The following is a 72,089-nucleotide window of genomic DNA, read 5'->3' as shown; positions in this document are numbered from 1 at the left end:
TTTCATTTCTTTAATACTTAAATCATTCAACCTATAAACTGCAATATTTAATTTAGTATACCTATTCACTAAAGGATATTTGGGGCACATATTTTGCCCCAAAATATTTTTCTTTCTTTTTTTAAGACAAGGTCTCATGGCATAGGACTTTAATCCCAGTACTTGGGAGGCAGAAATAGATGGTTCTCTGTGAGTTTGAGGACAGCTTGGTATACATAGTGAGTTCCAGGACAGCCAACATTATGTCAAAAGACCCTGCTCAAAAAACAAAATAGTAAATGCTGACCTATAGAGAAAGGACTATACAGTCCATATTTTGCATCATTAGTATTGAATGAAATTACACATATAGATTTGGAACTCAAGAGGTGGAGACTAAAGGTTTGCTGTGTGGATGAGTGGGTACAAAATATTAGTGAGAATACCCAGCAAGTGTGTATTTGTATTCAAACCATAAACACAGATTATTTCACAAGTTAGTTTGTGGGAACAAAGAATTTCCTGTTTATTGCCACAAGAGTGAGTTTGTTGGTGAGTTCATTATAGTTGTTTATAAAATTTCCTCATAGATTTTCCTGTTTGACATTTGTGTGTGGTTTTCTGAGGATTATGAGGCTTGCCTCTCAAGTTGTGGGATACAGGTATACACCACCAAGCCAGCCATCATTTACAGCATTTTTTAAGTCTTAAGTTTTAACTTTTCCTGCACTGCTTCAGTTTTAGCAAAAAGATATTGTCGGAGGCAGCTGAGGCAGCTGAGCACTGGCTGTGCAAGGCTAGCGACCTGAGTTCAGTTCCCAGAATGCACGGTGGAAACAAAGAACAGACTCTGGGAAGTTGTACTCTGACCCCCACAAATGCTCAGCGGGACACAGATTCCTGGGCTCATTCACACACACATAACACACACACACACACACACACACACACACACACACACACACACACACACACACGAGATAAAAATCTAGGGCCAATAAGATGGCTCAGAGTTAGGTGCTTGCTGCCAAAACAACTAGCAAACTGAGTTTGAGTCCTAGGACCTACAGTGGATGGAGAGAACCAATTCCTGAAAGTCTTCCTCAGACCTCCACACGTGCAATGTAGTGTGTGTATGTGTGCGTGTGTACACATACAGATACACACAAAGTAAATTTTAAACTCTAACAGAATGTTTAAAAGGAATTATCTGACTCAAGATAATTTCTAAAGAATTACTAACACAGGTGTAAGTCACTTAGAAGAGACCTTTTCCATAATGTCCAAGGCTGAAAATATTTGCATGAACAAAATTCTGCAGTATATGACCTTTAAAGATCAACTAAAAGTCCCCCATAGAGATATCTGACCTTCTTGAAATACAGGCTTAAAAAAAAAAAAAAAAAAAAAAAGCCTTTCTTTAGCATTTGGTTGTCATGGTAACAGTAATCACACTGATAACTACCTCCACAAAGTATATAAAATGCCATTTTTCTTCACTAACAGGAGTGTTTTCAATGCCTTGTCTGTCTCTTCTTTCATGCATTAGGCCTTTCTCATTTGAAAACAATCAATGAGAGTTGATGAACTAGCTTATGCTGACAGTATTACATAAAACTAATGGCCAAAACTGTACAAAACGTGTACCTAGCAAAAATACTCTCCCAGGTAATGTTATCATCGTGTAGCAAACGAGAACCAGTAAGTCATCCTCACCTCTTCTCCCTCTTACCCATAGAAAGTTCTTTCCATCCTCCCACCTTAGCTGACCACATCGGCCTCCTCCAGTGCAGACACAAATGCGTCTATGAACAAGTTTTTCTCTTAGTCATGGCAGCCTGCTACCTAGGAGCAAAGCTACAAAGAAATGTCTCGAAACAAAGCTTTTAGCCGGTTGCGCACGCTTTAATCAGCAGAGCAGGCGGATCTCTGTATTCGAGCACCTGCTACAAGTGAGTTAGAAAGCGCAAAAGACACAGAAAATGTCTCGAAAAAAAAAAAAAAAAAAAAGAAAGTCATGCTTTCATATACAAAAAAAAAAAAAAAAAACACTTTATAGTTAAGTCATACCCAATCGCTGCAACAATAACTTCTAGTCATTCATCCACCATCTATCAGCAGTCTCCGACAGGACTGCATAGGTTGTCTTCCCCTTTTACTTCGAATTTCCTACTAAACCAACTCCAACTCGAATGTTAAGTCTCTCGTGGTGACATCACTGACTCTGTGTCCTGACACAGTATTTCACACCTCGCTTTTGACAAGGGTCTACTCCCTGCAGACCACCGACTATAAACACTAACTGATCCCTTCACCAGTCTGGGCCAGATCGCGTAAAGAATGCAAGAGCAAGGATCAGAGTTTCAGTCCCCAAGAAAATTTTACAGTAAAAGCAATCTGAGGCGCATCACAAGCGTAAACCTCTTTTACGTTCTTTAGCAGACAGCAGGCAAGGTTCTGAGGTCCGCTTTCTTTCTCCCCTGGCAGCCCTGTGGTCACCCGTCCCAGCGCGCTAACTCGGACCCTCCTAGGCCGCTTCTTACTCACCGGGCTTCCCGGGCCTGGAGGGCGCCTCGGGGAACCAGGAGCACGAAGATCCACGGTCGCTTCTTCACGGCCGCCGCCAAGCTGGGATTTGTTTGTTGGGCACCCAAAGGCCGGCTGCAAGAAGCGTCCCAGATGACTGTGGCCCCGCCTCTGGGACGTTGGGGTCGCGGGAACCCAGGCGGCAAACTCGGGCTGGAGGAAACCGAAGGGCGCGCCACGCCTGCTGATTGGCCAGAAGCCCGGCCAGTCCCGCGACAGGGGCGGTACTAATAGCGTCACGCAACGTCTCCGCGGCGTACTGTTGTGACAGCCAATCGGACCCCGGTCTTGGATTAGTTTGCCCAATCCCAAGGTTCTTTGGAGAACCCAGGGCGCCACGAAAGCTCCGGATCACAACTCGGAGGATTTAAACCTTCATTTCAGCAACGGTTAAGTTCCGGGATGGTCTGGCCAAACGCATGCGCAATTAAAAAAAAAAAAAAAATCCCAGCTGACTAGCCGGAAGTGCTCACCGCACTGATTGAGCACTAAGGTCTAGGGCTCTCTCGGCCGAGCTTAGTGGTTCTCTCCTGTAATCCTTGCACTCTATCGAAGCAAGTGCTGAGACAGGAGGATGCCGTGAGTTCCAGACAAGCTGGGATTGTTTAGAGACCCTGTCTCAAAAAGACTAGAGTCGGGTGTAGTAGTGCACCGCGCGGTAATCCCAGCCTTCAAGAGGTGGGTGGAGGCAGAAGGATCTTTCAGTTCAAGGCATCTAAGCTACCGAGCAAATCCAGGAACGACCACGTTTATATGAGACCCTGTCTCAGGATTAAAAAATGTTTTCAACCCCATTACTTTAATGGACAGAGATAAAGAAGGTTGTTTGTTCCTAAGTAGGATTTTACCAATTTGGGGAAATTCTTTCTCGTCTAACAAGAAAACCTCTTGCATTTATACTTATTCCCAGTGCTAATAATATTGGGGACAGTTGTGTGTGATTTGTGTGCGTGTACCTTTGCATTCGCACGTGGAAGCCAGAGGTCCATGTTAGGTATCTTTAAGAGATGATCAGACATTGTACTAAAAACCTTAAAAATCAAAAAGGCGAAAGTACAGCTATATTGTTAGGGGAAGGTAGCAAACGTGTACTTACGATTAGTTCGTGTAACATTAAACTTTAGATTTGTGTATTTTTTAAAAGGCAGGTGAAAACTAATCTAAATGCATTAAAGACTAGGTAATAATGTATCAATGCTGGATTAACTGAAACAAATGTACATACTAATATAGGATGCTAAAAATAAGGGAAAGTAGGTGGGAGGCGCTGTGTTTCTCTCTCTCTCTCTCTCTCTCTCTCTCTCTCTCTCTCTCTCTCTCTCTCTCTCTCTCTCTCTGTGAATCTGAGGCTGTTCTGGGATGCAGACTGGCTAGCCTGCAGCTTAGTAGTAGAGCACCTGCTCAGTATATGCAGGGGTCCTTGGTTGAGGCACTAGCATCACACAATAAGTAAATACTTTAAAAAGTAAAATTTGGGGCTGGAGAGATAGCTCAGTGGTTAAGAGCACTTGCTGCTCTTGCAGAGGATGGAGCTTGATGGGTGGATCACTGTTGTCTTTAGCTCCAGGCGACCCAATACCCTATTCTGGTCTCCTTGGGCACCCCCACCCCTGGCTGCCACAAACACACATACACATGAATAAATCTTTAAAAAAGAAAAGCCCTTCGGTGGTGGCGCACGCCTTTAATCCCCGCACTCGGGAGGCAGAGGCAGGTGGATCAAGGCTAGCCCGGTCTACAGAGCTTGTTCTAGACAAGGAAGGCCACACAAAGAAATCCTGTCTCGAAAAAACAAAAACCAAAATGAAAAAAAAAAAAAAAGGGCGGGGGGGGGGGGGCCGGGACAAAGGAAGAGCTGAAGCCTGTATTATCTTTTGAACAACTAAAACAGCATGACACATCAAATGTCAGCAAGTTATGAATTAAACATTTTATTGACACTGGATTTCTAAGCAGAATGTGTTTTTAATGCTATGTATAAATAATTGTTTTTGAGACAGGGTCCCATATAGCCCAAGTTGAACTTGAACTCACTATGTAGTCAAGGATGACCCAGATCCTCCTGCCTCTACCTCTCAAGTGTTGGGGTTATAGGCATTGGCTCCCATGCCTGTTTTATGCCATTCTGTGGCACAATGTACATACTGTTGTGTGTGTTATGTGAGCATTCTCACCTGCTGAGCTACATCCCCAACCTCAGTGCACAAATACTTTGACCAAGATAAAGAATGATCATCCTTGGCAAACAAGAAGACTGCCCTGAAGACAGCCCAGCTGTTCATTTTTATTTACTTATTTTTCTTTGAAGTACTGGGGATGGACCTGAGAACCCTGTACATGTTTAAGTAAGTCCTCTGTGACTGAGCTATGTCCTCAGCCCTTTTTTTTTTTTTCATTTGAGACAAGGTCTTGGTAAATTACTTATGCTGGCCTGGAACTTGCAATCTCCACCCAGCCACCTGAGTAGCTGGGGTTATAGGCATATCCATCATGCCCAACAGGCCCACCTCTTTTAGATTCTTTACAGCCACTCTGTTTTTTTGTTTTTCGAGACAGGGTTTCTCTGTGTAGTTTTGGTGCCTGTCCTGGATCTTGCTCTGTAGACCAGGCTGGCCTCAAACTCACAGAGATCTGCCAGGCACTGCCCAGCTCTTTACAGCCACTCTGAACAACACTTCACAGAGAGCTTTTCTCCAGCATGACCTCACCAGAGAACCTGCACCAGCCCTGAAGAACACCATTTAAGACAAACCTCAGAGAATATCAGAGGACCTGGCTCACCTAGGTCATCTAGGTCATATGGGGAGGCGTTTCCCCTATGGTGCAGCAGAAAGTTTATATTTGGAGAAAAATGAGGCCTGTGATTGGTGGAACTTGAAATACTGCTGTTACTGGTACAAATACAGTTCTTCATTTGCATGTCACATCTGCACCCTCCTCCTTGCTATACAACCAGGCTATTCCCTCACTTTTTGAATCAGCTGGGAAGGCATTCTGTGCTGCCCTCTTGTGTTGCAATATGAGGCCCAATAAAAGGCTTCTGAAAAATGAAAATTTTAACGGCTTTGTTTTAGAAGTGGAATGACTTGGCTTATGTTTAGGAGAGCTTTAATTCCAGTATTTTAAACATTTTCTTTTAGTAATGGTATAGTGCAATGAGCCCCCGGTGTGCCATTTAGTCTTTCTGAAATTCATTCTCTTTATCTAGATATCGTACACTATTATGAAATAGTGTGTGTGTGTGTGTGTGTGTGTGTGTGTGTGTCTTTTAAACAGCTGTCAAACATTATTATTCTAGATATACTATAGTAACATTACTAATAAAGGAGCAGCACCATCCTATATTTGAAGAGATTAAGGGAACTGATTTGTTAAGTTAGAAAAGGCAGAAGTTTAATAAAATCAGTTACAAATGCTGCCAAGGACCTGTTATGCACTAAGCTCTGTGTTAAATGATAGGGGGAAGTTTAAATGATGTGGCAAGAATAAAACAAGGAAAGTACTGTTTATAGGCTAGATGATAAAGGGTAATTATCCAAAACCAATATGAATTATTGGTAGGTTCCCTGCCAGGTCAAATAGACTGACTTCATACTGTGCTGTCCTTTGATCCTTGTTTATATATATTGTACATCAAGGCATTGAAATTCCTATGGTTACTGACCTTTACAGAGAAAGACTGCTATTATGCTTTAATTTGCTTCATAGAGAACCATTTCAAGTGTATCACACTTTAAAAAATGTATTAATTTGGTATGTGGGTATAGTTTAGTGGTACAGTACTTGCTTAGCATGCATGAGGTCAGAAACGCTGAAGCAGTGAATAAAAACAAAATGCAACAAAATTGTGAGTTTTAAATTGTATGCATAATGTATTACAGTTATACAATGTACAAGGTTAATTATAAAGGGGGAAAATTCGTCCATAGTTCTATATCCCAACTGCTGCAGAGTAACTGTGTCGCAGCCAAAATTCATATGTTGACAAAAATTTTTGAGCAGTGTTTCTCTGTGTAGCTCTGGCTGGCCTGAAATGCACATATTTTGCCTGCTACTGCATCTAAGTGTTGGGATGAAAGGCTGGTGAAGTCTTAAGCTCCTGTGTGGCAGCAGGAAGCAGATGATTAGATGACTAGGCCATGAATGACAGTACTTGTGAGGAGTCCCGCTCTTATAAAAGATCCTCGGAATACTTCCTTTCTCCTCTCTACCCTGTGAAGGCACAAGAAGATGGAAGCAGGCCCTTACCTGATACTGAATTGGCCAGTGCCTTCATCTCAGGTTCCATTACTTCCATAACTATGAGAAATGTTTGTTATTTAAAAGCTACCCAGTCTGTGGTATTCTGTTATAATGGCCCAAGTGGACAAAGACACTAGCATCAATTAGTTTTGGTTTTGGAGAATGGATTTCTTCTCAGGCTGTCCTCAAACAGATGTAGGTAAGGGTGACCTCAAACACCTGATCCTTCTGCCTCCTTATGGGCATGTATTATATACCCAGTTTGGGAATTCTTTTTTCTCTTTTGAGACAGAGTCTCTCTACGTAGCCCCGGCTGTCCGAAACTCACTGTGTAGACCAGGCTGACCCCAGACTCACAGAGAACCTCCTGAGGGCTGGAATTAAAAGCCTGAAAATCACCATGCCTAGCTAGGAATTTTTTTCTTACTCTCTTTTCATCCTGCGATAGTTAGTTTCAGCTGTTAACTTGACACAAAACTGTGGAAAGAAGGAAACTCAAATAATTGCTCAGATCAGTTTGGCCAGAAGCCATGTCTGTGAGGAATTTTATTAATTCCTAAGTGATGTAGGAGGTCCCAGCCTACGATGGGTGGTGTGCCATCCCTAGGAAGGTTGACCTGGTCTGGAAGAAAGGGAGCTGAGCAAGCCAATAAGCAGCATCCCACAAGGGGCATTCCTCCATGGCCTCTGCTTTAGTTCCTGCCCGAGTTCTTCCTCTGGCTTCACTTGATCATGGCTGTATCCTGTAAGCCTTGAAATCCATTTATTTATTTATTTGGTTTTCCGGGACAAAGTTTCCTTGTGTTGCCCTGGCTGTCCTGGAACTCACTCTGTAGACCAGGCTGGCCTCGAACTCACAGAGATCTCCCTGCTCTGCCACCACTGTCTGGTTTATTTATTTATTTATTTTAAAAGCAGGGTCATACTATGTATTCCTGGCTGGCATGGAACTCAGATGTCCATCTGCCTCTGCCTTCTGGAATTGAAGGCATGTACCACCACACCTAACCCTTTCCTTTCCAGGTTGCTTTTGGTTCTGGTGTTTATCACAGCACCAGAGAAGCAAACTAGAAGTGGTACCAGTTCCAAGTGGTCAGCCCTAAACATATTCATATATCTGTAACATGGTTTCCATGATTAGACCAGGTAAGTCTTCAATGTTCTATCTGGTGGTATCTGCTAACAATGTCACCAGGAGAATTAAAGACTACTGCTATCAGGAACAAGAAGTTGGAATCAGTTGTTTTTCTTTTTCCGTGTTCTCTTATGCACTGTTCTAAAACCTCCAAACACCCAACTTTCCCCTTTCAGTTTTGACTTCTAAGTTTAACTACTGCTTTTTGAAAACAACTACTTGTGCTCTAGAAATGGCTCAGTGGGCAGACACCTGCAATTGAGCCTTCAACTTGAGTGTGATCCCTGGGCTCCAGATGTTGGGAGGAGAGAAATGACTCCTGAAAGTTGTCCTGTGGCCATACCTGCACTATGGCATGTGCACCCATGCATGTACACACACAAATACACACACACACACACACACACACACACACACACACACACACTGTAATAAAATAAAAGGCAGTGACAGGTGGATCTCTGAGTTTGAGGCCAGCCTGGTTACAGAATGAGTTTTAGGACAGCCAGAGCTACAGAGAAACCATGTCTTGAAAAACAACAAACAAAAATAAATAAATAAAAACAACTGCTATATTGCTCTTTTAAAGTGTTATTTTATGAGACAGTCTTCCTGGCTTGGCCTGCTCTCTTCATCCTCCTGCCTCCGCCTCTCTCCCAGAATCTCTGATAAAACCTTTCAATAGGAGGTTCTCTTTCCTGAACCAATATACTTTCTAACTGCATTCTAAATACTTTTATTATATCCATATGTGAGTGTAGCTCTCACCCCTCATCCAAGAAGCTTTTCTCGGCTGAACAAGACCTTTATAGGAATCCCTAACTGGTCAGCATGCAGAGAAAACTGACTGGGATGCCCAACACTAACTGACATACCCACAACACACCCTTACACAAGACTCAGAGCACCAGGGAAGCAGGGCTGGGAGACAGACTGTAAAAGCCAGAAGATGGTCTGCTGTGAGACAATGTCTTGTATATTACAGGGAAGATGCACTCAAATCTCAAAATATATGGTCATCTAAACAAGAGCTGCACAATGATGACACCAGTTGATAAGCCAACAAAAGAAATCTCACAGGGCCCCATCCAGAGATGAAGAGTGTGGTGATCTGAATGAAAATTACCCCCCCCCCTTTACAGACTCATATGTTTGAATGCTCAGTCATCAGGGAATGGCACTACATTAGAGGGATTGGGATTACATGTAGCCTTGGAGGACGTGTGTCACTAGGGATGGGCTTTGAGGTTTCAGAAGCCCAAGTCAGACCTACAGGCCTGATCTCTTCCTGCTGCCTGAGGATCCAGATGTAGAACTCATAGCTACTTCTGCAACACCATGTCTGCATGCATGCTGCCATGCTCTCTGCCATTATGACAGTGGACTAAGCCTCTGGAAATGTAAGCAAGCTCCAATTAAATGCCTTCCTTTATAAGAGTTGCTGTGGCTTCCTGTCGTGGCCGCCATCGGAGAGCAGCAGCCATGGCCCTGCGCTACCCCATGGCCATAGCCATGGGCCTCAACAAGGGCCACAAGGTGACAAAGAACGTCAGCAAGCAGAGACACAACCGGCTGCGCGGGTGCCTGACCAAGCACACCAAGTTCGTTCGGGACATGATCCGGGAGGTGTGCGGCTTCTGTTCGAGGTGTCCAAGGAAAAGTGGGCGCTCAAGTTCATCAAGAAGAGGGTGGGCGCCGGGCGGTTGTGGCGCACGCCTTTAATCCCAGCACTCGAGAGGCAGAGCCAGGTGGATCTGTGAGTTCGAGGCCAGCCTCGGCTACCAAGTGAGCTCCAGGAAAGGTGCAAAGCTACAGAGAAACCCTGTCTAGAATAACCAAAAAAAAAAAAAAAAAAAAAAAAAGAGGGTGGGCACGCACATCCTCGCCAAGAGGAAGTGGGAGGAGCTAAGCAACGTGCTGACCGCCTTCCCGCGGCCAAGAAGGACTGACCCCACCCATCCCCCAATAAATGTTGCTTGGGCGCAAAAAAAAAAAAAAAAAAAAAAAGAGTTGCTGTGGTCATTGTGTCTCTTCACAGCAATAGAACACTGACGAAGACAAAGAGCTACAGGCAATTAATGGCTGCTGAGAGGGGAGAATCGGTCTTCTTCAGGGACAAGCCCTGATAGGTTATTCAGTCCCAAGTGGCAAGTCCTAAACATACATGTAAAAGCAACAGTAAGTGAACTCAGCAGGCTGTATTTACATAGACATATGTGTGTGTGTATATGTGTGTATGTAACAATAAGCAGGGGTCATGAATTTGAGAGGGCAAGGGAAGAACTGAAAGGAGGGGTGAAAATTATGTAAATATCATACATGTGAAATTAATTTTTAAATGTTTTTAAAATGTCTATTTTATCTTATATGCATGGGTATTTTGTTTGTGACTCACTCACATGAGTGCCTGCCAGAAGAGTGTGTCAAAACTCCTGGAACTGGAATCACAGATGGTTGTGAGCCATCATGTGGGTGCTGGGGATTGAACCTGGGTCCTCTGCAAGAACAGCAAGTGCTCTTAATCCTTGAGCCATCTCTCTAGCCCCACGAAATTCTAAAAAAGTGTTAAAATTTAAATTAAAAGAAACCTTTCAGCAATGGCCAACAAATGCAAGGAGTAGGAAACTTTGAAACAGGTTGTAGGATCTTACCAGACACCACATCTGCCAGGGCTTTCACTGCCTCCAGAGCTTTGAGTTCTCCGTGAAGATTATGCAGTGGACCAATCACCCATCCTGTGCAATAAAACATACCCTCCATTCTGAGGGATGGAGCCGGCCTGCTGGGGATGGAAGCAGCCTGGGATATTAGCACTGAGTTGCTCTCCCCAGGAAAACACTGCTGTGGGATGGTCTGTATGTCAAATGTGTTGCTCTGATTGGTCAATAAATAAAACACTGATTGGCCAATGGCCAGGCAGGAAGTATAGGCAGGACTAACAGAGAGGAGAATTGAGAAAATAGGAAGGTGGAGGGAGACACTGCCAGCCGCCGCCATGATAAGCAGCATGTGAAAATGCCGGTAAGCCACGAGCTACGTGGCAAGGTATAGATTTATAGAAATAGATTAACTTAAGATGTAAGAACTAGATTGCTAGAAGCCTGAGCCACTAGGCCAAACAGTTTAAATAATATAAGTGTCTGTGTGTTTATTTTATAAGTGGGCTGTTGGACTGCCAGGGCTTGGCGGGACTTGGAGAGAAAACTCTCCAGCTACAAAACACAGATGAAGCTGTTTCACAGCTAATTCAGCCTACTCCCTGGCTTTCATATCATGGGTTTTATAAATTACAAGTTTGCCACAGGAATGGTGGAGAGGAAGCAGCAATTTTTCTGGCCCCAGTTCCACCCACAGCGTTAATAAACCCAATTTCCTTTATAAATTTTTGGTCTCCCAGTTTTTTCTTTTAGAATGTGGTAAGCAAGAAACCTGAGAGACCAGTTATACCTACAACAGAAATTCATTCAGCAACACCTCCAGGAAATAGCTTACAGTGTATTAGATGGCTATGTAAACCTGTTTACAAAGCACACAACCTTCATTTGTAATCACATAATGACATGTCCTAGTAACATGTTATCACGTGACTGGTTCAATTCTGTCGTCTTTCAAGGAGCAGAAGAGAAGTAACATGGCATTTGGTTGGGGAGCGGAGAAGTACAAAGAAGTTATAGCTAAACTACTCTTGAGAACTCAGAGAAAGCTTCCTAACAGTGGTAAAGACTTGAGCTGAATCATGGAAAATTAACAGAACACAGGCTGCCAAGTGGAGGAAAGTAATTTTCCTCTAAAGGACAGTTCTAACAAGAAGGATTGACAAATGGTGACAAACCGGTTTCTTAAGCCCTGAGAGAGTATACTAGAAACATATACACCCTGAGAATAATGTCTATATGCTGAGTATGTGCCCCCCAAACATGCTGAAGAGATGGCTCAGCTGTTAAAGAGTGCTTTCTGTTCTTCCAAAGGACCTACATCAGGCTGATCACAGCCAGCCCTTACTCCAGCTCAAGAGGATCTGTTGTTGCCCTTTACCTGCTTTTGGATACAAGAGGTCCTGTCTCAAAAAAGCAAACAAAAAAGCAAGCAAAACTCCATATCCATGTGTGCTTACTTACATATCCATGTGTGCTTGCTTACTTAAACACAGGGTTTTTTTTTTTTTTCTTTTTTGAGACCGGACCTTGAACTTCTGATCTTCTTGTATCCATTTCCCAGAGTGCTCAGATTACAAGCATTCATCAATATAGGTTTGGGGCTGTTTTTAAGGACAGGAATTGCTACACATCTTCTTGAGATTGCCATTCTCATCTGTAACTTAATTACTCTGAAGGGATTTTATTGAGTATGGATTTTATTATAGAGTTAGCATTGTATAAGAATTCAGAGTTTGAAGCCATGTATATTAGTTAGAATTTGATTTTACCTACTATCTTGTAATTCTGAATGAAGTACTTCTCTTTCCTGGATTTATTCATCTATGAAAAGGCAATGCTAAATTCACAGTATTAGTAAGATTTTATAAAGCAAGGCTAATGTTAAATCAATATACAACTGTCAAGACTGAACTGGCTGTTAAAATACAGACATATTTGCCAAGTGGTAGTGTGTGCCTTTAATCTCAGCACTTGGGAGGCAGAGGCAAGCAGATCTCTGAGTTCAAGGCCAGCTTGGTCTACATATCAAGTTCCAGGACAGCCAGAACTACACAGAAACCCTGTCTTGAAAACAAAACAATTAAAATAGAGACATATTTATACATGGATTCATATACACACAGCTCTTCACAGAATATTGCCAACACCACTACACTCCGTGCACTCTGTCCCTTCCTGTGACTCAGCAGTTAACGGGTATCTGGTAGAGGAAAATCCTGTCATAAAAACATCTACAGAATCCCGATTGTCTTAATATTTTGTTTTAATATCATCCAAAAATAGCTAACATAAGTGAAGTAGCTGATACATAACAGGCATTCAAAAAATATCCAAGTGTACCTTTGTCAACTTACCAATTATTCTATAGGTTTAGATAGGGAATGGCCCTTTATGGAGTGACAATCATCTGTTCTGTATGTATTGGGTACTAATGTTATTGCACATCTAATTGTTTGCACTTAGGTGAAACTCAGTGCTTCAGAACTCCAAGATACTGAGACAAAAGGGATCTGTGACTAAGAGAATATGAATTCCTTGGGGACAAAATAAGACTAAGGTGCTGAGGTTGACCTTTCACTGTGGATAAGCAGGAGGCTTAAATGCTAAGCACCAGTGTACCCCAGTGTCTCATGAATTTTTTTTTTTTTCATGGAAGGCAGGTTTTCTGAGTCTGCTTTGATCATATACTCTCTAATCACTGCATGATCCAGTACAGCTTACCAAAGCTAGGGTACCATCCAGGAGTTCTGGAACCTGTAGCAACTTTAATAAGCATGACTCATGACTGGGGAGATGGCCCAGTCAATAAGGTGCTTGCTATGCTAGTGAGGACCTGAGTCCAATTGCCAGCACCCATTAAAAAAGGGGGGGGGGCTGGAGAGATGGCTCAGAGGTTAAGAACACTGGCTGTTCTTTCAGAAGTCCTGTGTTCAATTCTCAGCAACCACATGGTGGCTCACAACCATTTGTAATGAGATCTGGCTCCATCTTCTGGCCTGCAGGGATACATGCAAACAGAACACTGTATGCATAATAAATAAATAAATCTTAAAAAAAAAAAAAGAGCCAGATGCCTGTGGTGGTAATCTAATTGTACTGAAATATTATTTTGATTGTATGTTAATAAATAAAGTTGTCCAGGGGTCAGAGCTATTAGAGCCATAGCAAGAGTGTGGCGGTGGTGGCACACGCCTTTAATCCCATAAGATCTCTGTGTGTTCAGGGATATAGCCAGCATTGGAGACATATGCCTTTAAGACCTAGGGGGCTGTACATTCAGACAGTGACGAGGCAGTCATGTGTTTGGGTTTACAACCAATGAGAAGGCAGAACAACATACTATAAAAAAAACGAACAGACAGGAAGTAGGTCTCTTTTCGCGAAGCTGGGACAGCAGGAGGAAGGGTGAGATTTTAGCTCTGAGCTCTGACCTCTCGGCTTTCTCTTTTACATTGTTTCTGTGTTTCTTAATTAATAAGACGGTTGGTTACATCAATAGATGCCTGTAATGCCAGCACTGGAGAGAACCCTTGGGGCTAAGTGGCCAGCCAGTCTAATTGGTGAGCTCATGGTTTTAGTGAGAGACTCTTCCTCAAAAAATATGGTAGCACTGGCTGTAATAGCACACACCATTAGTCCCAGCAGAAGCAGAAGCAAGTGGATCTCTGTGAGTTTGAGGCCTGCCTGGTCTACATAGAGTTCCAAGACATCTAGGACTTGGTGCCTGATGTCATCTTCTGGCCTCCACATTGCACATACACATTTACGCAATAGAGAATGAGAAAAAGCATAGCTTAAGAATCTCTGATACTTCTTTATCAACAAGAAAGAGGTCTATATGCTCTCTCTGCGAGGCTTCTGTGCCTGGTTCACTAGATATGGTAGAAGTGTTACTGTGATAGTTTCTGAGTCCAGATTTTAGATCTTGTAGTTGTCATTCTCCACCTCTTCCAGTGTTTACTCTCAGAACCAGCCGTCATGTGGTAGGAAGAAATCCAAGCAACTCCTGGTGAAACTCACAGTTCTCGCAGAGCAACTGGACAGAAGCCAACTAGAAAATGATCAGTCGTGTGAATGAGTCTATTGGGAGAAATTAGCTGATACCACATGGAACAAAGATGAGCTGCAACCCAAACTGGAGGTCCTAAGTAAAATTTTTCTTGTAGTCTAACCCATTAACTTTTGCTAAATAGCAATAGATAATAACATGCTCAAAAAGACAACTAGAAATGAAGTATTTTTGTCCAGATTTACCCTTCTTACAAATGACTCCTTGTAAAAACCTCATTACCTCATTATCAAAGCTGATAATGGCTTTGGACTTCTGATCCTTCTATCTCTACCTCTTGAGTAGTGGGATTACAGGCAGGGCTCACCATGCCTCAGCTTAATATGGCCTGTTTTATACTCCTGATACCTCTTTCTAATATGACTGGTTGTCCTTATTTTCAGAAGCCTCTGTCTTAGCTGGATGGTTGGAACCTTCTGAGCTTGGAGTGGACTTTACAGATTTTCAGTAAATTATAACCTACAAGCTAAGGATTGTTTTTATTTACTGTTTTTTTTTTTTGAGACAGGGTTTCTCTGTGCAGCCCCTGGCTATTCTGGAACTCGCTCTGTAGACCAGAGTGGCCTCAAACTCAGAAATTTGCCTGCTTTTGCTTCCTGAGTGCTGGGATTAAAGGTGTGCATCACCACTTCCTGGCTCCTTTTCTAATAAAAAAAAAAAACAAAAACAAAAACAGATATGGTCTAATCCCATTTTTTTTTTCTTTTCTTTTTTGGTTGAGACAGGGTTTCTCTCTGTAGCTTTGCACCTTTCCTGGAACTCACTCTGTAGCCCAGGCTGGCCTCGAACTCACAGAGATCCACCTGACTCTGCCTCCCAAGTGCTGGGATTAAAGGTGTGCGCCACCACCGCCCGGCTTTTTTTTTTTTTTTTTTTTCTTTTTTAACCTTTAAAAATTACATCTATCTGGTGTGCAGTGTCTGCGAACAGCAGCCTCCTTGAGCACGCACACAGCCTGTTGCCTATATGGTTGCTTCTAAGGGACCTTGGGGACAATTTCCCGGTGGCTACTCTCATCTCTGATCTCAGTGTCTAGGCTCCAGACAGGTATGCAGGTTGCCTTTGGGAAGCCTCAGGGTACAGTGAACAGTGTTCACAGTGGCCAGGTCATCATGCAAATCTACCCTAAGCTGCAGAATAAGGAACACGTGTTTGAAGCCCTGCCTAGAGCCAACTTCAATTTCCCGGGCTATCAGAAGACCCACATATTAAAGAAGTGGGGCTTGACCAAGTTTAATGCAGATTAATTTGAAGACATGGTGGTGGAGAAGTCATTCATTCTTGATAGCTATGGGGTCAATTATATCCACAATCACCCTGGACAAGTGGTGGACTCTGAATTGAGGGCTTCTATCCACTATACCCCACCAAATCATGTTCAGTAGTATGTCTCGTGTCCAGTCTAAAACAAGTTACATGTATTTAGTTGTTTATTTTGTGTGTAGCACATATGTAGAGTTCAGAGGACAACTTTCAGGAGTCAGTTCTCACCTTCTACCATGAGTTCTGGGGATGAAACTCAGGTTGTGAGGCTTGGTCGCAGGTACCTTTACCCACTGAACTTTATTTATTTTCCTGAGATAGGGTTTCTCTGCCTAGCCCTGGCTATCAGGCTGGCCTCAAATTCAGAGATCCACTTGCTTCTGCCTTCTGAATGCTGGGATTTAAAGGCATGTGCCACCACTGCCCGGCTACCCACTGAGCATTCTTGATGGCCCTAGACCAGTGGTTCTTAGCCTTCCTAATGCTGCGATTCTTTACTACAGTTTCTCATGCGGTAACCCCCCAACCATAAAATTATTTTCGTTGCTACTTCATAACTAAAACTTTTCAACTGTCACTAATTGTAATATAAGTATCTGTTTTGTGATGGTCTGTGTGGCGATTCCTATGAAAGAGTCACTTGAACCCAAAGGGGTTATGACCCACAGGTTGAGAACCACTGCCCTAGACGAAAGAAGTTTTCATTTCACTCTCTTCCCAGTATAGAGAAAATTGAAGTGCAGGGCTTCATAGTAGTTCTCTTAGGCCAGAGTGAATAATTAGCAGCAATAAGACTTAATGAAAGGCCTCACGCTCTCGGTGAGCTGTTCTTCAACAGTCCTCCTCTCTGTCCTAGTATCACTCAAAAGTGGAGCAGTGCCCCAGACAAGGCACTTACTTTCTATTGGTAACATGAAGAGCATGGACTTAGTTTTGTTTCTTTCGAGTTTCATGTGCTCCATTGTTTCACAGGCTAAGACACAAACTCAGAAGCTCCTAGCTTCTTATTGCTAAAATATCGTTGTGCCGATTTTGGCTTTGGATTTTTTTTTTTTTTTTCTCCCCAAAACAGGGTTTCTCTGTATAGTTCTGGCTGTCCTGGAACTCACTCTGTAGAACGGGCTGGCTTTGAACTCACAGAAATCCACCTGCCTCTGCCTCCTCATAGCTGGGTTTAAAGGTGTGTGCCACCACTGCCTGTTGGGATTTTTTTTTTTTTTAAAAAGCAGGGCCTCCTGTAGCCCAAGCTGACTTGGAACTTGCAATATACAGTTGAAGGTAGCCTTGAAGGACTGCTTTTCCTACCTCTACCTCCCAACTGTTACAATTACAATTGTATATCAAGCTGTCTGGTTTTTATTGTTGTTTTTAGAGATAGAGGGTCTCACTATGTAACTCTGGCTGGTGGCCTTGAATATACAGAGATCTACCTGCCTCTGCCTCCTGAGTCCTGGGAATAAGGGTCTGGCTTCAAACTCATTATCTTTCTGCTTCAGTCTTTGACTTCAGGTTTCTTCTGTAAAATAAAGTTTACTGAACAATAATTATGTTGCTATACATGAGACTTTAGCTATGATAGGGTTCAATAAACAATATATGAAGTGTTGGAAAACGTTAACAACAAATTATTATTAATTAGATTTCTTCTCTAGCAATAATGGGAAAGTCCCATTCTTTCTGCCTTGCTGAAAGAAACAGACACTGTGGAAGTGGAGGAGGAAGGAACTTGAGAGAAGCACGAAGAAGAGCAGAGGAGGGAAGAGGGAGCACAGCAGGCGTCTGTGGGAGGATGCCTGCGCTCCTGATTCCCTCAGCGCCGCTCTCTTCAGCTGTCTAACGTTGAGGATTCCAGCCTCTCTGCAAACCCCACCAATTTTGCCTGTTGAAATTTTTTTTTTTGAGAAAGCTGGAAGTTTAATTAGCTTTCTAACCAACCAAATTCCTGCCATATTTCAATGTTCCTGTGTCATCAAAGAAGCTATTGATTCTGTAATAATTTTTGATTGAGTTGACTTTTTAAAAACTGTTTGAGCCGGGCGGTGGTGGCGCATGCCTTTAATCCCAGCACTTGGGAGGCAGAGGCAGGCAGATCTCTGTGAGTTCGAGGCCAGCCTGGGCTACCAAGTGAGTTCCAGGAAAAGGCGCAAAGCTACACAGAGAAACCCTGTCTCGAAAAACCAAAAAAAAAAAAAAAACCTGTTTGAATTTTAATTGTAATGAAAAAGTTATAGTAATAAACATTTGTGTTTTTACAGACATTATTTCCATTCTGGGGATAAGCTCAATAAAGGTCATATCCTGTTTCCCTTCCTCCCCACAAAAAGGCAAAGAGATAAGAAGGTGAAATGAAGGGAAAAGAGAAGTTGACAGGGAGAATGTAAGAAAGTTACAAATGGGAATAGAAGGAGATGGAAGGGGATAAGTGAGGAAAAACAAAACACAGAAAACAGACCAGGGAGGAAAGGACAGCAGGAGATGTGGAGGCGGCCAGGGAATTTAGGGTGAAGGAAGAAAAGAGTACCAGAAGGAAGAGAAAGTGAGGGTTATCAGAGGGCTAATTACCACCTTCGCTGTCTGTTAGCTATCATTTAAACCTCTGGTCACTGTCTCAAACGCTTCCTTTCTTTCTCAGTCTCAGTTCTAAAAACAGGGACATGCACTCTTCCTCAGCCTTCTAGTCTTACACACAGTCACACCTTGGATGGGCATCACACAAACTCACAGTCTCTGAAATTTCATTTCCCAACATCCTGTACAGACCACCAGCATCTGTGCTGCTAGCTCACTTGATCAAATACCTGCCACTGTATCCGCTTCCTAGTCACTGCTCAAATATCCTGGTTCCTTTCCCTGCCACCTCCCACTACCATCCCACAAATGCCATTATTTGCTTTCCTGTGTGGTTTTGATTAAACATTATCATAAATACCCTCAACTCTCTAGACCTCCTGACCCTCTCTGTTGTACTTACCTTGAAACCTCAACCCTGAAAGAACATAACCATCTGCTTTCTCTGCCTACACTGGAACAATTAAACATCTTCAGTTAATTGAAATCCATGGTCTCAGACCCCAAATGAGCTTTTTGGGAACACCACATTCTCCAGATTTTCCTACCTGTCAACAGAAGTTTGAAGGAAAAGAGGCATTTCTGTGTTAAACATTCTACAAGGCTAACTGATCACAACTTCAGTGATTTTGGAGAGCTGGAATGCTGCAGGTCCAGAGCCAAACTCAGACTATCTTAGCCCCTAAACAGACATTTATCGCCCACCTGTGTGTGACCTAACATTCTTGTGACTATTAGGTAAGTCCTTTTGTAATGTACAAACAGAACCCTAGTTTCCAAACCCAAAGGCTAAGAATGCCATCATATAGCATCTGAGGCCAATAGTAGAGATTACTAGCTTTGCTATAAATCATTTCCACTAACTTTTCTGAAAAAAGCCTTGATTCATAACTTTGTTCTGTTACTATAAAAACTCCATGAAAATGCTATCACTGTTGTCTCCAACTTTCAAAAGTTTGTGTTCATTCAGGCTCAGTTTTTAGACTCTTTATTCTGTTAAGATTTTATCCTAATGGTTGGGATCAGGGTAACAAGGCTATGCTTAAAGGCTTTCACTGTGGCTAGAATATAATCTAAATGCTTTTCCATAACCGGCTCAACTCTCCATTTATCACTTTTCATTTCCCTATAGAGCCCTAGCCTTCCCACATGCCCTCCTCTCGGTGGGTCACTGCATCCTAGTCTCTGCTCTTTCCAGCCCTCATGTCTTGGTTCCAAGGTCACCTCTTCAGAGGCCTTCTCTGCAGATCTCAACCAACTGTTCTTGTTTTCCTCTTGGTTTCCTTCCCAACAGTGCGGTTGTTCCTACTGATTCACCTGTCTGCCTATTCAGTTCAGCCGCTTCTCGTGGGAAAGGGAACTCCGAGGGACAGAACGACAGATCAAGCTAAGAACCCACACCGAAAAAAATCCCGGCTCTCCTGCTACATCAGGAAGGACCGGAACCGCGAGCGGAAGCTGGCGCCTTGCAGGATGCCCCGCCCCTTCCGGTCGCGGCGGCCGGCAGCTGGCGGCGGGGCCCGGCGCCCGCTCAGCCCGCCCCTTCTCGGCCGCCCCGCCCGCCCCGCCGAGCCGGCCGCTGTCAGAGGCGCGGTGTATGCTGAGCAGCTGTCGTCGCCCGCTGCTGCACGTCCTGGTCTCGAGCTTCCCGCTGCTGACCCGTGGACTGTGGCTCTGCCCTAGCAACCTCATGAAGCCGTTGGTCGTGTTCGTTTTGGGCGGGCCCGGTGCGGGCAAGGGGACCCAGTGCGCGCGCATTGTCGAGGTGAGGCCGTGCGGGAGGGAGACGGAGAGCTCCGGGGCTGAACGGGCCCGGGCCAGCGGGAGCTGCCGCGTTGGCTGCCGCGCCCCCCGCCGTGGGCAGCGGACTACGAATCCCGACGGCCACCGCGCGCCCGGGCCGAGGGGCGTCGAGTCTGCGGGCGCGCGCTGCGTTGTCCGCTTTGTTCCCGCGCGCCCTTGCTTCCACTCCCGGGACCCGGGTTGTCTTTCTCGCTCCTTCCCGGGCTGTCAGTCCTCGGCTAATCCGCCTCGAGGAACCCGACCCGGATCTTGTGGTAGTTAAAGTACCGGAGCCGGGTGAGCCCAGGTGCTAACCTTTGGCCCAGCTGCCAACTCATGCTTTTCCTTGGGCAAGTGAGTCACCTCAGTTGTCTAATCAAATATGAAACTCTGCTCTCATGTTAGCCGAGAAAGTAAGACACCACCCAACTCTAAAATCCTCTTATTTTTTTAAAAAAAAATGTTTGCTTTAGGGCTGGAGAGATGGCGCAGCGGGTTAAGGCGCTTGCCGCAAAGTTACATCCCGGGGACCCACATGGAAGAAGAGCACACCCCCCCCCCCATAGTTGTCCTCCCTATTTCCAGACCTGAACTGTGGCCGAGTGTTTGTCCACACAAATAATCAAATGCAATAAAAGTTTTGACATAAGTTTACCAGTTCCATTCTGTTAGTATTTGAGGTCAGGGGTGGCATGTACATGGAAAGAGGCAAAGACTTCAGACTCAAGCAGGTATGGGTTCACACCTCGTTTTTCTAGCTGCTATGAGCAATAATGATACCGCGAAGGAGGCTTAATGGACAGTCTTGGGCAATGTTTGAAAGGAAAACAAGACAACAAGAAAAAAAAAGCAACCAGGGTTGGAGTGAAACACCCAACGTTCACCATTAAAATTGAGTGACTGGTAAAAGTTTTTGACCCAGAACTTAATACATAATTTCCTCTTTTCCTAAGCGATGGCTTATATTTGCTTTGACTTTCTCCACAGTCATACATTGAACTCTTGTCCTATGCTCTACTCTCTAAAGAACACCAACAAATAAATAGAATATGTCCCGAAGGTTGTTACATGATCTCCAGATGGGGTTTATCATTACAGGTGGCTTTTGAAAACCGGTTCAGTCACAGAGTACATAGCATTTTCCTCCTTATTTCTATTGGTTGGTTTCCTCTTTATAAAAGCGAAATGACAAGTGGACGGCTTCAGGTTTACTTTGTAAGTAAAATGATGAAACTATAAATAACGTGGTAAGGGAAGGAGCAGGCCCTTTATAGTCAAAACAGAGAGTGGTTCAAGGCCTCATTTTGCTGTTGTTCTTCTGGCCCCAGAGAAGTCACTTTTAGCTTGAGTTCCTTGGTAAGAAGGGAGGAAATAGAATCTGTTTTGTATTTCTGACTATTAGATGAGATCTGACACCTGGCACATAGATGCAAATGTTTTCTCCTTTAAGCGTCCTGGTTTTATTATATTGGTCATTTTATTTTTAGAAAGACAACGGGTTTATTTAATGTACTGCAAGGGGCAACAGGCCAGGCAGTTATAAGAGTACTATCTGAAGCTGGAAATTTTTATTTTGAAGGTGCATTACTTTAAAAAACTTGACTTATGACTTTCATTTTTGAGTACACCCAGATACTTTGTTTCTGAGTTTATAATGTCACCTTAAATGTCCACACTCAACCTAACAATACCCGTTACTCCACTGGATTCAAAATTTCTGTGTTCAGTAACTAGTATTTCTATTTCATGAATTCAGTTGGTAGCTGGTAATACTTAAACCTGCCTGCTCATTATCAATTACAAGAGTCCATAATATATGTTTTTTGTTTTTGAGAGTTATTCTTTTACTTATTATTTACGACTTTGGCAGTTATATGAGCTTAAGCCGTGGGTTGTTTGTTTTAAATTAATTTTTCTGGTTGAACTGGCAGTGGAACCCAGGTCTCAAACGTGAAAGACATGCACTCTACTACAGAGCATCTCTCTTTGTACCTTTTACTCTAAAGTTCCCAGTAAGTTGTCCCTGCACTTACTCTGAAACCAAGGCAGGTCTTGAACTTGTCCTCCTGACTCATAAATAGCTGTGATTATAGGCCTGTTCCACCAAGCCATCTAGAGTAAACTGTTTTGAAATGTTTGCTATTGATTCTAAGAGTCACTGTCTCTTAGCTGATGAAATAAGCACTGGAATGTCTGTGTTCAGGTAAGTCAGGCGTTTTTTCCCTCTGTGAGGGAAATGTCTGCATTTTGGTTCAATATTTCATTATGTAGGCAGCTATGAACTTAATCCCCAAAGATGGCAAGCTTTAAATTATTTTTTTTTTCTGTAGGGAAAAAGTTATATAACTCAATGTTAAGTTCTCCAACTATCACACCAAGCGAATTTAGTTCACAGGGTACCTAAAATGTGGCTGATCATAGAATTGTTTCTTTGGAGAGAAGTTATTTTGGTTTCTGACTCAGGTTGACAGAAGCTGTTTTGTTTGTTTATTTTGAGGTGTGGTCTCCTTATGTTAACCCAGACTGGCCTCAAACTCTGTTCTCCTGCCTCCTCCTCCCAAGTGCTAGGATTACAGGTGTGTGCTGCCATGTGCTGTCAGAAGTACATCTATGATTTGGGGATTCAGAACCTGAGGGTATCTTGTCTTCATGTCTACAGTATTGGAGTTAGAGGTAAGGGAGTATCTTGGAGGGAAGGTGGTACTTTTTTTCTGGAGTCACGCTTCACTTTATTATTGTTCCATGGACAGGAAAGGGAAGATCTGATGGAGAACCTTTTAAGGTGTCTAATAACTGGAGGAGAAATTTTGAGGGGGCTTTGGGAATTGACTTTACTCATTTATTTGTAATGGTCCTTTTCAGTTTAATTTTATTTTCTAATTAATTATTTCTAAATCTGTGTCCTCTTTTGCTATTTTTAAATTAGCCATTAATTAGCCAAGTCAGTGTAATACTTTTATTTGAATTAAATACTCGTGGAATTATTATATAATGATTTATTCTAAAAGCCAGGGATGCTGTATCATTTAAAAAATTCTCTACTTCTATTGTATGTGCGTATGTGTATGTGTACACATGCTGTGGCACATGTGTGGAGGTCAGAAGACAGCTTTGTGGAGTTGCTTCTTTCTCTCCTTTTACCTTTCACCTTCTCTTCTTTTACTTTCCCATTTCAAGAATGGGAAGATGGGAATCAGGTCATCAAGCCTCATTTGTTTAAAAAGTAAGCTTTAGGGCTGGAGAGGTGGCTCAGAGGTTAAGAGCACTGGCTGCTTTGCCAGAGTCTTGAGTTCAATTCCCAGCAACCACATGGTGGCTCACAACCATCTGTAATGAGATCTGATGCCCTCTTCTGTCATGCAGGCATACATGCAGACAGAACACTGTATACATGATCAATAAAATAAACCATAAAAAAGTAAGCTTTATATTTGTTTTGGTCCAAAATAAATAAGAGTTCTGTAACTTAAACTTATCTTTGAAAATAACATCCACAATTTTGCATGGGCTGGTTGGAAAGAATATTTAATTTCTCTTTCACAGAGTGTGAATATTTTGTTTATGTAAGTAATGAGGAAAACATAGTCATACCATATTTATCATGTGTTGTAACTTCCTTAAGAGCCTCTTTGAATGGATGACTCATAATATGCTTAGAAAAGTTTTAAATGAGATTGAATTTAAGCATATGGAAATCAGAAACTTGATTTTATTTATCTTTTTGTCTCTGTTGTTGAGCATTGTACCTAGCGCATAGTAGGTACTTGTTGAATAAATATTGATGATAGAGATATTAATGTATCCTGAAGCTGTATACTTTTTAAAAATTTGGTCCCTAGGGGGCATCCAAGTAGTTTTTTTGGACTTCAAGTATGAATGAGACCAATCTTTGAGATGCTTTTGTTTACTCTGAGTGAATGAATGGTAAGTATGCTGAGCAAAATTTTAAAAGCTTTTAATTTCAAAATCCGGAACTCATCATGTACACTCAGAAGGAACTAGATAGGAAAAATCTGGTAGAGCTTAAGGTCTGGTCTTTTAAGGATAGGACTTTTTTTTCTTGGGAGGATATAGTTAAAGAATTTTTTAAAAAGACAATTTAAAAGCTTTAAAGAATCTATAAAAGATATGGTCCACAAAATGCTTGCCTCTTGGGGATAGAGAGATAACTCTGTGGTTAAGAGCACTGGCAGCTTTTCCAGAGGACCCAGTTAGATTCCTAGACCCACATGGTCCCTAACACCATCTGAAACTTCAGTTCCAAGGGTTCTGACTCCTCTTTTCACCTCCACAGGCACCAGTCATGCACATGATACACATACACACATGCAGGCAAAACACCCATGTGAATTTAAAAAGCAACAGAACTTGACTATTAAATAAAGAACCACTTTCTTTAAGGGTGCTTGTAACATAGAATTTTTATGTTGATATTTTAGAAGAGGTGAGAAGAACTTTAGATTATCTACTATACCTTTTTTTTTTTTTGCCTTTCAATTTTAAGTTGTAAAAGTAGCATGTCTGTTGAGACAAGTTCAGTTTCTTCTCATTTGTAGTTATTATTTACTGCTTTCCCATCTCAGTATTCCTTTAAAAATTTATTTCTTGTTTTAATTTTATGTGTGTGATGATTGTTTGCTTGCATGTATGTACGCATACTACACATATGCCTGCTGCCTTTGAGTCCCGAAGAATGTCATCTTTCCTGGAGAGTTATAGACAGTTGTGAGCTGCCATGTGGGTGGTGGAACCAAACTAGGGTCCTCTATATAAGAGCAGAAAATGAGCAAATGAGTCATCTCTTCAGTTTCTTCTTCCTCTCCTTTTTCTTTCTTTCCTTTTTTTTTTTTTTTTTGTTTTGTTTTATTTTATTTTTGTTTCGAGACAGGCCTTCTTTGTGTAGCTTTGGAGCCTGTCCTGGATCATGCTCTATAGACCAGGCTGGCCTCAAACTCACAGAGATCCACCTGCCTCTGCCTCCCGAGTGCTGGGATTAAAGACGTGTGCTACCACCACCCGTCTGCTCTTTCTTGATATCACAAAATCTGTAAATTTAAATTTTTTGCATCTAATAGCATTATTCACTTTTTTTCAAACTAAATCATGTTTATTCTTTCAGTGCTTTTCCTATATATTTAATAGAGTTTTATTTGTAGCTGCAGAATATTCTGGATATTGTCATAGCATAGTTGTATATCTCACTTGGTTGTGGTGATATTGTTTGTGATCTAACAAAGCTTTCCTGAAGATCAGAAGGCAAAGCCAGCCACTAGTTAGCCATAGAGGCCAGGCAGTGGCAGCATGCACCTTTAATCCCAGAACTTGGGAGGCAGAGGCAGACGGATCTCTGTGAGTTCAAGGCCACTGTGGGCTACACAAGATTGATCTAGTCTTAAAGAGAAACAGAGCCAGGCAGTGGTGGCACACACCTTTGATCCCAGCACTTGGGATCACACGCCTTTAATCTCTGCACTAGGGAGGTGGAGACAGGAAGTGAAATGGCTGGGCAGAGAGGAATATAAGGCAGGAGGAGACCAGAGCCCAGTTCTCTTTCTGCTGAAGATTTCGTAGAAGTAAGAACTAGTGGCTAGCTGCTCTGCTTCACTGATCTTTCAGCTTTTACCCCAATATCTGGCTCTGGGTTTTTAAGACCAGTTAGGATTCATGCTATACTTGGTGGCTATTTAGGACAGTTTTCTGGGGATGGTTTTGCTATTAACTGTGTTTCAGTGAGCTTTCTTGTAAATATAACTTTGCATATGGATGTTTTGTCTATAGGATTCTTAAAAGTGGTTTGCTTCCTCAGAATATGTGCATTTTATTTTAATTGATAATTATGATCACTTGGGAAAAACATTTGAGTTTTCCAGAGGAACAGAGCTATTAAGAAATAGATACAGATATAAACATATAAAAGTGTTTTTATTTGGGAAACTATCTCAAAATTATAAAGGCCGAGAAGCCACATGATAGGCTGTATGTAAACAGGAGAATCAAAGAAGCTGGTGGTATAATTCCAGACCGAAGACCAGAGAACCTTAAGTTTTCTAGGAAAGTGATTTTCTCTGCCTTTTGTTCTAAAAAATATCGTAAGATTAGATGGTGAGATGATGAGGGCTACTCTGTTTTCTATCCTGTTATATTTTCCTGAGTTTTAATAACATACAGGCATCCTCCTGCCGTCAGACCCCTCCTCCATTATTGACTCTCTCTCTTAAACTGTGAGGCCAAACCAGCCCTTTTTTTTTTTTTTTTTTTTAAAGATTTATTTTTTTATTATGTATGCAGAAGAGGGTGCCAGATCTCATTGCAGATGGTTGTGAGCCACCATGTGGGTGCTGGGAATTGAACTCAGGACCTCTGGAAGAGCAGTCGGTGCTCTTAACCTCTGAGCCATCTCTCCAGCCCAAACCAGCCCTTCTTTAAGTTGCTTTTTGTCAATTATGTTGTCCTAGCAAGGTGAACCAGGACAACAAGACAACCTCCAGCTGTATGGGTCCATGTATTGTGCCAGGGAGAAGTTTCTCTCGGGTAAGGGAGCTAATAGTAATTTTTTTTTGTTTGTTTGTTTTGGTTTGGTTTTTCAAGACAGGGTTTCTTTGTATCCTTGGCTGTCCTAGAACTAGGTCTATAGACCAGGCTGGCCTCAAACTCAGAGATCTGCCTTGAGTGCTGGTATTAAAGGTGTGCCATGTCTGGCTCTAAAGGTAACTTTAAAAAAAATTCCCAATCAGAATTAGTTTCTGCCTCAGTCTGCCCTAACTCAATCTTCCTTCAATATCAGTTATTTCCTCATCCTCATTCTCTTTGAAATGGTCTTGATTTACTCCCTTTGGGTTAAAATTTCATGGACCATATTTGGTTAATGTAGACATGTTCCAGTTCAAATGCTATTAGAATTGTGATTGTGGAATGTAGCAGGCATTTTAAAAGTTCTTATTAATAAAATCAAACCCGAGGCCAGTTATTGGGGTCAATGCTGGTAGATCAGAGAGACAGAACAAGCCACAGCTATCTCACCTTGCCAATTCCTCAGCTGGTCCTGTTTCCTCAGACTGGAAGCTTCTGTGTCCTCATTCCAATGGCTCTCAGCTGAACTGCTGCTTAAAAGCCTGAAGCTTAACCAGCCAAATGCTGAACCAGCCAAATTCCTCTAGTTTCTGGTCCTCATGCCTTATATATCTTTTTGCTTTCTACCACCACTCCCTGGGATTAAAGGCTGGCTTTCTGGGATTAAAGGCGTGTCACCATGCTTGGCTATTTCCAATGTGGCCTTGAAACTCACAGAGATCCAGAGGGATTTCTATCTCTGGAATGCTAGGATTAAAGGTGTGAGTGCCACCATTTTCTAGCCTTTGTATCTAGTGGCTGTCTGTTTTCTGACCCCAGATAAATTTATTAGAGTACACAATATTTTGGGGAACACAATACCACCACAGTGGAAGACTTCAGAGTCACACACAAGTACTGTGTCGTAACTGGGTTCTGAACTGAAATCAGCATTTCTAAAACAGTCACTTCAGAGCTGGAGAGATGGCTCAGTGTTAAGAGTGCTGGCTGCTCTTGCAGGGGAACTGGGGTCAGTTCCCAGCACCCACATGGTGACTTACAGCCATCTATATGTAACTTCTGTTCCAGGGCATCAGATGCCTTTTGGTGGGCACCAGGCACCACATACTTGGTGCCCATACATACATACATACATGCTGCAGCTACTGATACAAATGAAATAAAAAAAGATAACTTTTTATTAAAGGAAAAGAAACTGTTCTAGAAATCTTTCTGACCAGGAGAGAGAGAGAGAGAGAAAGAGAGAGGTTAGCTGTCTTATTTGTGTTATGTTCCAGGTCTTGTTACTTTTAAACTAATACCTTAGCTCAGCTGCTACATGAAAGTGTATTTGCTGTAACATTTCAGTTGCTTTCAACCTGTCAAATCAAGAACCTTTTTACAGACTAAACATGTGATAAGAGCATTTAAAAGTTAATAGAGAACAGGTGTAGCCTGAAAGACTCGCTGACAGTTTTGTTCTGCCTGATGGAATAAAGATAACAAAACATCAGTTGGATAAAGGAAAAAGCACTTGTAACTTACTACTCCCAGAAACTGTCACTTTGAGGGGACAGGTCCTGTGAAACATATGCTCTATGCCTGGTTTCTGTCAGTCTTTTCTAAAAGACTTGTAAGTTGGTTCCATTCACCATTTTAGTATATCCCATACTAATAAGCAGATGTACTCATTTTGGGGTGTGTGAAAGACTGCTTCCTGCCCACTTTCTGTTTGGAGCTTCCAGAATGGATTAGTCATTGGTGTTTGGTATTGGAAAGTGCATATGTTTAAACCCATAGGATTTACCTGTATAGTTACATTCAGTTTAGGTCGATAATGATATGAATTTCCATTTTCTTGGTGTCTGCTGGGAGCATAAAGGCACTTTAGAAGATGTTTTGATCATGTAATTGACTTAGTGGCTAATTTAGGTTATCAGATGGTGGAAGATTGTCTTTGTTATTCATTTAATGGCTGTTGGGCAATGCAAGTAGAAATGCTGTGTTTCTCAAGTGGAGAAAAGCAAGAGTGAACAGATGAGACTGGCCAGAAGTAACGAGTTTGGCCAGAGTCTGGCAGCATCCAGATGGGTCAGATACACCTGGTTTTTTGTGTGGGGTGAAGTTTTTATGTCACACATCCCTGTTGACTTTGAGTCTCCTTTTAAATGTGCACTAGCAGATTCTGTGATCCACAGGTCATAGCAGCCCATCCATTCTTAGCAGATAGGTAGCATGAGCAAGAAATAAAAGTTCATTATTTTATGCCATTGAGTTTGGGGGGTGGGGTTCCAACTAATAACCTAGCTGAACTTGAGTAGTACGTATACACAGCTTGACAACTAGGAGGTGTTCACCTTCTTTCGGACAATTTATTGCTAAGGGCTTAATTGTGTTAATACAGAGTGTATATTGGACTCACCTGTGTGTTACAGGTATGAGTATAATACTAATGATGAGGAAGCAACCTCTTTTGGAAAGGTAAGTTATGAAATGGAATTTTAAAATAATCCCTGAACTACTCTGATGTTAATTCATCCTTGATTTCTTTCTTGTGTCTGGGAACTCATTGCTAGGTGCTAAAATGACCATTAGCACTTGTTCCAAAAGTATCATACAAGCACAGGAAGGATATAATTTTCATAAACTCTAATTTCATATATGGAAGCTTTCCTCCTGGAATTTCTCACTCAGTAAATATCCTTCCTTCCGTCAACTCCCCCAGGCTATAGGAGCTTGAAGGCTCATGACAGTATATCTGCATTGGTCACCAAGGTATTACCATGAGGTCCATTAAGGGATAATACTCGGTGGAGGTTAGGGGACCTGGATCAAATTTTCTCTGCATTAACCAGGAAGTCAGCCCATCTCAGGTTTCCCTGTAACTGTATATGGACTGTTGTGAGCTGCCATGCTGGGAATAGAACTGGGTCCTCCGGAAGAGCAGCCAGTGTTCTTAACCACTGAGCCATCTCATCATTGCTGCACTTAAAATTTTAAATTATAAAACATAATCTCATCCTTACGAGATTTTTTTCCTTTCAAGACAGGGTTTCTCTGTGTAGCTTTAGAGCCTGTCCTGGAACTCACTGTGTAGACAGACCAGACTAGCCTCCAACTAACAGAGATCCACCTGGCTCTGCCTCCCAAGTGGTGAGATTAAAGGCGTGTGCCACCACTGCCTGGCATGGGTTGTCTTTTATTTTTTATTTTTTTGGTAATATTTTTGGAAGAAAAAAGTTTTAATGACCAGGTAATAAATCTTGAATGTTTGAGCATATGGTATGCTTTTTCCTGCTTGTGATGCAGGCATTATAAAAACTTATAGTTGGTCCAGGACTACAAAGGAGATAATAACTGATAAATGTTTGTATTGGAGTTGGGGATAGATAGAGGAGGAATACTATAGGTAGAAAGGAAAAGTGGGTAAAGTAGGTTCAAGTTAGTCACGAATGTCAGATCAGTTCGATGGTATCCATTTTGCAAATGGTCTCCAGAGATCTTTTCACTGTGTAACAATGGCAGGGAAAGAAATTTTATAGAAAACATTTTCTATGAGTTTATCAAGTTTTATGGCATTTCCCTTGAAGAAGTGAGACTCCAATCAAGAACCTGTTTGTTCTGCAGTATAAAAGTAGACATAGTTATCTATATTCAATGTTAGATCCTAAGTTGGATTAAGATCTTTAATCACAGCACTCAGGAGGCAGAGGCAGGTGGATCTCTGTGAGTTCAGGCCACTCTGATTTGCATACAGAGTTCCAGGACAGCCAGGGCTACATGGTGAGACCCTGTCTCAAAACAAAGCAAAACATATATTTCTATATTGACTTTAATTTTAGAATGAGCAAAAGTATTTATGAAGGTAATTTTATACCAACTATAATATGTACAGTTTCTCAAAGCCAAATGACTTTCTTATATCTTCTGGTAAGAGAGGTTTTGAATGAAAAATGAAGGTGATTCTTTACTGTTGTTGTTGAGAAATGTTGCTTAGCACAACACAGTTCTGATAGGTCATTTTGGAGCTTAAGGTGGTGTGGGTATGTTGTCCACTCCATACACATGGTATTTCTCAAAACGTTTTGTTTATAATTTTGAACTCTAGTGTCTGGAGTCAGGCTTCATTGAATATGTTTCCTTTTAAACCTTTGGGTAAGCTCATGAATTCTAAATTTTCATCTGTTTTTAGGCTGTGAAACTGGACTGTTTTCTGTCTCTGTCTGTAACTCTTGACTCCATGCCCATGTGGTGTGTTCCTGTGTGGCTGTATTGTACTTTGGTTTCTTCTTTGTTTATGGGATGGATCACTTTTCAGAGAAAATTTTATCTAAACATTTGAGTTGATTTTTGGTTTGGGGGAAGTTCATGGAGACCTTTCTCTAAAGCTGTTATTTTCTTTTCTTTTAAGATGTATTTATTTTTTTTAAGTGTGTAAGTGTCTTGCCCGTATATATGCATATGTGCCATGTGCATACCTGGTGCTGTGGAAGTCAGAAAAAGATGTAAGATCCCCTGATACTGGAGTTAAAGAAGGTTATGAGCCATCATGCAGGTACTAGGATCTGAGCCTGGGCCCTCTGCAGGAGCAGACAGTACTTTTAACTGCTGAGCCATCTATCCAGCCCTGAAGCTGTCATTTTCTAAATGATTGCCTTTCACATTTGAAGTAGGTTTTGATTGTGCAGGTTTAGTTTCTTTTTCTCTGGGAATCAGGTGGTGTTTGGGAAGGTACTTACTGTTGTTAGAACTGTTAACTTTTAAAAGTATTTATTTTATTGTGTGTATGTATGGGTATGTGGAAGTTGAAGGACACTTTGCAGGAGTTGGCTCTTCTACCATGCTGGTGCTAAGAACTGAATACAGATCTCCAGGTTTGGCGGCAAGTGGCTTTACTGCTGAGCCATCTTACCCCCGAGAAGTTGAATTATTGAGTGCAAACTGAAACTTAGGTTTATTGACCATTCACCCTCTATAAAGGTTGACGATTTGTACAAAGTATATTGATACCAATATCCCTGTGTTCTTGCCATTGCTGTTTTTAAAATACTTGAACCAATCTGATGGGTACAAACTGGAATCGTTTTGTCTTAATTTGCATTTTCAAGATTACTCGTGAGTGTTCGAATCCTAGATTTTTTTTTTCCTTTTTCTTTTTCTTTTTTTTTTTTTTTTTTGGTGTTTTGTTTTAGGTTTTTCGAGACAGGGTTTCTCTGTGTAGCTTTGGAGCCTGTCCTGGAACTCATTTGTAGACGAAGCTGGCCTTGCACTCACAGAGATTTGCCTGGCTCTGCCTCCCGAGTGCTGGGATTAAAGGTGTGCGCCACCACTGCCCGGCCTTAGATGGTCTTTTAATAAAAAAATCAGAGCCAGATATCAGAGTGAAAGCTGAAAAACATCAGAGAAGCAGAGCAGCTAGCCACTAGTCCTTAGCTCTACGAAATCCTCAGCCTAGAGAGAGTGAGTTCCTGTTTCCTCGTGCCTTATATACCTTTCTCTGCCCTGCCATATTGCTTCCTGGGATTAAAGGTGTGTGTGTGCTTCCCAAGTAAAGGCATGAGATCTCAAGTGCTGGGATTAAAGATGTGTGCCACCACTGCCTGGCTCTGTTTCTCTCCTATGCTGGATCAATCTCAAGTAGCTCAGGTGTGGCCTTGAACTTAGACATCCAGAGGATCTCTGCCTCCCAGTGATAGGATTAAAAGTGTGTGCCACCACTGCCTGACCTCTATGTCTAATCTAGTGGCTGGCTCTGCCCTCTGATTCTCAGGCAAGTTTATTAGGGTACACAATATATCACCACAAGTAGGGTGGGTTTTTTTTTTTTTTTTTTTTTTTTTTGGTGGTCCAGGCTGACCGCAAACTCACAGAGATTCACCTGCCTCTGCCTCCTGAGTGCTGAGGTTAAAGGCATGGACCACTACCGCCTGGCTTTGTGTTTTTGTTTTTGTTTTTTTAACCCTTCTATAAATAGTTTGTTTTTATGCTTGCTAACCTTCCTATCCCTTTTAAAGACCCAGGCTGATCTCCAATCCTGGGGTAAAGTAGTTTTCCTGTCTTAGCTTCAGACTATAGGTGAATGGCACATTACCAGCTTGCCTATTTTTGTATATAATATTTTAATTTATTACTAGTTTTTCTTTATATTGTATATAATGTACCGTATAGCAAACATATCTTGTATATAAAAATAGTTTCTCCTAAGCTGTTGCCTATCCTTTGTTTTTTTTTGCTTTTTTTTTTTTTGAGATAGGGCCTCACTTTTTAGCCCAGGCTTGCCTTGAGCCCACTAGGTTGCACAGGCTGGTCCCAAACTCAAGGTAGTCCTCTTGCTTCAGCCTCTTTAGGACTAGGATTATGGTTATAAGCCAACACATCAAACTCATTTTGCTTTTTTGAGACACAGTCTTGCTATATAGCCCAGTCTGGCCTTAAACTTTTGATCTTTCTGTTCCAGTTTCTTGAGTGCTTGGATCACAGGCAGTTATAAGCCATACCCCCAGCAACTCATTTATAGTTTTGAAGCCCTGCTTGGTTCAAAAGTTTTTATGGGATCAAACATAAACCATAGCTTTTTGACTTTGCTTAGCAACATCTGCCTGTATCTCAGATGTTAATTCTCACTTACTGAATTCTTATTTTGCACTTGGGCCTGTTTATGTGTTCTGTCTCAGGACTGCATTGTTATGCCTATTTTATATACCAGTAACACACTATTTTAATTATTGTACTGTTGTAGTATTTTATTTTATGTAGTTGGGTAAGTCTTCATTTGTAGTTGTTAATATTATTTTCAATTTCGAATATTTTACTTATGTTTATTTCTAGTAAACTTGACAATAAATCCACTGGTTTTTTTTTTTTTTTTCAAAAGCAAACAAACATGGCTGGTGTGTAGCTAGTTCAGTGGCAGAGCCCCTTGCCCATGTTCAAGGGCTTTGAGTTTGATCCCCAGCGCCACAAAACAAACACAGACAATTCCAATCAGATTTTTAACCTTTTTTTTTTTTTTTTTTTTTTTTTTTTGTGTGGTTTTTCAAGACAGGGTTTCTCTGTGTAACTTTGCGCCTTTCCTGGAACTTGCTTTGGAGACCAGGCTGGCCTCGAACTCACAGAGATCCGTCTGCCTCTGCCTCCCCAGTGCTGGGATTAAAGGCGTGGGCCACCGCCTGCAGATTTTTAACTTTTAAATTTGTAAGTTTTATTTATTTGTTTAAAGGGTGTGACTATGTAGCCTCCCTGGCCTGGAGCTCACATTGATCCATCATCTCTGCCTCCACCCAGTAGGAGGTAAATTTTTTGATTAGTATATAAAAGAACAAAAACAAAAACAAATGTTTCAGTAGGACTCTTTCCTAGGATACGGAATATTTTCTTTCTTCTTAGTCTTCGAAAATTTCACACATGTATACAATGTATCTGACTCACTCCTTTCAACTTCTTAGGCACCCCACCCCCCCAACACATCTCACTCCCAACTTCATGTCCTTTCACTCTTGCGTAGCCCACTGAATATACTTGTTGATGCCCATATGGACATGGGTGTGGGATCATCCACTGAAGAATGCTTTCTTTTTATGATTTGGCTTTTTTTTTAATACTGTAAATATAGTGTTTTGTGTCTTTGTGTGCTTTTTGAAACAGGGTTTCTCTTTTAAGTGTCCTGGAACTTGCTCTGTATAACAGGATGGCCTTGAACTCAGAGCTCTGCCTGCCTCTGCCTCCTGAGTGCTGGAATTAAAGGCATGCGCCACCACTGCCTGGCTTCTTCATGTAATTCTTACACAGTCCATTTTAGGTTTATTCCTACATTTAATTTTTAATCACCATTTTTATTACATTTTAAAAATGTATGTGTGTCTGTGTGTGCTTGTGTGTGGAAGTCAGAGGGCAACTTGCTGGAATTGGTTCTCTCCTTCCACTAAGTGGGTTCTAGAGATTGAACACAGGTTGCCAGGCTGTGCAACAAAATTTTCACTTTTTAGCAACTGCCTTTCTTTGCTTTGAAAATTTAGGTAATGCTGGGAACCGGGATGTTCTTTAGTGGAACAACACTTCACCTAGCAACCAGTGTGGAAGTAATTGAACAAGTTTATATTTCTATTTTCTGTGAATAATGGGAGTTTTTTTAAACCAATTGCAATTTTAACATTTCTGATAATTTCTCTTACCAGAAACATGTATAGGAATGAGACAGAAACATGATGATACTATTGTTTTTATTTATTTTCATCCAACTTTATATCCAAATTTAGTCAGTAAATACCCTGTTTAGAGTTTATTTTCCTTTGCTGACAGTGTTATTGCTATCTTACTATTTAGTGAGTAAGAACAAATTTAGCCAACACTTTTGGGAAATGGAATGGGAATAAAGATGTATTGGAAAGCTCATTTATAGCCTTGGTCATTTGGAGATTTATTTTTTAAAGATTTATTTATTATGTATACAATGTTCTGCCTGTGTGTATGCCTGCACGCCAGAAGAGGGCACCAGATTTCATTATAGGCTGTTGTGAGCCACCATGTGGTTGCTGGGAATTGAACTAAGGACCTCTGGAAGCGCAGTCGGTGCTCTTAACCTCTAAACCATCTCACCAGCCCCCCATTTGGAGATTTTCTAAAAATTCAAAATTCAATTGATGTTTTTTTTTTTTTTTTTGATGGCCTTAAACTCAATATTCTGCCTCAGTCTCATGAGTAGCTAGGATTACAGGTACATACTACCCACACTGACATGTTAAAAGTGAGGTGATAGTGTGGGGTGCCTTGCACCATAACCTTCATTTAAGTTGCATATATGCAAGATAAAAACTCAGTGAAGGGCCAGGTAGTGGTGGTACATGACTTTAGAGGCCAGCCTGGTCTATAGGGCGAGATCCAGGACAGACACCAAAACTACACAGAAAAAACCTGTGTCGAAAAAAACAAAAATAAAAACCTCATTGAAGGAATCTTAAGATTTGGAGTGAGATAGGTTATATGAAAACTTATTGAATGAGTATCCTAATAATTTGAGATGTGTTATGTCATTCTTTTGGTTTAATAGTAGTAGACGTGTGGGTTGGGGATTTAGCTCAGTGGTAGAGCACTTGCCTAGCAAGTGCAAGGCCCTGGGTTCAGTCCTTTCGGGAAGCTTTTCATTATTCAGGATCTTCACTTAAGACTATTGGTTCCTTATTGCACTCAAGAAGTGGCGGTTCAATACCCTCATGTCTTCTGTGATTTTAGCTTAACTGTCACTCTCCCTTGATTTAGTATCTCATTATGAGTCTTTGGTCATTGTCATAATACTATATTGTTGGCATTTCTTAAATAATCATATCCATTGTCTCACCTAAGCCCATTGTGTTTTTTTTTTTTTAGTAAAACCTTTAGTATATTGTATGTGTGTATATCTGTGTACTACATTATAATTTTAGTTAGTCACAAGGCCACATGTACAATTTACTCTTAGAAGATCATATCACCTAATGGTATTGTAGTCATTTTAGCTTTTATAGATATACTTTATGGTGTTAACTCAGCAATGTTTCTGTTCTCTCCTTGTCCTCATATCATGTGTCATTTAATGATGGAGATATGCACCACTAGGCAATTTTGCTCAAACATCGTAAGACTGTATGAGCTTGCACAAACCCATATAGGTCAAGTACTTGATGTGATCCCTTGCTGCAGTAAATGTAAACACAAAATGCATGAGATATGTGAGTCTGATGCTCGAGCAACGTGACATGCTATTATTCAGTGAACTTCTTTATTCTATAATTAAAAGGTATATACTCTAAAATAACAGCAAAAATATAGGAAACAGAAAAGCCAGTAATAGAGTGATTTACCATCAAGTGTTGTGTTCTGTTCCTAACTGTATGCAATAGTTTATATGACTGGCAGTACATTAGTGTTATCTATACTGGCATCACCACAGTGGGTGTATATTGTGCTACAAAATTATGACAGCCTAGATGTCACTACGTGATAGGATTTGTAGCTCCATTATAGTGTTTCAGACCACCATTGTATATGTGGTTCTTACTAATCAAAACATTGATATGAAGTATATGACTGTATAATATAAAAAACATTATTTAAGTATCTTGGACTGGGGAGACAGCTCAGTCAGTGTAAAGTGTTTGCTGTACAAGCATGAGTTTGATCCCCAGAGGCCATGTAAAAAAGCTGGGCATAGTGGTGGGTGATTATCATCCCAGCACTGGAGAGGCAGAGACAAGCAGATCCCTGGGGCTCACCGGCCAGACAGCCTAGCTTATGTAGCAAGTTCCAGTCCAGTGAAAGACCCTGCCCCAAAAAACAAAGTAGATGGAACCTGCTCTCTAGTCTACACATGAACGTGCATACCACTTGCACATTTAAACCCCCCCCCCACATGATAATTATGATAGCAAGGAAGCAATTGATGGCTCTTATCCCCTAATATGTGTTAGGTGATTTATGTACATTGTCTTATTTAACCGTGACTGTAATCCTAATTGGTCTTATAATAAAAACCCAGAGCCAAATATCAAGGTAAATGCTGAAAGATCAGAGAGACAAAGGAACAAGCCCCTAGAGAAGCTTCTCACCACTCCCGAATCCTCAGGCTGAAAAGGGGGATGAGATCCTGTCTCTATGAATCCTCAGACTGAATGCCCCTGAGTCCTCAGCTGAAAGGGCACCAAACTTCTGTCTCCTCCTGCCTTATATTCCTTTCTCTGCCCAGCCATATCACTTCCTGTCTCAACCTTCATAGTGCTGGGATTAAAGGTCTGTGCCACCACTGTCTGACTCTGTTTCTCTTTTAAACTGAATAATCTGGTATAGTCCAGTGTAGCTTTGAACTCAGAGATCCAGACAGACCTCTGCCTCCCCAGTGCTAGGATTAAAGGTGTGTGCCACCACTGCCTGACCTCTATGTTTAATCTAGTGGCTGGCTCTGGCCTCTGATCTTCAGGCAAATTTTATTTGTTAGAGTACAAACAAAATATCACCGTACATGACCACAAGCTTACAAAATAGGTATCTGTATTCCCATTTTATAAATGAGACTTCTTAGGAGTACAAAGTTAGGAAATGGATTTGAAGAGACTGGCCTGAGTGGTGAGACAGATTGCTTGGGTATTCTGAGTTGTTGAGAAAGCTCATCTCCTGATAGGTGGTCATGAGCTATTTACTGAGAAAAGGAAGAAGACAGAAGAAAGAAGTTGATGAAAGTGGAGATGAATTCAGTTTAGACATACTGACTTTTTTGTCTTATGTATCAGATTTTGGTAGACATTTTCATTCTTACATTTAAACTTTAATTGTATTTGTATAGGAATATAGTGAGATGCCAGTGCTTTGACTAGTTAGATAAATGTTGAGATGATTTCATTGTGCAAACATGGTTATGAAGGGTAAGGCTATTTACTAAGAGGCAAACTGGACTATATGAAAGCTCTTAAATTTTTCTCTAGTATTTATTTGCCCCATAAGAAAAACTACTTTATTGTAGAGAAATTCTAATACAGAAATTAACACAAAACTATGTGTACTCCTATCACTGGATTGAATGAATTCTGATTTTTTTTATATGTTGTTTGTTCCAGAAATATGGCTACACACACCTTTCTGCTGGAGAGCTTCTTCGTGATGAAAGGAAAAATCCAGATTCACAGTATGGTGAACTTATTGAAAAGTACATTAAAGAAGGAAAGATTGTGCCAGTTGAAATAACCATCAGTTTATTAAAGAGGGTAAGGAGCAGGAATATCAACCTGTTTGAACTACCAAGGACAGAAGAAACTAAAGCCACCTTCATTTGAATAATGAAAAAATATGAATATTAAATTTCTTGATTATGGAAGGTAGTTGTGGTCTTTGAAAATGGCAGAGATGGAAACTCTTTTCACTGTGAAGAAATTGACAATAGCAAGTATTCCCTGCTTTGGTCTCAGACCAGCTGAGGTCCAGCCTAAGATACTTGTAGAATTTTTTGTTTTTGAAATAGTCTCATGTAGCCCAGGCTGGCCTGGAAGTTATATCATCAAGGATCTTCCTGCACCTGCCTGTTAGGATGACAGGCATTTGACCCATCCTTCCCAGCATTCAGTTATTCAATTATTCTTTTCCATTTAGGGTTATTCTCCCCTTTCCTTGCTCTTTCCTCTGTTTTATTAGAAATATTTGTTCTCTCCTTCCCTGCCTCCCACTCATGTTTTTCTCATTGTTAATATTCTCTGTTTTGAAGTCTCCTTTTTTTCCTGATGAACACCCTGCCATTTTCACTCTGAAATCTAAACAATGTACCTTGGTAGGTAGTACTTTGCTGTAGATCCCCAAGACTAGTCAGTAACAAGTATATTGACATAAAAGAACCAGTGAGATAGAATGGCAATGTTGAGATCAGGAAGCAATAAACGGATCTCAGTATTGAATCCTGGGAGTAACTGGAGACACCTGGGGTGTAGAGTGACTTTTACACTATCTGCCTCTTGGCTCAGCCTGGAGCAACCAGCTTCCTTTCCAGAGTGAGTAAATCTGCAATCCTGTCCTCTGGCTCTAATGCCTTCTTCTGCTTTAAAGGTGGTGAGCGTTATGAAAGGGTAGTCGACATCTCCATTGAAACTGTTCGTTTTTGAATGTGTGGTACTGGGGATTGAATATAGGCCTTTGAGTATGTTCACCAAGCACCCTGTCACTGAGCTATGTCCTCAGCCTTTTTAATACCTGTTATCTTTGAGACAGGTGGCCCTGTTGGCTTTGAACTCAATCTAGCCCAGGTGGTCCCTGAACTTGGAATCTTCTAACCTCAGTCTCAAGCTTAGCTGTGATTACAGGCAGAACTCTTCTTGCATGTTATCAGTGACCTTTTTATGTAGCTCAGGGAATACTTTTAGTCTTTATTTTTCCTGTAGCATTTAACTCTTAATTAATAAATGTCTCTTTTGAGCTGAGCATGGTGGCGCACACCTTTAATGCCAGCACTTGGGAGGCAGAAGCAGGTGAATCTCTGTGAGTTTGAGGCCAGCCTGGTCTACAGAGTTCTAGGACAGCCAGGGCTAAGCAGAGAAACCCTGTGTCAAAAAACAAAATAAAACAAGTCTCTTTGAAACTAATTCTACCTGTTTTTTATAATATCATCAGTTCATTCTTTTCCTACTGTAGGAACTGCTGTTTTTCAGTCTTGATTTTTTTTTTCCTTTGCAAGTTTTCTAAACCACTTTGGTTCTCTTCAGCTCTCATTTTATATATTCCTTGCTGGGTTGTTTAAACCATGCCCATGTTTTCACTGTGCCAATGCTGCTGAACTCTACAACTCTGCATAAACCCTTTTTCTAGGTTCCAGATATGTTTCTATCAGGCCTCTATCCAAATTTCTCATAAATGTCTCAGAGTCATGCGAGAGGCTAACTGTGTCATTTAAAGTATGTTGTTTCTTTATTTCCAGTTGGGATTAACTACCCAACTCTTTAGTGAGAGGATTTCTCATTCACTCCCATTCATCTCCTGTCTGTCACTACCATCACTTGAACCTTTTAACCTTCTTTCCTCTCCATCTTATCTCCCACCACTCTCTATACATGTCCTAAGATTCATTTATACCAGCTTGCTTCAGATTCATCAAAGCTGTATTGCTTTCTCAATTCCAATGTTTACATCCCTGCTTCCCACTGTCTAAAGTGATCTATGTTGGCATGATGCTTTATTATTTAGGAAGCAACTCCACTGCCAGCTCTTCAGTCAAGTTTTCTCATAGTCTCTAGGCACTTTGTGTTTCTTGGTTTTTTGTTTTGTTTTGTTTTTTGAGACAAAGTCTCATGTATCACTGGCTGGCTGGCCATCTAACTCACAGAGATCTGGTTGTCTCGATCTCCTACAGGCTGGGATTAAAGGTATGGACAGAACACCTGTCTCTAACAACTCCTTGTTCCATTTTACACTTCTCTGTGAGTTTTTTTTTTTTTTTTTTAATATTTCTTAGTTTCGTTTCTTTTTTTTTTAAAGTTTCATTTATTTTATATACAGTGTTCTGCCTGCATGTATGCCTGCACGCCAGAAGAGGGCACCAGATTTCATTACAGATGGTTGTGAGCCACCATGTGGTTGCTGGGAATTGAATTCAGCATCTCTAGAAAAGCAGCCAGTGCTCTTAACCTCAGAGCCATCTCTCCAGCCTCATATTTCTTGTTTTAAGAGCATCTTTTGTTGTCCTAGGGCTTAGCATGTTATATGTAGTATATGTAGTTGTTATCCAGTAGACTGTGAGCCCTCCAGGGGCAAGGGCAGTGACCTCATTCTGATAGTAGATCTCAAATGAATGTATACTGAATGAACATGTTTGATGTGGCTTCTCCAGAGACCTTCTATCATAATTGGGATAGAAATGCTGTAGCAGGAACTTAACACTGTTTATAAAAGCTTTGTGAAATTAGAGCAGCTAGATTCTGAGATAAAGCTAAATAACTCTTAAAGAAAATAGGTCCTGGCAATGTTCTTGTGGAACAGGGAAACTTGGCACATGGAGAGCAATGCACCTCAGTTTGCTTTGGACGAAAGGCCCCTCTAAAGCCTGTCAGTGGTGTGCATCTGTGGTGAATGGAGGTGCCAAGGATTTAGACAGATGAGAGATTGCATCTCCTGTTCATATTACTCCCATATTCTACAGAAGTTCAGGCTTTGGGAAAGGATGATGAAATGTGTTTTTGCAGTCTTTCTGAATGTATTACACCTTGTGCTGTCTGTGTTTGAGGGCAGCCAATACCATTTAGATAAAATTAGTTTGAAATTTTTTTATTACTTTATTTTATTTATTTGTTTGTTTATGTAACTCTGGCTATTGTAGAACTCTATAAAAACCAGGCTGGTCTCAAACTCAGAGATCTGATTGTTTCTGCCTCCAAAGTGCTGGGATTAAGGAATGTACCACCACCCCTGGCCAGATTTTTGTTTTTTAAAGTATTGAATCCTAAATAATGCTAACAACTAGCCAGGTCTGGTAACACAGGCCTGTCCTCAGGAAGCCAAGGCCAGAGGAATCTGAGTCAATGTTAACCCAAGCTACCGATGAATTAAAGGCCAACTTGGAGAATTAAGTGGGATCCTGTCTCAAAGCAAGCAAACAAACCAGCAAAGTAAAAAGAATGGGTATATTGCTCAGTAATAGAGTGTTTTCTCAGCTTCTAGCTATTAGATTTGAAGTGTTGTGAATTCGAGCTCCTATAGATGGAGCATGCTTTCAGCAGTGGGTGGTGGGGTACACCCATAGCCCTAGATCTTGAGAGGCCAAGACAGGAAGATTTCAAGTTGGAAACCAGCCTGAGTTACATAGTGAGTCCCTGCCTGTACCTCCTACAGCACAGTGACTTAAAGAGAGAAACCCGAGGGCAACACGGGGTCTCCAGATGCTGGAGCAGAGCTCTGGGTTAGTGGTAATTTGATGAGAAGGTCATACACACTGCTGACCGGCTGTCACAGAACCGACATGTTAGTTAGGTAGACATGTGGTTTTAGTCTGCTTGTAGTGATGCCAGATGGCAGTGATACAGGTGGTGAAGCAGACTGCTTACCTCTTGGCCTGGAAGCAAAGAGATAAAAGAAAAGGGCCGGGATCCCACAGTCCCCTCTAGAAATGTATTCTCTGGGGACTGGAGAGATGGCCCAGTGGTTAAGAGCACTGGCTGTTCTTGTAGAGGTTCTGAGTTCAATTCCCAGCAACCACATGGTGGCTCACAACCATCTATAATGAGATCTGATGCCCTCTTCTGGTGTAAAGTCGATAGAGCACTCATATACATAAAATAAATAAATAAATCTTAGCAAAAACCACTGTGGCTCACTAAGATTAAAAAACAAAACAAAACTAGAGACAAACTGAATTGAAATTAAAAAACAATAAAAAAAAGAAATGTATTCCCAGTGATCTGTGAGGCCAGTCTCCTCCAGGAGGCCAGTCCTGGGACAGGTAGGCCTGTCCCAGAGACCAAGCTTTTAACAAACACATGAACTTTCAGAGGACAGTCAGTATGTACATTATAGGGTATGTTTCGTAAGATGTAGGAACTACAGATGGGGAGGTGTGAGAATAGGGGAGCATGTACCTATAGTCTCGCCAGCTAAGGCAACCATGTCAAGAAGTCAGCTCATTTCTGTCTAGTCTGTTTCCCTGTGTACCTTGCACTCTTGTGGCTTAGGGGACAATAACAAATAGTCGTGTGCCCACTGTTCTGCTTAAGAAGTTGTTGTTTGGTGATACAATATTGAGCCTAGGTCTTTTTTCTTTAGGAAATGGACCAAACAATGGCTGCCAATGCTCAGAAGAATAAATTCTTGATTGATGGATTTCCAAGAAATCAAGATAACCTTCAAGGTTGGAACAAGACCATGGATGGGAAGGCAGATGTATCTTTTGTTCTTTTTTTTGACTGTAATGATGAGGTAATGAACATCTTTCTGTGCCCACATGGGCTTCAAGCTATAGATGGTCAGCTGTTAGAGAAAACAGTGATATTCTTCATTACAGTTTCTGCTGACAACAGTATATATATTTAGTGAGTGAATAGATTGAGTGGGCAGAACAGCACTGTCTTGCTAATGGAATATTGAGGGCTGTTGGCATTAGCGTCTTTGTGACCCTAAGACTTGCTTCATTTTCAGTGTAATAGTTAAGTTGGCTGTTTTAATCAGCATTGCATACACAGCAATGTCAAGTCATGAAGCGAAGTCCTGCTCAAGTGGACTATGTGGAACAGTGTGTTGTTTACTAGAAGATACAGGTCTGGAAAAGTGGAGAAGCCTACTATTTTAAAGAAATGCAGAAGAATTTATCTTCTAAGAGTAAAATTATTTGGAAAATAGCAAGAACACATCCTTCCCCTGCCCCCGACACTTCTAATAGCATGCCCAGACATACCTTTGAATGAGTAAATAAATTTCTTAGAACCATTTAATTAAAAAGCCTGACTCTGTTTGACAGCACTATGCTATAAATTTCATTAAATTAATGCCAACAGTCTGAATCTGAAGTGTAGTGCCTTGAAGGAAGTTGGCTATTCTTAGGTTGAATTGTAAATGTGCCTCTGGTAAAGACTTGCCACAGCCTCTAAGTTGTTTTAAAATGTAACTCTCTTCTCCCAACTCTTAAAAATATGTTTTCACTTATTCTTCAAAGTTAACTTTAGAATTTACCACAGCTTTATAACTAAGGAATGTTTATTCACGATTAACAAGAGATGCTTTATTCAAATATGTTGACTCAAATATTTGGATATTTATGGAATTATTGTAAAGTAAGCAAAAATGGTACAAGGTTTGAGGAACGGAATTCATACCTAATGAGTTAATAATATGTCCGAGAGGAAGCCATACCCACACAGATCTTCTTTTTATTGCAGTTTGAAAAAAAAAATACAGCAGGAAAAACTGAGTCATGAATGAATTCTTATTATGATCTGTACTTATTTAACCTAGTTTATATAAATTGAACCACATGTTTAAATTTAAAAAGATTTTGCATGTTGATTAATGAGTTAGACACATTGAGTTTAATGCAGAATGTTTTTTTTTCTGTTTTGTTTTAGTCTCTTCAAAATATTTTCTTTTGAGTTGTTTTTTTAAACATAACTTTTTACTTCTGTCTCTCTTTAGATCTGTATTGAACGGTGTCTTGAAAGGGGAAAAAGCAGTGGGAGGAGCGATGACAACAGAGAGAGCTTGGAAAAGAGGTACTTTGCAGTTGTTACTTCAGCTACCTCAGTCCTGGTGTAGAAACTGAGTGACAGATTAAATCCTGTTCTCTTGTCCAGAAAAAGAGCATCGTGCTTATCCAGGCACAGTGGCCTATGTAGGGAGAGAAAGCATTTGAGTCAGACTCTGTCGTCAGCTTTCTATAATATGGAAGAGGGAGGACAGATAACCTACAGTCTTGAAATACATGTTTTGTTTGCAGAATTCAGACTTACCTTCAGTCAACGAAACCAATTATTGACTTATATGAAGAAATGGGGAAGGTCAAGAAGATAGATGCTTCTAAGTCTGTTGATGAAGTAAGTGCACCTGGCTTGCCTTTGCAACAAACAGGTGTGACCACTGGGGTTGGTGGGAGACATTTAAGGCTAACTCTGAAATTAGGTTTGTTGTTTTTTTTTCTTTTCCTTTTTAAAAGTCTGAAATGGGTTTTACAACTTCAGGTCTGTTTTTTACAAGAAGTGGGTGATTTATTAATTCCAAACCTCTTTCCTCAAACAGTGGAATATTGGTATTTTCAGGACACTGATTTGGATCTTGTTTGTTGTTAAAATCTGTAGCACAACTGGCATGCTGTAGCCAAGGGCCCTAGCTATTCTCTCTTCCAGAACACAGAACTTCTGAGGTGCAGGGTTCCCAGGGCTCTGGGCTCTGTCTTGCTCATACTTCAGTGTCTGTAAATATCTGCAGGTATCCCTAGTCCTTCTGAGTTCACCTACTCTCCCTTTCCCTGATTCTCTCCATCTTCTTCCTCTTGTAATCAGGGGACAAAAAATCGAGGTCCAGAGGAAGGCTCATTGAGTATTTTATCCATTGGCACTTCCTACAGCGGTGAGGCAGTACGTGAGAGAATTTGGCCTTTTAGAGTCAAAATGAGATTAGACACTTGAGTTTACATCTTACCAAACTACTAGCATCCCATCAAGAAGTGCATTTTGTCTGAAAAGCATTAATAAAATTGAAGACATGTTCACAATTTTATGTTTCATTTGTGTTATTGATAAAGTGAAATAGATTAAGAAATTATAATGTTTAAAATTAGTACAAAATTGATGTTTTTAACAGGAACTTCGCTGTGCAATCTTTTATGTGTAGTTTGTTTTATTTTTAATTTCAGTGTTGGGAATTGAACCCAGGATCTCACACATGCTACACAGTGTTTTTAACAGTATCTGCTTTTAAAATTGTGTTTTTCCTTGACAGGTTTTTGGTGAAGTTGTGAAGATTTTTGACAAAGAAGGCTAACTAACCCTGAAAAAACATCTTTGAAATCATGCTTGAATATTGCTTTGATAGCTGCTATCACAGCCCCCTTTTAAGGCAATTTTAATCTTTCAAAATTACATCTCAATTAATGTCTAGAAATATATAGTAAGACAAATTATGTGTTATTTTTAATTTGTGGTCACAGTACACAGTGAATTCAGGTGTAATCATCTTAGGTATTATGGTGCTCACAAAATGAAGAAGGGTATCAGCTAGTTCTTGTTGGTGTTAAAAGACTATCCCTTTTATGTCTGTGCCTTCTGTGAGCAACACTTTTTAGTATGCATGTATATCCATTTTGTAATTGCAGTGTGTTAGGATTTGGAAATTCTACTTCCTTTTGCTGCACATTTAAGATTTCCAACCTGTTAAGTGAATCTGTGGACCAAATTTAAAGGAACTTTATGTATAGTCAGTTCTTGCACAAGGTGTTTAGTAAACAAACTCATAAAATGGATTCCTAGCAATGCTCTAGTATTTATCAAATGACTGACCATTTTCTGTGGAAAGTTAAAATTTAGGCATTGATTTATTACAGCTTGTGCAAAGTTGTATGACTGGGCAGTCTTTGCTTTCAAGGTTTGGGTCAGGGGACAGGGGCTTCAGAGCCTGATAGGATTATCAACTTCCTTCTGACATAAACTGTGGGGCAAGGGTCTAATGACTTGTGTTCCTATGCTCTGTGTGTGACATAGGACTAGTCATCATTAAACTGATGTTAACACAGTCCTAGCAGTAGGCCCTTGACCTGCATGTGCTAGTTTATATTAAGATGATTCAGTTCTTGTTTTAGTAATACTTAAGGTATTTTTTGTTTTGTTTCTTAGACTAAATGCAGAGTTAGAATAAATTAGAAAAAACAATCTAATGGTTAAAATTCCCATTTGTATTTTATTTTCTGGAATACATTTTTCATGGTTATTTGTTTTAAAAAGATTTTAAAAATCATTGCACTTTGGTCAGAAAAGTAATAAATATATCTTATAAATGTTTGATTCCCTTCCTGCCTGCTTTGTTCAATAAAGTCTGAGAGTCCAAATGATTTTCTTTCTTTAAAAAATTAAAAATTTCTTTTCTTTTTTTTCTTTGTTCTATCTATCCCTAAAGCTGAGTGGTACCTAAGATGGTTCTTTTTTTTTTTTTTTTAATTATGCTTATGAATGTTTTGCCTGCATGTATGTTTGTGTATCATGTGCATGCCTGGTGCCCACAAAAGTCAGAAGAAGGCATTGGATCCCCTGCCACTAGAGTTACAGAAAATTGTGAGCTGCCATGTGGGTGCTGGGAACAACCCAGGTCCTCTGCAAGAAGAGCAAGTGCTCTTCATTTGCTCTGAGTGAGCCATCTCTTCAGCCCTGTATCTAAGGTTCTTTATAGGGAGATTTCTTTAAATGTTCCTCATTTTCAGCACTTACACTGCTATACAGGGTTAAATAGAACATAGACTTTGTATAAATAATTAGATTTTATGTTTAAATTTATTGAGAAGAGTAAGAACAAGTTAATAGATTTTTATAATACATTTCTATGTGTCTTACAAAATTCACTTACTAATGAGACAAATTTCAACATATTTGTTATTAGAAAACAAAGTATCCCTCCATACAGTAGTATACTATTCAATAGTGATTGGCCACCTAAACTTACATTGAGTCTGCCTTGGCTCTTGGATGATTATAATGAGTTTTTGTGGAGGGGAGGATTTGTTGGTGGTAAATCACAGAGCTATGAAATGAAGTGAGGGTACAGAATGTTGTGAGACTTCCTGTTCATGTTAGTGAAGAAATCTGTCAGCTGGCAATGTAAATATTCTTACTGATGACTACAAGAACACCCTTCAGGTTTTGAGGGGTCTAGGTGTTTTCTTTCATCAAATATCTCTCTGACATTTTCAAACAAAGCAAAAAAACACATTAATTTCTAAATTATGAGTGTTTTTGTTTGCTTTTTAAGTAGAAAAAATGTTTTGCCAATATTGAATTTTGGAGTCAATTGAGATACTTCTGACATTGCTAGTTTAGTCATTCCATTTATTAAAGATTCAATACTAAGAAGCTTTTGCGATTCTTAAAGCACCTTACTTTGAGCTTCACTGTATCTTAAAAGTTACTGTCATTTCCATGTATTGGTGTTGGGTGTATATGAATTACTTAGTAAATAATTCCAATAAATGTGCTGATGCCTTTGCTGTCTTTGCTGGTTCTGCTTTCTGTTCTCTTAAGTGTATTGAAGATGAAACAGTTTAACACGTGAGCCCTCACACAGCACAAACAGAGTTCAAGGTAGGAGAATTTTCTTCTCTGCCTTGTGTTTGGGTGTCTGGACTTAAACAGAACATGTAATATTATCCTGTTTCTTCAAGAGCTGATCTAGGCAGAGCACATGTAACTTGTTTTACCACCTGTGGGAAGAAGCATTTCTTGCTTGTCTCTTGGAAGGGAACTTAACAGCAGGGAATGTCTCAAAATGTAGGCTTTTTGTGGACTGGCCATGTTATCATCATTTGAGTGTTCGCTGTCATCGAAGAGGTACCTGGAGATAGTGGTGATTGAAAGATTAGGCCACAGGAGGTTCCCTTCCTTGGAGACTTCATCTTCAAATGGGTATTACAGCCATTGTGCTACCAGCACATTCTTACCTGCTAGAACACCGATGTAGGTGTTCAGATATCTTCTGTTAATTAATTTCAACATTTTTTTTCCTCCTTCAAGACAGGATCTCAACTGTATAGTCCAGGCTGATCTCAAACTCACCCTCCTCCTGCTTTAGCCTCTTCTATGCTGGGATCATAGGCCTGTACCACCACTCTGGTTCAGTTAGTGTTACTTAGTTCAGGCATCCTAAAACCCTTGTATCTTCAGCTAAATCAAATAGTCCTTAATTCTGATCATTTCTTTTTAATAAAAAGGAAACTGTGTGACAAAGAGAAAGGAAAACAATGATTCTAATCACCTGTCCCTTTATTTTCTCATCCTTGAAGCCAGTGTGTTAGGTATAGGTGCCATTGTTAGGATAATGATGCAATGATCTGGGTACTCTCCAAACCCTGTGGTTCACTTTTTTTTTTTTTTTTTTCCTTTTGTGGGGAGATAGGAAAACTCAAGGTGAATTTGATGCTAGGGTTAATCATACTAGCTCCAGGCTGCCAGGCTCAGGCTTTTACAGATCCTTTCCTGTCAGAGCAAAACTTACTTTTCTTGAGTCTGTCTTCAAAGAGGTCTTTATAGGTCACTAAATACAGTACCACATTCTAGCTTTAGTGTGCTCATGAACAGCACCAATTAAGAGCACTTATTGACTAATCATAAGCACAAGTTTGGATCCCAGCATTCTGCAAATGACTAATTCCAGCTCTGAGGGATCTGGTATCCTCTTTGGGCCTCCATGTGTGAATAGGTGCACACACACACACACACACACACACACACACACACCCCACCCTGCAGGTGCACAGATACATAGAGACATACACATGCATAAATAAAAATAATCTTTATTTTTCTGGTTGTTTGAGGCAGGGTTTCCTTATAGCCTGGCTGTCCTGGAACTCGCTCTGTAGACCAGGCTGGTCTTGAACTCAGATCTGCCTGCTTCTGCCTCCCAAGTGCTGGGATTAAAGGCGTGTGCCATCACTACCCAGCTAAGAATTATCTTTCTTAAAAATGTTTGTGAGCTTTGGAAATACTCTTACAGTATCTTTTTCTTTTTTAGACAATGTCTCCTATGTAGCCTTGGCTGGCCTCTATTTCACAGGACCTCCCTGCCTCTGTCTCCCCAGGTAAGTGCCGGATTAAAGGGATGCACTATCATACTTGACTCCTGAATTTAAGATGAACTTCCAAAAAACTCCTTCATTCAGTAAGTTGTGTTGGAAGTTTTAAACTCTTGGATCCCAGTATGGATCCAACTGAACTGGCCTCCTGCCAACTGCCTGGCTCTAAGGACTTCCAGGGCCAGAGGGCAAAGCTATTGGCTAGGTTCAGCAATCAGTACTTAAAAGGCATGAACTTACGTGCCCTGGCTCACCATGAGCTGTTTATGGCCTTTATAAAGAAGCATTTTTACAAGCTGACAGAACTTGGTAGAACTTGATGTGGGTAAGACAGTATCAAATTGGCCCCATGATGTCCAGCTGCTGCTCTCTAGCAAGAGCACATCAAATTCTGTCATTGCCATGTTTTCATTTGGGATGTGGTCTAAGTGAACATATTCTTTACATTATTTAGAAGGTAAAGATAATTAAAGTTTAGTTGGCTAGCTTGGGAGAGAGTACTTTCTCTTTAGAATGACCAAGTTGCTGATCTCAGGGTGTAGCTCCATGGTAGAGCATTTATTTAGCATGATCAAGGTCCTGGCTTCAATTTCCACCACCACAAGAACTAAAATAATAAATTGACCAAGTTAAAACAGCAACCTCAGCTGGGTGCCTTGACAGGTGCCTATCATCCTGGCTACATAGGAGACTAAGGCGAGAGGAAAGGATCATTTGAGCCCAGGAGAACAACCTGAGCAATACAGCAAGACTGAACAATAAAACCAGCTACCTCAAAATCCCCCTGTCTCATATAGTGTCAGAATGTGTCATGCATGGTATCCAGCATGACTAAGCAGAATATATCCCTTCCTCTTAAAGCCTTCTGCTTAAAGCCTTTAAGTTGGATAAGTACCATTTCAGAAAGGAAGGTAAACACTTGAGGCTGCTGCTGCTTGCTAATGGAAAAATACAAAATCTGGGGGATGGAATGGCATGGGGCAGGGAGAATAAAATTTTATTCTACTATACTTACATTATGGTCCTTGCTGGGACTGGCTTGTTCTACCCCAAAATGTTCTTGATCATAGACCACATTCCCACTTCTCTCCTGAGTGTTAAACCATCGTCTTATGTGATCACATGTACATAAACTAATTGGTAAAATAAAAGCAATATACACGTAGGATTCATTATCTCAGTCTAATAACATTCATTCAAGGGTATACCCTCTTAGTTTTAGCTAGCTGGTCACTCACAAGCCAATTTTCAGGGGTTTGGATCCTGAGGGTTGTTTCCAAAACATGGTAGTAGCACCAAAATCTTCATGTTACAAAAATTGGTTTGTTATTCTTTCAAAAAAGGTTGAGACAAAGATAACCATCAGCTATACCCAGTCACTAGAAGCTTACCAGACAAACTCAGGTCCAGTGGTTTCTTAACCACACTTTTGAAATGCTTTTCCTATGTATGTATGTATGTATGTATGTATGTATGTATGTATGTATGTATGTCTTAGACATCCATATGTGAGGGGTTCATATGTGTGAGGATGCTTGTACATACGTAAATGCACATGGATATGAAAGTGGAATGTTGATGATGTATTTTTCTTAATCACTATTTACTGAGGTGGGGTCCCTTGCTAAACCTGGAGTTTGTCACAGGGATCTCATTTCTGCCTCCTGAGTACTGAGATTATAGGCAGTCACCATGCCTGGCTTTTATATAAGTCTGGGGTTCTGAAGCCATCCTCATGTAAGCCCCTTCTCCATTGAGCCACTCCTCACTCTGTAGCCCAGGCTAGCCTGGAACTCACTGTGCATCCTAGGCTGACCCCAACCTACTGCAGTCCTTCCTGCTTCAACCTGAGTGCTGGCTTTACAAGTGTGGGCCTCCACACCCAGCCAGTCTGTGCTTTTAATGCTGGCTGGCTTTTACTTCTGTGATCTTATTTTGTTTTCCTAGCAATTCTGAGGCACTTTGGAATCTTTTGCAAGGATGATTAAATTGATGCCCAAGAGTCCAAGTGAATTGCCTAATGAGATTTATAAGTGGGTAGTTGGGGGTTTGGAACTGAGGTACAACTGATGCATTCACCTTGAGTCTCATCTTTCTACCTGCTGCCTACCTACAACCAGGCAACGAGCCTCAAATACCCCTACTATTCTTCCATCTTTTTCCTTTGGTTGGTTGATTGATTGTAAGAGTCTTGTGTGGCCTAAGCCAGCCTCAAATTACTATGTAGCATTGAGGATTGCCTTCAAATTCTGACCCTCCTGCCTCTACCTTCTGAATGCTGAGATTATAAACCTTATACTACCATGCCTGTCTGTCTCTGTCTCTGTCTCTGTCTCTCTGTTTCTGTCTTTCTCTGTCTCTCTTTCTCTCCTTTCGTCCCTATTCCCTCCCTTCTTTCTTTTCTTTCATATTATGCTGGGCTTTGTAATGCATGACTTTAATACCAGCACTCCAGGAAGGGGACAGAGGTAGGTGGATCTCTGAGTTTGAGGCTAGCAAAGGCTACATAAAAAATAACAGTTTTACTTATTTGTCAGTCACACACACACACACACACACACACACACACACACACACACACGATGTCACAGCATATATAGAGGTCAGAGGACAACTGGAAGTCAAATGTGTCCTATTGTGTAGGTTCCGGGATTAAACTCACATCATCATTCTTGGAAGCAGTTGCCATTGCCTGCTGAGCTATGTTGTTGGCCCAAGAAAGATCTCATGTTTCTTGTGTTGCTGTGAGATGGGATCTAGTGTATTTTCTTTATTGTATGTATCACTATAATATGTAACTTTTTTTCTTATTGTTAACTTCATACTAAATTTAAGAGCCAAGAAAATAAAAGCACCAGTCTTTTATTTTTTTACTTGATATTTTTTATTCTTTGAAAGTTCCATATGTTTATACAACAATCAAAAACGTCAGTTTTATGGCTAGTCATGGTGGTGCATGCCTTATAGTTCCAGCACCAGGGAGGCAGAAGCAGGTGTATTTCTGTGAGTTCTAGGTCAGCCTGGTCTACATAGCGAGTTCCTTGCCAGTCAAGGCTATCTAGTGAGACCTTGTCTCAAAAAAACAAAAACAACACCCCAAAATGCACATCAGTTTTTAAGTTCCTGTTTCCCAGGACCCAAAGTAGTACATAGTAGGTACTCAGTTAATACTTGTTGGAAAGAAAACACAGAAAAGAAAAAAGATTGGCAGTGGCTGTGGCTCTAAGGTTCCCCTCTGAACTTTGGATCCCCGAAGGGTCTGCTTGTGATCCCCTTGGGATTTTATTGTCATTGCCCCTGAAGGTTGGGAGTGGTTGAAAATAAAGTAGGAGTAGAACGGGAGATGGACTTTGGACACCATCAACTCTGCTCTGCTTTTAGTGTACAATCCAGAAGGGTTTACAATGTGACTCTCAGAGGTAGAAAAAGAAAAGGGACTGTGGCCAGAAAACTCCATTCTGGCAGACCTCTCATCCGTGCTAGTTTTTAAAAAATGTATTATTTGTGTGTGTGTGTGTGTGTGTGTGTGTGTGTGTGTGTGTGTGAGAGAGAGAGAGAGAGAGAGAGAGAGAGAGAGAGAGAGAGAGAGAGCGCGAGCGAGCTTGTCGTGATGAGCATATGGAGGTCAGTGGACAGCTTTGTGGAGTTAGTTCTCCCCTTCTACCTTTATTTGAGTTCTGGTGACTGAACCCTGGTCATCATTGGGCTTTTGTGGCAAGTGCATGACTCACTATCTCACTGGCCAGGTTTGTTTTGACCCATCACCACCTCTATTTCACTATGATTGTGTTAGGACATGGAAAATATGCTGTACAAAGGCAAATGTTTGGTTTATGTTGTAGATTTGAAACCATTTAGTACAAATGTCTGCTGGAAACCGTATAAAATCATAGCATATTCTCAGGGCTTTAACAATGACTATAGTTATTGAAACTAGGCAAGAATCAATTGGCATACTTGCAGCCCGCTCTCTTTAGTCAGGCATTGTGGTGTTTCTGTTGTTTTTATGACACTAAATTTATTTTGGGGGGCATGCTCATGCCATGGTATATATGTGGAGGTCAGAGGACAACTTGTAGGAGTCAGTTCACCTGTAGGAGCAGTGGGTCCTGCTGAACAAACTCAGGTCATTAGACTTGGTGGCAAGTACCTTTACCTGTTGAACTTTCTCTCTAGTCCTTTGTTTTGTTTTGTATTGCTTTTTGTTGTTTTGTTTCGAGACAGTATTTTACCGTGAAATCCTGGCTGGTCTGGAACTCATATGTAGACCAGGCTAGCCTTAAACTTATAGCAATCATCTTGCCTCTGTCTCCTGAGTATTGGGATTAAAGGCATGTGCCACCACCGCCTAGCTTAATATTTTAAAAATTAATGTGTATGTGTGTGTGTTTGCATATATGCTACATGTGTGCAGGTGCCCAAGGAAGCCAGAGAGAGTGGAGTTAGAGCTCCTGGAGCTGGAGTTGCAGAATTGTGAGTCACCCAAAGTGGGTGCTGGGAACTGAACCCAGGTCCACTGGAAGAGCAGGAAGTTCTCTTAACCACTGAGCCATCTCTCCAACACCCAGCATTGTGATTCTTTTCTTTATTTAAAATTTTTATTAAATTTATTTATTTACTGAGTTGCGGTGAGCACTACTATACAGTGGTGGTCAGAGAACAATTTATAGGAGTTGTTGCTCTCCCATTGTGTGGGTCCTAGAAATTGAATTCAGGTTGTTAGGTTGGCAGCAAGTTCCATTTAGCCAGCCCCGAAACACTGATTCTTGATCTTGTCAAGTGTAGAAAGCTGCTTTAAAAGAATGAGTTATATTTCTTCCATATTCTTTTCCTGACAGGATGGAGGTCAGTGCAGATTCTTAATAAGTTTTTGTGTAGTGGAAGAGGAAAGTGTCCTCGAGGCTCTCCAGACAGTTGGAACCAGAGCTAGGATGAGAACCCTGCACTCCTGTCTTCTGGTTCTTCCTCCAGGACCAGCACGTTTTTTTCCACCGTCTTCCAATGAAGGACTTGGAAAGGTGAAGCAGTCATCCCATGATGCTCCAGCACTGCTGTTACTGTGTAACAGGACTTCATGAGCATTTATTGAATTTATGTATTTTAAATCATGTTTAAAACAAAAGCCAATGCCTCAGGCTCCACCTCAAGGAAATCTAATTTAATTTTAAATGCTCCTTGGATGAATCCAACCAGTGGTTCTCCAACAGGATCTTTGTGAAGGCTGGTTAAACCCAGAATTCGTCCCACAATGTGGGCTTCTGAGTCAATCTAGTGTATGGTCAAGAATCTCTCTCTCTCTCTCTCTCTCTCTCTCTCTCTCTCTCTCTCTCTCTCTCTCTCTCTCTCTCTCTGTTTTTTTTTTTTGTTTAATGTGTACATGAGTGTGTATGCGGGTGCATATGTGTGAAGGACAAAGGACAGGTATCATTCCTCAGGTGCTGTCTACCTTGCTTTTTGAGAAAGGTCTCTCATTGGCTGAGAACTCACCAAGTAGGCTAGACTGGCTGCCACTGAGCCCAGGGATCCACTAGTTCCCACCTCCCCAGTACTGGGATTACTAGCACATTAGAATTGGTATTCCTTACAAACTTTTAGATGATGCTAGTACTCCGAGAACCTCTATACTAAAAATAACCAGGATAGATGCAGTTTGTGGGCAAGGGGCCACGTCTATGCATAGCACCCACTTCAGAGTAGGTTCTCAGTGTGAGTGGATTGACAGTTGGTAGGCACTTAATGAAAGCTCACAAATGAAACAGCTGCCTAGTCTGTCATTCCAGAAGCTCCAAGACTAAGGGAAAGGTACTGAGAGAGAGTCCCTGATGTTCTCCCTCTAGGGGAGTTGCCAAAGGGATGTCAGATTGCTCCTTTTATCTTACTTGGCAGTTGCCATGGCCCCAAAAGGCTGGAAGAGCACAAGAGACCTCCAAACTCTGAGGGGATGTGGAGTTGATGTATTGAGCATGACTTGAGGACAGGGTGATGGTGTGGAAGCAGTGTAAGGAAAACCTAAGATAAGAGTTCCCAACAGTGAGTTTGGCTTCTTGAGGATATGGTTCCCCCACCCTAACCACATGCAAATGGTCTTCCATTCCTGAGGTTCCCTGCTTCAGTGGCCATCATGGTTGAGTTGTAGCTGAGTCTGAAGTCCACCAGGAGCCGCAGATATATTCTCAGGCTAGGAACCCCAGATATATTCTCAGGCCTTCTTGAGACCCAGGGCACAGGAGTTCCCTAGTCATACAAGGTCAGGACAGCATGGGGCTTTGTGCCTTCTCGTAGGAACCTAAGTGCTGAGATGCTCCCTTGGCTTCTCCTTCTGCCTCCCAGGGGCACCTGCTCAGCAAAGGCTGCTGGGAGAACTGCTACTAGTGGTCGGGAGGTAACTTTGTAATGGAGAAGAGGAACTGTGTGCTTCCCTAGAGAACAGCACTAGAAAAAGACAGCATTTAAGGATATGGGAGAGCCTCCTGATAGCAAGAGTGAAGGTCCCTGTTTGAAAAAGGAGCATGTGAAGATAAGTGGGAAGTGGGCTGGAAAGTCTTTAATGAAAGGTTAAGGAGTGCACATGATGTCCTGTGATGGTGCGACTGAGCCCAGACTAGGAAGCTGGGGAGCTGGTGGGCTCTATGAGTCAGTTGCACAAAGCACTTTGGATTTTGAAGGCTGCCCTCCTGTTTATCTTCTCCTCCCACTCTTCTCCCTGCTACTCCCCTACCCCCTTCCACCTCCTCCTCTCTCTTCCTTCTCCCCATAAACTCCCTTGAATTCTATTCTGAAACCCTTAATGGGTTTTTCCATCTCACTTGGGACATTTTGAAAACCCTTTCTGGCTTGGCCTATGTTGGGGCTGGGCCCAAGGCAAGCTGGCTAGGAGGTGGGTCCCAGCAATAAGCAACCCACAGAATTGTGTCTGTTATTTAAGAAAAGTTTCTGGGTTTTTGGCTAATTGCAAAAATACATAATGGATGCTTTTTGCATCTGCTAGTTATTCTAGAACAGGCCTGCATCCAAGAGCAAACTTTAAACAAACAATAAGATTATGGAGCTTAACTATTTCAATGTGTAACAGAAAAGAAAGCCAAGCCCTGAGAAGTTACATTAACACATGCATTCAGACATAAGCACATGAGTGATCATACCAACAGATACAACATGCACACACGCAGGGTTTGGCACCAGTGCACACAAATCCATGCTTGCACTAGCACCTAGGGCATATTTGCACATCCAACTCACACACAAACCCAATTGAACACCTATACACAGGCTCTCAAGGTACATACATAAATGGTACATGCATACATGTATTTGAAAACACCCACATATCTGGGCAACAAAAGCACACAGACACACAACACCAAACGCATAGGCACTTACAAAAATCTTTTTTTTTTTTTTTCTAGTCACATGAGTGATCTTCTGGATAAGTGAATGGTCCTCAAACTGGAAATAAGTGAAGCACTTTGTCACAGGCTGGGCTGGGCTAGGCTGGGTTAGTGTAGTTATCAATGCAGCCACCAAGGGGCGCCCAGGGTCCATTCTGCATCTACCTTGTGCTTTCCAGAGCTGGTTGGTTTCTGTACATATACAAGCATGCACCTTCCTGTTCCGAGTCTCTGTACAGAGCTTTGTGGGCCCAATCCTGACTTTTTCCTAGTGTCCCCTGCACTGATTTTCATCTTCTTCCTGTAACATTTTACTGAAACAAAGTCCCCTCCAGTAGAACAATGCATCTTACATAAGTGGATTTGCTAGGTCTTGATAGATGTATGACTCCTACCTAACCCTGCTCTGGGAGCAACTGTCAAACTCACTAGGTTTCCGGTCTATCCCAGACTCTTCCAGTGCAGAACTGCCAGAGTCACTAATACACATTCAAGTGATGGAGTAAATGAGCTCGTGCCCAGCCAAAATACAGCCTGCAACACACACACACACACACACACACACACACACACACACACACACACCAGGCTGAAGAGATCTCTGGCCTTCAACATTCAGCTGGCTTTTGTGTTTCAGGGTTACAAATGTCAGTTTCTAAACACAAGGTAGGGGCCGAGGGGATGGCTCGGTGGTAAAGCACTCACTGTGCAAGGCTGAGGACCTGAGTCCCCTGCGGACCTAAACAGAAGCATGGTGAGATATCATGCACACCTCTAATCCCAGCTCTCCTATGGAAAGGGGACCAGAACAGAAGAGTCCCTGGAAGCTCAAGGACCATGGCATATGCAGCAGTGAACAAAGAGATCCTGTCTCAGAAAAGATAAGAGGTAAGGACACGTGAGGCAGCTTGCCGTGCATGCATGCACCGTGGCACACACACCAGACTCACACATATCATATATACATATAAACCCCTACCCAAGGTAGGGATAGGAAGACAAGAAATCATGAAACCCATGCTCTTCAGATTCTCGGGCAGGAGCGCTCCTGCCTCTTCACTAAATAGCTCAGACTTCTCCTCCAACAGACATTCCCATAGTCCACTCTGACAGGGGCCTGCACAACTCTGGAAACACAAGACTGATGCCCTTTCAATGGTGTAAGGATCTGCTGTGCTCACATGAGCAGGAGATCAAGCACAGAAGCAGCTGCAAAGAACTTTCTAGAGAAGTGGGGCAGGAGGGAGAGCTGAGGAATGGGCATTGTATCCCTGTTTGGCTGATCTTCACAGAGGAAGTCGAGGTCTACCTGTCTGTAGTCTGAAAGCTTAACTACCAGAATGACTCTTATGACGTAAACAAAAGATGAGCTTGAGACTAACAGGCCAAAGGCACACTGGGGTATTTGGTTTCTATGGCTTCACAACCAGTCACCATAACTAGGTGACTTAAAACACCTGCTTATGACCTCAAGTTCTGTGGGTCAGAAGTCCGGGTAGAGCCAGCTGGCTTCCCATCCCACAGTGTCATAAGCCTGAAATCAACATGTCAGCTGGTCCAGATTCTTCCTGGAGGCTCGGGAAGCTCACCTCCAAACTTCTTCCTTATCATCGAAGGGCAGAGGCCCTGGTTCCCTTACTGACTGCTGATCATCAGGTGTTCCTGGCTCTGGTGGCTGCTCTCAGGTCTTTTCCATGTGCCCTTCCATCTTAAGCACAGTGAAGGAGGCAGAAACCTTCCTCGTGTTTTGTATCTGTTACCTCTATTGTCAATTGGACAAAATTCTCAGCTTTAACCGAAATGGCTCAGGTGACAAGACTGGGTTTGACTCAGTATCTCCACATCTTAAGTTGTCTGGCCAGTTCCTCAGCTGCAAACTGTTAAGTCCAATTTATCCCGTTATCCAAGGGTGGAGGTCTATCCAGGACAGAACTCTGCCGAGCCTTACCCTCGTGCGTCTTTTCCCCCTGAGTGTGAGTTGAACATGTGATTCTGCGTTATGACAAAGGGTAGACTATCAGACTGTGCTCACTCTAGTCATAAGAGCCCATTTAAGATCCAAAAGTTTCTCTGGCTGGCAGGAGAGAAGAAAGTCAAAGGTCCAGGCATGAGAAGCACTCGCTTGTTGCTTGCTTTGAAGATGGAGAGGGCCTTGTGCCTGGAAGGGAGAAAGTCCGGGAGCTGAGCGCAGCCTGCAGTTGACAACAAAGACTTGGGCAGCCGAGAGCCATACCTCCAAGGAACTGAATCCTGCTAGTTTGGGTGAGCCTGCTGGTGGGCTCTTCTCCAGGGCCTCCAGATAAAAGCCTGCCTTTGGGTTCTAGGGAGTGCAGCCCAGCTGAACTTGCCCAAACTCTGACAGGCAGAACAGTGAGAAATGAGACAATGCTGTTTGGAGCTGCTGTGAGCTGGTGGTCATTTGTCATTCAACAGTAGAAAACTACTACACCAGGCAGGGTGCGGCGAGCTCTGGTTACCCGTATACAGCTTTCTTGCTCCTTTGCTTTTGTCGGTTTAAAAATAAGTTTCATGTGAAGGTTATTTGGCTTTTAAAACATTGTGTTGAATTTTAAAATGTGTGTATTTTTAAGTATTCTTGGCTATTTCTTCTCCTTTCTTTCATGCAATATAGTTTTTATTTGATGGATCCAGTTTCTTACTGAGTCTCTGTGAGGGTATTAATAGAATTTTTAAAATCTACTTTTAGCTCTTTTCTGCTTCTTGCATTGTTTCCTGAGGTCATTTTATGTGTTTATCTTCCTCTGGGTTTGGAGGCATTCCCCTAGTGTGCGTCACCTTTGTTAGTTCATACTCATGTGTAAAGAGCCCAAAGGCTCTAGGAGCTGGTGACTGCACCTCCTGTCCGCCACCGCTAAATAAGTTCCTTCTCCTCTTCCCACCCAGAGAAGGTCTTCTGTGGACATTCAAGTTTTTCAGAAGCCTGTAGCTTCCCCTGGAGAGCCAATACAGATCCTTTGGTGTTCTGTGCATGGAGGGAAAACAGACTGCCTGGGCAGAGACTGTTAATTCAGGGGGCATTCTGGGGCTTTCTGGTTCTTCTGAGGGAGGTCAATTACCCTTTCTTAGCTATATCTTTCTCTGCATCCTCAGCAGACAGAGACACCCCAGCAGACAGAGACACCCCCAGCAGACACAGACACCCCAGCAGACACAGACATCCCCAGCAGACACAGACACCCCCAGCAGACACAGACACCCCAGCACACACAGACATCCTCAGCAGACACAGACACTCCAGCAGACACAGACACTCCAGCAGACACAGACTCCCCAGCAGACACAGACACCCCAGCAGACACAGACACTCCAGCAGACACAGACACTCCAGCAGACACAGACTCCCCAGCAGACACAGACACCCCCAGCAGACACAGACTCCCCAGCAGACACAGACACCCCCAGCAGACACAGACACCCCAGCAGACAGAGACACCCCCAGCAGACAGAGACATCCCCAGCAGACAGAGACATCCCCAGCAGACACAGACACCCCACCAGACACAGACACCCCCAGCAGACACAGACTCCCCAGCAGACAAAGACTCCCCAGCAGACACAGACACCCCAGTAGACACAGACACCCCAGCAGACATAGACACCCCCAGCAGACACAGATACCCCAGCAGACACAGACACCCCAGCAGACACAGACACCCCAGCAGACACACCCCCCAGCAAACAGAGACACCCCCAGCAGACACAGACATCCCAGCAGACACAGACACCCCCAGCAGACATAGACACCCCCAGCAGACACAGATACCCCAGCAGACACAGACACCCCCAGCAGACACCCCCCCCCAGCACACACAGACATCCCCAGCAGACACAAACATCCCCAACAGGCACAGATACCCCCAGCAGACAGAGACACTCCCAGCAGACACAGACTCCCCAGCAGACACAGACACCCCCAGTAGACACAGACATCCCAGCAGACACAGACACCCCCAGTAGACACAGACATCCCAGCAGACACAGACACCCCCAGTAGACACAGACATCCCAGCAGACACAGACACCCCCAGTAGACACAGACATCCCAGCAGACACAGACACCCCCAGTAGACACAGACATCCCAGCAGACACAGACACCCCCAGTAGACACAGACATCCCAGCAGACACAGACACCCCCAGTAGACACAGACATCCCAGCAGACACAGACACCCCCAGTAGACACAGACATCCCAGCAGACACAGACACCCCCAGCAGACACAGACACCCCAGCACACACAGACATCCCAGCAGACACAGACACCCCCAGCAGACACAGACACCCCCAGCGGACACAGACTCCCCAGCAGACAGACACCCCAGCAGACACAGACACCCCCAGCAGACACCCCCAGCGGACAGAGACACCCAGCAAACACAGACACCCCCAGCGGACACAGACTCCCCCAGCGGACACAGACTCCCCAGCCCTCCTGTGTGGAGCCCAGTCTTCCACCTGCTGCTATGGTCCTGAAGTCTCCTATGATGACTTTCAACTGAGGCTCCCTCACCCAGTGTCTGTATCGTTGTGAGTTTGTAGCCTTCTGTTCCAGCTTCCTTTCTGTTGCTGTCATAAAATATTCTGACCAAGAGCAACTTGGAGAGAGAAATGGCTTATTTGGCCTGTACTTCTAGGTCACAGTCCATTGAGGGAAGTCGGAGCAGGAACTCAAGCAGGAGTCTGAACACTGCTGGTTAGCGCCCTAGCTTGCTCATAGGCTCATTCTTAGCTTTCTTTCTTTCTTATTTTTAGAATGTATATATGTATTTAATTAAATTCATACAATATATTTTGATCATGTTTCCTCTCCTCCCAACTCCTCCTAGATCCTCCCCACCTCTCTACCCACCCATCTTCATGTTTTTTCCCTCTCTCTTTTTTCAAAACACCCCCAACAAACAAAAAAACCCACAAAAACACAAAGACCAATAAAACAAAACAAAACAAAACAAAAAAGCCAAAACAAAGCAAAATGAGAAAGAGAGAGAGAATAATAATAATAAAAAAAAACCTCTACAAACTACCATTGAGTTCGTTTTGTGTTGGCTACTCCTGGGCATAGGGCTGCCCTGGAGTGTGGTTAATATATCCAGTGACATTACATCGGATGAAACCAATTTTCCCTTTGTTGGTGAGCACCTACTGCAGATAGCCTCTGGGTTAGGAGTGGGACTCTGTCTACACTTTCCCTTCTCAATGCTGGGAAAAACCTTACGTGGCTTGCACCTGTGCAGGTCTTGTGCATGCTGTCACAGTCTCTGCGAGTTCATATGTCTATCAGTCTTGTGTCTGGAAGACACTGTTTCCTTGGGGTCATCCATCACCTAGCTTTCTTATAGAGCCCAGGACCCTCTGGGGATGGTGCTGTCCACAGTATGGTCCTCTTGCAACAACTGATAATCAAGACACCCCCACTGACACGCCCACAGGCCAATCTGATCCAGGTAATTCCTCAACCAAAGGTTTCCTCTCAGGTGACACTAGATTATGTCAAGTTGGAAATTAAAGCCAACCAGGACAACTCCTTATCCTCAACTCTTTTTGGAGGCTCTCAAGAGAAAGGGTGATAAAGCAAGCAGTTGGTTTAGTGTAGCCAGTGCGTGGACCTAAGATCTTTCTTCTCTCTTCATGCACCACACTGGTGGTTCCCTAGCTATGACTCCAGGATCCCAGGCTTGTTTCCTCCCCACAACCCCAAACACCATTCCCCCACTTTTAAAAACTCTCCTCCAGAAAGAACTGTACCCCAAGACTGCTGTCGGCTGGATGCATCCAGAACACAATCCCAACATGGCCACACCTCATAAAAGGATGGTGGGACTTGAGCTTGGCTTGGGGAAGATGGGTCTCAGGCACCAGAACACTTCATCGTAAAGTAACACTCCATTCCTCACTGGCAATGATACCCCAAAGCTGGCTCTGTCAAAAAACTGGGACCTGTGGCTGGAAAGGACCAGTGCTCAGCTCTTCGTCTTCTGTCCTCAGACTTGGCTGCATAGCCTGCTGTCCCCCACCCAATGGGATCATAAAGCCTGGTCACCCCAGAGGTAGCTCTGTATCCCAGAGCTTCATGGACAGATCTGCTGGGCTGGGTGATACTCCAAAGATGTGACAGCAGGCTTCCATGTATCCTAGATGGCTGCTCCTAAAGGATCCTCTGTAGACAGGATATGACCCATCAGCCCCATTTGCCTAAGTCTGAGGGTTTCAGTGCTAAACCCAGAAAGATCTAGGCACATAAGTTTGTGACCCTACTTGCAGAGGGCATGTCCCTTGTCTGTCTAACCCTAAGCTAGTTTCCACAGAGGAAGTCTGGGTACCAGCTACTGGTGTCAGCTACTTTAAAGCTAATTTTTTAGGGTCTTAAATAGCCTCAACCACCAGGGCTCTCCTAGCTCTTCCTCATCTCTGAGCTGTGATGGACAGCCCAGCTACTCCTGCCTTCAGCAGCCTTCCTCACTGCCGCCCCCCCCAGCTCTGCTTGAACCCCCAAGGGATGGGCGCTAGGCATAGAGATGCAGCTGGGTCTCTCACAAAGTGTTTTCTTGACACTTTCCCTCCGGGAATCCTAGCATGACCCCAGGAACCACACAGAGTGGGCTGGATTCCTTTCCCTCATCTCAGTTAACGGCAGGGTTAAAGAAGGACAATAGATTTACAGGTCACTTATCATTTCCTCCTCATGGTAAACTCTGACTGTGGGTTGTCCTCTCATCTCAACCTCAGCATGAAGCTACAAGCGGCTGTCACCATTTTACCTCACGCTGAGGAAAGCCGGGTCTGGAGGGGCTAACTTGCTTAGAGGCTTACCAAAGACTGTAGCAGCAGAAATGGGACTTGCAGCAGAGAGTACCTGACGTGAAAAGTCTGAGAATCTGAGCCGGTCCTGCAACGTCCACTTGAAGTCCATTTCCTCCAGGAAGCCTCTTCTAATCCTGCTAACGTCCTATTCTGAACTTTCACAGAAAACCGAATTCACTTTGGCCTTGATCTTCCAGGACATTATCGATTACATACCACCAAGTCCAGAGAGCATGTCCAGGCCTGGTGTAGTAGCTGGTGGTCAAGGGCTGTGGCCCTTCCATCGTACCTCACTGCGTCAGTCCGACTTTCTATTGAGGGTCAAATCTGTACGAGGAGCAATGTAAAAGGAGGCCAGGTTTGCTTTGGCTCAGAAGTGCTCTGAGGCAGAATCTGGCTCTACTTGGGTGTAATATGGGCAGTCAGTTTCCTCCGCCTTTGCCTAATGAAAGGACTTCTTCCAGCTCCTTCGGGCTGAGAGGCAAGGGCAGTGGGGAAGTGCTGGATGCGCAGCTGTGTGCAGGCTCTGAATTGCCCCAGCCAAGTCCAGCAGATTTTGCCTCCAGCCATTGGTGTCGGGATTTGCCAAACAAACCTAATCACTTAATGAGAAACGAAAATGGTGCCTGGTTCCTCCACTAAATTGCCCCTTTGAAAACAACACACAGGAGATTTATAGTAATCGCTATAATTACCTCATAAAACCCAGAGTTTGAAGACTGACACGCCTCATTTCTGGGAGGAATTTAGAGGCAACAAATTAAGGCAAAGAGTTCTTGGCCTGCTTTGTCCTTGGCTCCCTGGAACCCAGGACTCTTCCCACAGAGTGCCTGACCCCAGCCAAATATTGTTCCAAACACTCAACAGGCAGTGGTTTTTCTTTCTTTTTTTTTTTTTTTTTTTTTCCTGTTGCAGGCTTGCTCCTCCCCTCCTTGACTGGTGTGCCTGAAGGAAGGTGAACCAAAAGCCCCAAGAAGGCTTGGCATCAGGGCAGACTCCAACCTCTGAGGCTTCTTGCAACATCTGAGCTAAGCGGCAAGGAGAGCAAATGGGGACATCCATAATGCGGTCCCTAGATGGATACGACAAATGTTACCCCTGGGCACTGGTTATGCTACAGGCACTGGACTAAATGTTTGGGGTACAACAGGGGTGGGGGTGGGGGGCTCACAAAAGTTCCTGTCCCCTAGAGCTCCTAGAGGAGGCGGACAGGAGTAAACAAAGGGGCTCTTGCAATATGGTGTTCTTATTACTGACGTTTCTTGTTCTGTGCTTAAATACCCGCCGACAAGAAGCCACTTAAAGAGGAGAGGCTTATCTTGGCTCCTGGTCCAGGGGATCCAGTCTGTCTGGGAAGGCATGGTGGAGGTCTGTGGAATGAGGAGCATACAGTAGTAGAGCTTCCCTGCATCTCAGTGGGCTGGGAAGCAGAGAAGAAATCCAGGCGGGCCATAACACAGACAGCTCTCACCCAGTGGGCCACTTCATCCAGAGAGGCCCCACAACCTTTCTACACTTAGTCACCAGCTAGGGACCCAGAGTTCAAAGTCAAGAGTTTGGAGGAGACGTTTTAAATGCTGGCCAGAGCAGACGTCTCAGAAAGGCATAAACCCACAGAAGTAAAGTAGGGAAAGGTCGCAAAAGGAGGGGCCTAATTTTGTTTTGGAAGGTCACTAAGGGTACTGAAGCAGGTCAAGAAGGGCCCATGTGGGGCCTGGAGAAATGCCTCAGCAGTTAAGAGCACTGACTGCTTTTCCAGAGGACCTGGGTTCAATTCCCAGGACCCACATGGCAGCTCACAACTGTCTATACTTCCAATTCGAAGCGACCCAGCACCCTCACACAGACATACATGCAGGAAAACACCCAATGCACATTAAAAAAAATATAAAAATAAAATTAAGAAGGGCCCATGTGGATACAAGAGGAAAAAGTATTCTAATTGGTGGGAGGAGCTACCTCAGAGGTGTGGAAGTAGAAAAGGGCATGATCTTTACTGTCTTCCAGAAATAGCCCAGAGGCCAGTGCAGCTGGATCAGGGAGAGCTAAGCAGGGCACTGGAAGGTTTGCCTTGTCCTGATCTGGGAAGTCACTGGAGAAGTGACACATACTAACAGCACATGATTTCAGTCCAAAAGAATGCAGGTTCTTGTTGTCACTGTATCTGACCACTGCGCTGGTAGTTGGGAGGCTGAGAGATGGCCCAGTGGTTAAGAGTGCATCCTGCTCTTGCAGGGGACCTGAGTTTGGTTCCCAGCACCCAGGTCCAGTGGCCTACAATCACCTGTAACTATGTAACTACAGCTCTAGAGGATCCCATGCCGTCTCTTAGCCTCTGTGGGCACTGCACCAATATGCACAGAAACACACACACACACACACACACACACACACACACACACACAATTAAAAATAAAAATAAAATATTAAAAGAAAGAATAGATAGTTGGACTGGGGATGTAATTCAGTGATGGAGTATTTCCCTAGTGTACACAACCTCCTGGGTTTAATCCCTAGCATCAAGGGGGGGGGGAGAGAGACAGAGACACACACACACAGAGACAGAGAGAGACAGAGAAACAGAGAGAGAGACAGACAGAGAGAGAGAGAAAGAGAGAGAGAGAGAGAGACAGAGAAACAGAGAGAGGGGGGGCAGGCATGTACTTGATAGTTTATACATCAGGGATTTAAAAAGTAGATTTGTTTATTTTGTATTTTGTTTTTTGTCACAGAGTCTCATGTAGTCTAAGCTAGTCTTGGACTAGATATGTATTTGTCATGAGCTCTGTGTGTGTGTGTGTGTGTGTGTGTGTGTGTATGTGTGTGTAAGCCAGAACCCACAGGCCTCAGAAATAGATATCGATAAGGTCAATCTTTATGTCCCTCACCATTTTTCCCATCCTTTAGCTCAGAATTTGCAACTTGTCTCAGAAGTTGGTGTCTCCTCTGAACTTTAGGATGCCAGGACTTTAGGGTGATTTTTGGCGGGCTTCCTTAGGGGACACCAATGACAGAGGGGCTCCTGGGAGCAGGCTGTAAGGAAATTGGCTGTAGAACAATGGGGGTACCAATGGGGGTGGACCAGAGTCGACAGGCAGAGCAGATACTGGACATTGGCCCACAAGTCTAGGCAACTGCACCTGTGACCAACACTGAGTGCAGGTAGCAGAAACACTGAGAGTGTTCTGACTGTGGTCAGGCACACAGTGTGCGAGCTGCCCCGAGAGCTGTGTGCGAGAGGCCTGGAGCTGAGATGGTTAGGGCTTAGGACCATGAGGCTTGGAGAGGAAGTGTGTTGGAGAAGCTCAGGTTGCCCCTGCAGCCTCTCTAGGAGCAGCAGGACTCGGTGCCAAGGGTGCATCTGCAAAATGGGTGTGCTGCCCACTCTGCCACCTCCAAGACATGCACCCTGGAGCAAGCTCCTCCAAGAACTCATTCTTTTTTCTGGAAAAGGAAGCCAGGCAAGCCAGCGCCTCGGATTGTTGGGAGGAGCAAACGGAATAGTCGTTGGGGCTGGCAACTGTTGGTACTCAGTAAACTAGCTTGTAGTGCCTTTCTCTTGTGAAACCTTTTAACATCTTGTCTCCCTTCACCTGGAGTGTGGGAACGGTAGGAGGCGGGGCATTTAACCACCCTTAGTGTAAATGCAAGTTTGCAGAGATTATCAGGGCCATCTGAGGACACTGTTTTGCAGAAAACCAGACTGATTCTTGTTGTGGCCCAGCACTGTCGCAGCCTCCAGACTTCTGCTGGCCCATAGGACCAGGGGACTAGAATGACAGAGTTGGTGTAGGAAGTGGCCAACACAGAAAGACTCTATGGTGCCCTGTGGTTTGGCTCTGGGAGGTTCTTTCTTGACTTACAGCCTGGACTTATCTATATACTCTCATGCATACACACACACACACACACACACACACACACACACACACATTCACACTCACACTCACAGAGTTTGTAGCAGCTCTTCCCATAGTTGTGTGGATAGATGTGTGAGTGGTTTCCAGAGAAACTATCATGAGCAGGGTAGATGCTCTGAAGATATCTATTACACACATGTAGTCAGATGTCCCTAAATTTTCTTTCCAATACTGGACCAGTCTACTAGGCTACTCTGTGACTCCATGCATGTGCCCACCCTCTTGAAGCTGTAATTTCTTCACTTATATACAAAGGAGATGGGACTAAGTGTTCTGTTAGAGCCCATAATTCTCTGAAGCTTTTGTTTATCCTCTAATCTTCAGGTTTCCCTGTCTGTAAAATGGTAGAAACAACACCCACATCACAGAGTTGTGATAGACACTGTAGATGGAAGTAGTTCATGAGTACAGAACGCACCAAGAATGTTAGGGACCTCAGTGGGTTTCAATGATAGTGGCTTCCCAGTCCCCTCAGGCTTGAGTCTATGCTGTCTCAATGTGTTTTGGAGAATGGCTTCTTTCCAGGCTGGGAGCTGCCACTCTCTTTGGTGCCCAGTCAGAGGAGAGTGGGTCTCTCTAGGAGCCTCTCACAGCCTTTCTCCCCAGCTGCCGCTCTTTCATCTCTTCTCTGCAGAAATAGGGTGGGATCGGGGAGCCTCTCACAGCCAGGGCCCCAGCTGGAACAAGGCAGCGTGTGAGGGTGAAAGGGGCATGAGGAGGACTCACAAGCACTCCATCCCACACACCCTTGAGGCTATGTCCATCCTTGCCATGATGGACGGCCAATCTATGCCCTGTCTCACTTTTCTCAGTCCTTTGAGTTGGCATTCTGTCACTTATAAACTGGGATTCCTACAATACCTTCTCTGTTCTTTTTCCGAAGCACCAGTTTCCTTATCTGTGAAGCAACGAGGTCCTGCCTTGTCCCTTTTAGTCCCTTTAATTCTATTATAATCTCTTTTAATTCTGTTATTTCATTCATCAATTTCTTCATCCAGTCGGTCATTTAACCTGCATCTACTGTGCACCTTTCTGTCCCTGGTCCAATGTTGGACACTGGGACCTTCCTAGAGGAATAATTCAGATCTTGAGTTCTCGGGATGCACTCAGGCAGGAGAGGGAGCTGAGCAAGCATTCTGTACCTCAAGTGACAGCAGTTGTGACAGAAGGAAGCACAGGTGCTGTGACGAAGTCAGGAGACTTATCCCTGTCTGGAAAGCTTCCTGAAGAAGGTAGATTGGGAAGAACAAGCAAGAAAAACGAAGCTGCAAGTTTATTTCTGTTCTTCTAGGCTTTCTTTTCTTTCTTCCTAGCTTCTTGAAGGGGGATGGGGAAGAGACAGAAGAATCCCTTGGTGGAGTCTTGGAGAGAGAAAAGGAAGTGAATGTTACCACAGCAAAGCACTGGATTGTATGATTCTGTCCCCCACCAGGCTGGTCCTTAGCCCATTCAAAGAACCCTTACCCACAGTGGCATGTAACAGCTGGTCCTAGGACTATGGGATACGTCTAAAAATAGGAAAGTAGGCATCACTAATGCCAACCAGACACGCAGGCGGCATAAGAGCAGCGCAGGCAGGCAGGAGGGCAGGGAGGGGCGTGAACATGTAGGAAAGATGCTCATTACATCCTGAGCAGTGGCCGCTCACAGTGGGCCCTGGAGTCAACATGCAGTTATTGGCCCCAAAACATGTAAAAGCCCTGCTAATGACTGCATGCCTTCTCTAAAGACACAGCTGTTCCAGATGCTGCCTCCAGCCTCTGGCAGAGCTCTCTTCACCACACAAGCTGCTGCACACTTCCTGGGGTTCTAGTCTTCTGGGAGATGTACAATCGACTGCATGCCTTAGAGCAAGTGATTGCCTTGTCTCATCCTTATTGGGCATTGTAGCCATCCTTGCCTTAAGGTAGGTTGGTGGTAGAAGAGGTGCTTGAGTGGCAAGCCAGGGCTCTGGGTACCCAGGGGGCCAGAAGATATGGGATCAAAACTTAGGTGTTCTCTGTTTCTTGATTGGTCAAGTGGGAAGTCTTTAGGGAAGCAGTAATTTGAAAAGTCAAGACTCCAAATGTACTTAGTGGTGTTATCCCTGGACAGGCCTGGGGCCAGGATCATTTTCTAGCTGAAGGTTCTGGGCAGCTCCTTGCACCTCCACGAACCTCCACTCTCATCTGGAAATTGGAGAGTTTTTGAAATGAACATTTTTCTAGTTAATTCATGTGTACCTAATATTTATGTTTTGGAAATCGAAACAGACAAACCGTTATGTTTTGGAAATTGGAACAAAAAAAAGACTCTGAAAAAATTGTGTCTGTGTGTGGCTATGTACACGTGTGAGTGGAGGTACTCACAGAGACCAGAAGGGAGTGTCGGATCTCTTGGAGCTGGAGTGTCAGGCCATTGTGACCTGCCTGACATGGGTGCTGGGGACTGAAGTCAGGTCTTCTCCAAGAGCAGCATGTGCTCCTAACTCCTGGCCATCTCTCCAGCTCTGAATCAAGCTGCTTTCGAATGGGTACACACTAAATGTGACTCCAGATTCAGAATATGCAAATATTGCAGCACAGGGGTAACACCCCTCCTCCAACCACTGCTTCTTATTTTGTTTTGTCTTTGGCACAGGATCTCACTGTGATACCCAGGCTAAAGGGATCCCCCTGCCCCTGTTACTGGAGTAACTGGGACATCAGGAATGTGCCACCACACCCAGTGGACTGTGAAATGTCGCCCTGTTGTCTTTCCATAAGTAGGCATTTTGCTCAGCATCTGCCATAATGTGTATAAGTTTTAGAACCTTTTTGTAGCACTATTCATGTATTTACAGTGAAGCGTGTATGTTACAAGAGCACAGTTTGCTAAGTTATGTTCATAGTTTGAGGGCAGACTTTTTTACTGGGCATCAATCCTAGGACCTCATGACTTCTACATTATTGAGCTACTTACCTAGCCTCCTGTTCATAGTTTTAATTCCTTAAGCAAATTAAAAATTTAAATTACCTAGAGATAAAATGTAACACAGTTTTAGTGTATTTTCCCCATTCTTTTTCCAACTATGTGTATAATTTTTATAGCTTTAATATATACCATTTTATCACGACACATTTCCTCATTAAGTGTTCCTCAAAATTAACATGATCCACAACTAGTCAAGGTGCAGAGAAAAAGAGACTGCAGAATGCTCATCACTGAGGGAACATGTATACCACCCCTGCCCCTTCCAAGCTTGAAGATCATCGAGGAAGAGAAGGTGGAAGAGCATAAGAGCCAGAGGCAATGGATGACTACAGCATCTTCTGGACACAGCAGGACAACTGAACGTATGAATCCACAGTGGCTGTGGCATTATACAGTAGACCTGTGCAAGCCCAAGCCAGACTGAATCCCAGCATGGAGAGGGGAGTTTGACATACTACCCCACCCTAGGCGGGGGGGGGGGGGGCGGGGGGGCTACTGGCAGTTGTTAACTTCTGGGAGAGGTTCAGACAGTTTTCTCTGAGAGTGTATCCCCTAATAAGTAGACCACTGTCCAAGAGAAGACCACATATCCAAAAATATTTGGGCAGCACAAGTTATTCTTTAAGGTTTTTTTTTAACTACACAAAGTTGGGAGGATAGGAGACAGGGGTAGATCTTAGAAAAGTTGGAGAAAGGGATGGATATGACCAAAACACAGATGAAACTCTCAAAGAACTAATAAAAGTTGTGGATTTTTTAAAAAAATATGGTCTTACTATGTAGCCTAGAACTTACTGTATAGACCAGGCTGGCCTCAGTTTCATAGAAATCTGCCAGCCTTTGCCTCATGAATGCTGTGATTAAGGGAATGTGCTACTCTGAAGGGCAAAACCAGTTTTTTTGTTTGATTTTTTTTTAATGTTTGCCTAATGTTCTAAGGAATAGATCCATCCTGGCTACAGGATATTGGGGTTGACTTTCCTCTGTGATAAACAGCAATAATGACTACTCTTGGACACATATTACTAACCACGTGCCCAAGATAAATTTCTAGTATGGGGTAATTACATAACCAATGGAGTCATATGTCTCCTTTAGAACTTAGTATAAAAGAGTGGTAGGCTTGACTAATAGAATTGCTGAAAGGATTCAAGACATTACTTAAAGTTCTGACCTAATCCTAGGGAGGGCATATGCTCCAACTGTGAATGTGAGCCCGAGGAGCCAAAGAAAAAGGACAGGGGTCTACTCTTCCATGTCCCAAAGGCCCCTCCTTAGGCCTCCCCCCACCGGAGTCCCACAGAGCTGGATGGATGAAGTCTCAATATCATCTGATCTTAATTATTTTGGTTACTTATTGCCAAAGGGCGAGCTGGTGACTATTTAACAGCTAGATCTTTGGCAGGGGCACCCTGATTTGTA

At 42.6% G+C, this 72,089-nt stretch overlaps 2 protein-coding genes and 1 pseudogene across 2 annotated transcripts in view; 2 read left to right on the top strand and 1 right to left on the bottom strand.

Moving 5' to 3' along the window:
* Stil (STIL centriolar assembly protein) overlaps positions 1-2,903 on the bottom strand; it is a 44,472-nt gene extending 41,569 nt beyond the window's left edge. The window contains exon 1 of the mRNA XM_037202831.1: positions 2,527-2,903. The gene's annotated coding sequence lies outside the window, so the exon portion shown is untranslated. The remainder of the gene's footprint in view (positions 1-2,526) is intronic.
* Positions 2,904-15,564: 12,661 nt separating this feature from the next.
* On the top strand, positions 15,565-15,666 carry LOC114707739 (annotated as a pseudogene).
* Positions 15,667-20,003: 4,337 nt separating this feature from the next.
* Positions 20,004-46,853, top strand: Cmpk1 (cytidine/uridine monophosphate kinase 1). Its single transcript, XM_028889152.2, has 6 exons — positions 20,004-20,264; positions 38,413-38,559; positions 43,088-43,240; positions 44,450-44,526; positions 44,751-44,847; positions 45,752-46,853. Exons 1-6 carry the CDS (start codon positions 20,097-20,099, stop codon positions 45,791-45,793), a joined length of 684 nt encoding a protein of 227 aa, XP_028744985.1. The 5' UTR covers positions 20,004-20,096; the 3' UTR covers positions 45,794-46,853.
* The last annotated feature ends 25,236 nt before the right edge of the window (positions 46,854-72,089 follow it).

Source organism: Peromyscus leucopus, chromosome 2 (assembly GCF_004664715.2).
Source record: "Peromyscus leucopus breed LL Stock chromosome 2, UCI_PerLeu_2.1, whole genome shotgun sequence".
In the NCBI taxonomy this organism is placed as follows: Eukaryota; Metazoa; Chordata; class Mammalia; order Rodentia; family Cricetidae; genus Peromyscus; species Peromyscus leucopus.
The sequence above is the reverse complement of the archived record's forward strand: the minus strand, read 5'-3'. Positions and strand labels throughout refer to the sequence as shown.

Coding starts and splice junctions, on each gene's coding strand:
- Cmpk1 (XM_028889152.2), top strand. CDS start 20,097: ATGCTGAGCAGCTGTCGTCGCCCGCTGCTGCACGTCCTGGTCTCGAGC. Junction 20,265..38,412: donor AGTGCGCGCGCATTGTCGAG/GTGAGGCCGTGC, acceptor TGTTTGTTCCAG/AAATATGGCTACACACACCT. Junction 43,241..44,449: donor TTTTTGACTGTAATGATGAG/GTAATGAACATC, acceptor GTCTCTCTTTAG/ATCTGTATTGAACGGTGTCT.